Below are 72,089 nucleotides of genomic sequence, written 5' to 3' on the forward strand. Positions count from 1 at the left end.
AATGCCAACTACAGAATAGCCAGAACGTACAGGTGTCTGTACAGTCCTGATGAGCATGACAGGCTAAAATTGTGCTTTCAGATGCAAGCAATGGTGCTGGCAACTACCTGATTCTGGTGAAATCGGTGCTTAAATAAAAATGCATCGCCACTACCTCAGGAGGAAAACAGAAGTCTTACCAGTGGTTCCTTTAGAAAATAACACCTTAACAACCTTTCCAATTGTTTTGCCTTTGATATATAGCTGCCAAAGAGAAAAAGCACAAAAGTGAATTATTCTGGGGGGTGGTGGTTGTTGTAAAACAACTGTTTACATAATTTCAAAAATCTCCATCAATAAAAAACAAAAACAAACCTCACAAAAGCCATGAAAGATGAAATAAAATTCTTGAAAATGGATAACTGAGAAACAGCACAAAACAAATCAGTAATAAGCGCTAGAATAATGCATCCCAGAACTACTGGGGCGGGGGGGAAGCTTTCACACACGCGCACACATCCACACACACCCAGACACACAGAAAAGTAAAAATTTTTTCTGACTTCCATATACTATAATACTCAGCATTCCTGACTTAAAAGCTCTCAGAGCTGTAGATTATATACTGTGTGTATATATATATATGTACATATATTATACATATGTATTTTCCAAGAATATCTAAATTAAAAGAGCACCTCTGACAATATCTTAACTGCCTGATTGGTGCTGTTGTTTTGCAAAATAATGACGTTACAAAAATTATATTTCAAATCAATTCTTGTTTATTATGAACATAATGGATCTAGCCCTTTCTAACCCTCTCTTCAGGTAAAACAGGCTATCAATTCTTGAAAACTCACAACCGTGAGATATAAAACTAACCCTCCCTGCCCCCTGCCAGCATAATTTCTGTCCTACTTCCAAATGGCCTTAGTTTATAGAAGCTGATTACCCCAACCTCACTACTTGGTAAATTACATATGAATGGATTCCTGTGTCATATTCTTTCCCTTTTTGGGTCAATACGAATAGTAAAGCATGTATGGGTAACCCTAGCCAGCCCTGTACTTGGTCTAATACATTTTTTATTATTGTAATTTAAAATTTCCTTTAAATAAATTCCAGTCCCTAAATCCTCAGTGCAGCATAAATAAAAATAAAGATTCTTGCAGATCCCTACGTAGTTTAAAATAATGTTCTTTTTCTTAGTGAAACGTTAGTCGCTAATGAGGTCTAGACTAATAACACTACAGACTACTCGCAGACCACGCACAGACAAGCTGGTAACACAGTTCTCCTCTCACTGCCGCACAAATTTGCACCAACCCTGTATTAGAAGAACTCCATCCGGGTACTGGCTTAGGCTCCCTGGTCCATTCAACTCCCAGGCTTTGTGCCGAGTGACTATCAGCAAGCGCTAGACAGTGCTCATTACCCACTAGGAACAGCTCTCAGATCATGGCTAGCCTTATTCAGGTTCACTGCAAAAACTCAAGTTTTTGCAAACAGATGGTTCTACAAAAGAAACAGCCTTAATGTAGGCATGTACAGCCTTTTCCGTGTTTCTCAAAGCTGGAGGAACCATTCCATGTAACTGTGTAAATTAGGCCATCATGAGTTTCATGTTTTACAAGAATGGCTCCTGCGTTATCAACATTTCTACTTCAGTGCTAGTTCTGAAAAACTGGTAACTGTTATATGTATTTGTATTCTCTGACTTTAAGAATCAGACAATTTTTATAAAAGCATTACTGAGAATTTAGGGTCTTCTTTAAATTTGCATTGCTAAACTAATAAATTCATCTTCCATTAAATAAAAACATGAAAATCAATTCTCTATGGCAGATAAAAATAGACCATTTATAAACCCTCTCTAAACTTGTGAAAATGAATTCTTTCATAATTCTGATACTTATGTCCTCTTCTTGAAATACAAACGTAATTTGAAATTATTGATAACTCTAGATTCAACAATAATGCTGTAAGTTTAACCCTGCTCCTTTTAAAGTCTCTTGGAAACTGAATGCCCTCTCAAATGAGAAAACTAGAACTTTTAACACTGCTTAGCTGTTGAGACTCAACTGCCCAGAGTCTTCCAAATGTTCTTCTTACAATGTCACATTGATTGTATAACCTTTTAGAAGCTCGTGTTTGAAATTTATCTTAAAAACAGACAGAGTGAATGGGAAAAAAGTATTAGCTAATACTTTGCTAGGCAAGGCATTAGTACAGACCAGAGTCTTATTCATATGTCTCTATACATAAAAGTTTGACCAGAAGCCCAAAGTAAACTTACTCCATCAAATGACCCAAGTTAATCTATCACGAGACTGGCTTCAGAGGGCCAGTAAACAAACTGCACATGATTCTTTTTGACACATTCTTTTTGACGACTTCTTGACATTCTTTTTTGGTTCTTTTTGAGCATGATTCTTTTGAAGTCCTAATGCTTAGTACAGAGTTATTTTTAAACATGAACTACCTTTTTAACAATGTAAATCTGGGAAAGATCACATTTCCTCAGTGCACACAAAAAATCTGGTCTTGCAAACATCTGAGGCACATGAGTAATTTTACTCACAGGAATAAATTACTCAGTAAATCTGACCCTTTACATGAAAAAATCTTCTGAATACATTAAGAATTTAGCTAGCCTGGCCAGGTTCAAATAATTAATATTGTCCCTTGTGAAGCAGAAGTTGGAATATTTGTGTTTGAAGTCCTCTTCAATATTTGAGGTTGTCCTGGTATTTGTCATACTGCAATTTAATTTATGCATGGAAGGCAGCCTCAAAGTTTGAAAAAGAATCTAGCAAACCAGGCTGATGTTTCCATTGAGTACAATAATTTCCATTACATAAGACAGCGGTAGGGAAATAGAAATAAACTCATTGCTTGAGAGGACTTGGGACGCAGACTATACTGTCATCAGGGAGTATGTACGTGGAGTTGGCCATGCTTCAACTACTTAGCTGTTCTGCATACAAATAGGTAGTGCTTTCATGTGTTACCCTTGCTTACTATGTAACTGTTTTCAAAATGTCACTATTGTACCTTTTTTATTCTGAATTCCTTTCCCATCCAAATATCATTTCCCAACCAATATCCTATGAAGCTGGTGTTTGCTTTTTGTGCATTCAGAATGCTGAACACACTTGCACATATAAGCTTCAAGAAGCAACAACTGACCAGTGAAGCTCATTTCAATGCATTTGTTTCTGAGGTATGGAGAAGTTTCTACTAGTCCAGGAGGGCTTAATACAGATTACAAATCAAAACCTCTCCTGGGCTAGTTTGAAAAAGTATCTTATCTCCACACCAAGAACGTGACTGTGAAGCGCTTTTCATTTGGCATGCCGCTTAGCCGTGTATCTTTATAGTTCATAATGAATATGTGAAACCAATTTGGCAACCATTGCTTCTTCATTGCACCATGCATGCTCCACGTATGTGGCCCACAGTTCTCTGGACCAAGAGGCTGGGGTGGTTCCGTCTCTAAGGCAATGGAAAGAGCTCAGCACAAATTCTTGAAATCATTACAAAAGGACCCTCCCCACAGTAACTTCCCAAGTGACCACTGTTACTCCTTGAAGAGGATGGGGAGACGAGAAAGAAGCCTGTTCTTCTTCACACTGAGACTGATGATGAAAATAATCTTGTAGGGGGAGAAGTGGAGGCAAGTACTTGAACATTCACAGTTTGATGCAAAGCACAGATGAAGTATATTCTGTAGTTGCTTCAGGCAGTTTTGCGCATAGAAAAAAAGAAATGTTTAGAAAATAAAAAGTTTACTTTGTCTTTCTGGGTACAGCCAGAACCAGTCTCTATCCCACCTGGACAAGTGAAAATGGGAATCCAAAATTAATCTGATTTGTGGCAGTAAAGGTCCTTAAGTGCTTTCAACTCCTCAATCAGTGTCTTGTTTTGGTTTTCAAGCACAGCCACTCGATTTTCTAGACATTTCACATACTCCTTTTTCTTCCTGCGACATTCACGTGCTGCCTCTCTGCAAAGCAAAAAAGGCCATTCAAATCCAGAACGATCACTTGCAGACATGGGCTACTTAACTGTTCAGGTCAAACCTTTATCTAGTACTGCCATTTTTAGAATATGGAGGTATTGTTAAGATATGCAAGTTAGGAAAAAATGCTGAGTTCATAACAATTGCTCCTCAAAAATCACACACACTCAAGATCTACAGATCATTTCAACATGCAGATCCCAGTAAGTCAGCACCAATAAAATTCTGCTTCTGTGAGAAAAGGATCCTACTCAATGACAAAATTCTGCTTGCAGGATTTACATTACAGCCTTTAGGCTGAGTTGAATGCTGCTGCAATAATTTCACTGATTTTATTATAATAAATAGATGAGTAATAAAAACATGGATAAGACCAATGTTAATCTATTAATCTCTTTATAGTCTCAACTACTCCCTTTGCTGCAGTCCAACCAAATACTAATGGTCAGGATGTTCAACGGGTGCAAAAAAAGCTGTATTTAGAGCATTTATATATTTGCTTGAGCAATACTTTCATTTTATTAATAATGTCTGCATCACTGCAATGATAATATAAACGACCAAAATCATCAAAACAGTCACTAGCAACCATATCATTCTTTAGTCCTTGCCTGCTGTGCCAAGAACATGGCAGTGTTAATGTGCTGAAGCAGATCTTGAGACAGTCAAGCTTTTAAGGCTTGCTTGTAAAGACTGAGCTGCCTGTAGGTGACTTGGTAACATACTAAGAACACCAATGAAAAATACCTGAAAGGTGTTAATGTGCTGCTGAGCATCTGAAGGCAGTAACACCAAGGCAGAAGCTATCCTGCACAGCAACAGTAATGGTACCAATGTGCAAAGTAAGCACAGGCTTAATGCCACAGGTGGGTGGGAGTCCAGGCAGAGGGCTCTCCTCCTGCAATGCAGCTCGTCAAAGGAGCACACTGCAGATACATGTAAATGTACATGCTTGTTTGCCCTGAACCCTTAGGTGCAAAGCCGAGTAGCTCCAAAAGGAGAGTCTGAGTGTCCCTTCATTGCAAATACTACATGGATTGGTGATACAGTAAATGTTCTGGGAAATGAGAGGACAAAATTGAACCCAGTTCTTCCGCTTGTTAGACAAATAATAGTTGTAGTACTAGGTAAAAAAGAATGTCTGTTCCAGGACCTACCTGGTAAGAAGACTCTAAAAGTAATTTTTGAAATTCAGCTCCACAAAGAGACAGCATGAAGAAAACCTAGTTTGTAAGCCCTGAAAGGACTCAGGTATCCATTTGTCACTCCTACAAATACCATTTCACATGCTTGCAGCACTTCAGTGGGCCATGTGCAACATTTAGAATTTAAGCCATTTTGGGCTGTTACTTGTGTCACCAAAAGATTAAGTACTACTGGATCAGGAAGTCCCTCCCAGTGCAAACTACTAACATGTCTTCTTGGGTGACAACTTTTTCTTTCTTTTCGTGATTTTTGTGCCACCTTGGGTTGTATATTAAGCCACCTCAAGTCTGTGTGCATTAGTTATTCATTATGAACAGCTAGAGTTATACTGAATTACAAGAGAGCTTTTAAAATGTAAAAATTACACAGAAAATTTGCACAATAATATCTATGAATATTTACGCTATAATCCTCCAATAAGTACCACCTCACCATCTGCCTCTCTATATCCCTTTCCCCTGCTTTGCTATGGAGCCTAGATTTGCAAATATCTATTAAGCAGGCAGGCTAAAAGCGCCACATGCAACATGATACTGTTGCAAAAGCTGTCAGTTTAACTGAAGTGGGCGTAATTTCCCATTGTTTGTCTTGGCTTTCCCAAACTCAAAAGCTTTCTTTTACTGGAATAAGACTGCTGACTAAATGAGGGGATTCAGAATGCTAATTCAATTTTTCTCAAATGCAGAGCCTGAAAGGGTGACATCTACTATTCACTGATATCACAAAAATATATAAAAAGGGGAGATGGGTGATATTCTGTACAAAACCCTTTTAAAAAAGTGAACTCTGCTGTTCAGCATTATTTACTTTGTTAAAGCCCCTCAGATAAGCATTGGGTCTGCTCATGTAACTTTCTATTGTGTTCACAGCTCGACAACCTACAGCAGATAAATGCACCTGTACAACATCACAGTTTTTTCAGGCTGACAGATGAAGTAAACAGTGCTTTCACGGGGCTTCCCCTCCTCACAGGGGAGGGAAACACTGCTGTTTTCCCAGTGTCACAGTGTAACATACAGGCTCAAATCTGTGGCCTGTGGATGGAGTTCAAGCTTGGTGTGATGGGTCAGCTCAGGCCCACCCCTTCCCTCTCCCACAGCAGCAGGCTTAAGAGGCATCACGCCCAACTTCTCTCTGCTGCTCCCTTCCTTCGTTGCCTCCACCAAGCCCAACCTCAGTAGGCTTGGCTGTTCCTCGTCACACACTAAATCCTACAGGGTCAAGTCTCCTCTCTCTCCCCCCCCCTCCCTGCTGCCACTACTGACTCCACAAGACTTCAAAAGGAGCAGCTGCTTGTTTAGCCTTTCCTTGAGTCTTTCTGCCTGCAGAGGATAAAACCCAAAGGGGCAAGCAGCTAAAGAGAACCAGTGAGACAGTCAAGAAAGCACTCGTGAAGAGTGCAGGTGGGCCAGCAGCAAGGAGAATGCATGCAGAAGGCTAAGGCAAAGAATCCAGGAAAGGAAACTACATGAATGTATTAACTCAAAAAAATGAACTCGGTGTTTGTAAGAACATATCTGCAGTCATTCAAGTCTCTCACCAATGACTTTTCTCCTTATGGCAACAAACAAATTCGCACACCTCACAGAATGAGTCTGGCACCTTTACTTAAGGTTTCATAGTCACAATACATGGCATTAGCAGATGTGCTTCTTTGCTTTGCATCTCTAAATAAAGTCAAATTCTTCAGACAGCATTTCATAAAATGACTAAGACAGACCAGGATTCTTAGTGCTTAACTCTATAGTTCTATGCAGAGCTGAGTGGAAAAAAGTGATCTAAATGTACATGCCTGTTCTTCATTAGACGTACTTCCCTCTTCCGTGCGGCCTCTTCTGCTGGCTGGGTTGGAAGTGCTGGAGAGGATGCCATGACTACGCCTGGTGCAATGGTGCTGGTAGGGGCGGTGCGAATCTGGTAGGTCTGCACATCTCCTGAGGCAGCTGAAAGACACAAGGGAACATGACGTCAGTTTGGTGACAGTGCTGTTAAATGTGGTGCGAAGAGCATCTAGTCACCTATCTAACCATGCACTCTGGGCTACAGTACAGGAGGGATGACCATCATCTGGGTCATCATTGCTATCTCAGTCTTAGTTTCTTAACATATGCAAGGTTTTGGGCATTCCTCCTAAAGAAGTCTTCACTTGTGCTTGATAACTTGATTTGTCTTGCTGTATTGCTGCGCTTCTTTATCCCTTAGTATATTTCTTTTTACTTCTCTGCTATTTGGGCAGTTTTAGCAGTTTTAAGAAGATGAAGGATGGCAAACAGTATTTCTAGCTATGCTCCAAATGTCTATCTGCAAAAGGAGAAACTGCATGTGTAAGTATTTGGCACAGAAAAAAGGGTGTAGAAATGTACCATTTACTCCAACAAGAGAGAGACAGTGCAAACTAGGCATTCAACTTCACTACTTCTCTAGAATGAACAAGTTCTTGGATTTCTTTTGTTTGTTTACTGTAACCTAGGAGTGTGTTATATTTGCCTGAGCTCGTAAAAAAATACGATACCACCTAAAGAAATCACATGTCCTTAAAAACACAAACAACAGAAGATCAATGCAACAATAGTATTTTTCTCAGCTATGTATTTTCACTGATGCTTGGAGACCTCTTCACTGGATAACTTTCAAATCACTTGCTTTACAAACATAAAAGCAGGGGTACACTTTTCTGTTATTTTTAATAAACAATTTTTAATACCCTCCAATTTTTAATAAACAAAAAAATATATTTTAATACAATAAACCCCCCAACTTATTCTAAGTTGAAGTAGCCCTGCTTGCTCTAAGTGGAGGGCTAAACCAAATGATCTCTTAAGGCACTTTCCTAAATTATTCTATGATTCTAAGACTCAGTGATAAAGTACGTGGTGACTAGTTACAAAAGCCACAATAGGAAGAAATTACGACTTGTAATTGAAAAGGGGAAAAAATTACTAATAAATTAAAGTGTCCTTACAGAAAGAATCAAACAACCTTCTTTCCTAATTTTAATGCTTTGCTTTAAATTTACTGTTGTTGCAGATGACTATCTGGGAGAACTCAGAAGTCTAAAGTGGTATCAGTTTTTGCAGAACATAAAAAAAATCGTGTTGACAAAATACAGGAAATACAGCATGGAAAACCAAAAATAAATATATTGTTTTAAGAAGTAAACCCAAAATATCCATAATTTTATCAATCTGAAGGGAAAGGCTCCAAGAAAATATGACAAATAGCTTTGTCCAGAATTTCCTTTAATCATTTTGGAGACTTATCTGTGCCAAAGCTGTTAATTCTGTTTCCTGACACATTTGAAGGAGTTAGGTTGGCAACTTATATCTGCATGGAGAAAATGTTATACTGAATGACTGGCTGTGAAGTTTCTCACCTTGTACAACAACTTGGTTGCTGGGTACAAGTATCTGTTGTCCATCTGTGGTCTGTGCATATTGTAAAATGGTGGTGCCAGGTTGAGTTGCAGCTGCATTGGTCATAGTCAACGTCTGGAGACCTTGTACTCCATCTGTGCCATTGTTAGACAACTGTATTGCTCCTCCTTGGGTAATAGCAACTGAAGACAAAAAAAAAATAGACACAGCATTTAAGACACTAATTTACTCATTAACTTATAGTATTAAACCTAGATATGGAAGAATACTGATCTGAGTTAAATCACTTGAACCCTTATACACCCTCAAATCAGACACATGGCTTTAATTTACATTAAAGAAATCATGCTTTGAAAATAAGTTTTCAACTTTTCATGAGACCCATATTTTTAGGGGGGCCACAAAACATAGCCTAAAACTCAAATTAGTTTCTCTGATAAAACAGCACCGCACAGAGGAGCTACAATCCTCCCCCAGGGAATACTTTTTAATTTGTTAGTTAAGATTTTCTTCTTGGTTGGTTTAGGTCTTTTCCTCAGTCCTTTCTTTTTTCTTCTCATCTGAAATTCCTCTCCTCTTCCATGCTTCTGCTGCTATTGCTATCCATCTTGTGTTTCACTTTCTTCTTGCTTTGGCATTTTTTTTTCTTCTGATTGTATCCCCCCTTCTCTACAACTTCCTCAGCACCTTCCTAGCAGTGTTTTCATTCATAAAGGTCCAGTTACACACATTTCTTTTTTCCTTCAAGCAGTCTTACTTTGCTGTTTTTTTTTCCTTTCTTTCCCCCAATCCTGTCATGCAGGTGTACTGAGACATCACCCCTCAATCGTGATTCCACAGAATTTCACTGTGTTCCTATATACACACACACGAAAATCTCAAGTATCTGCACAAGCAGTTATTTTACAGTTAGGGTAGGAAAGCAGAGTTAACCACATCAGTTTCAATAAAATTAAGTAGGTTATTAGGCAACGTGGCTAAGGAGTAAACAGAGATACAAAATTTTAAAGAGATTTTAAGACAAAGATGTAAACAAGTAGTTCTTTCTCCCTTTTGTATATTTAATACTGTGTTTGTGTGAGACAGCGTGTGAATTCTAGCTTTACTGCTGTATCCTCAATCCTTTAAGTCAAAGCACTACATCTATAACATCTAATGAATAAAAACACAGAAACATATATTTATTACATATTTTAAATAAGGTTGCTGAAGTCCTTATTTTTTCAGGACTTTCTAAAAATGTAATTGCAGACTGTAATGTTTTTTCTATTAATGAGGTGACAATTTTGTGAACCAGTATTAATAATCTGCCAGGAAAAAAAGAAACTTCTGAATTACCTCATCTGGTTCCCAAAGTGAAAAAGTTTATAATAGCATTATGGTTAGTTCATATTTTGCCTCAGGATACATTAGCTGCACTAACTGGCAAGCAGTCCCAGAACGTTAATTGAACATTTCAAATACTTACAATAGGAATGTGTTTAAAAGGCATGGTTATCAAACAGTCAAATTAAAGTGATCTTATTTTCACCTCCTGCTTTGTCCTAGTCCAAACAGTTATAGATAGAAATAATAGTTCTTCATCTTCTCATCCCCACTTACTAGCACCACTGAGAAATTCAAACTACATACTGTACTGCCCACTGCTGGTTTGGTAAATGGGAGTTGGCACCGTAACAGTGGCGATGGCAGGTGCTGCTGTTTCCTCTTCAGACTTTTCTTCTTCGATCCTTGGCACTCCTGGGGCGTCTGAGGACAAGTCATTCAAAATTTTTCTGGCAAAGACAGTGTGTTGTAGAGATTTTAATAAAAATTGAAAAAAAAAAAAGTCTATTTGATACATAATGCTGGAGAAAACGGAAAAGTGCAGCAAGCCAGCAAGGAAAATACGGGTGCAGAATGAAAAACCCGCACTATCTTCAAACTCTTATTGGAGAGGATTGTTCAAAGTGCCATGCACAGATGGGGAAGGGAGCCAGCACAGAACAGCTGTGCTTGTCAACACAAGATACAGGTGCTTCTCAACAGGTTCTTCTCAACCCAAGATACAGCTATCACAACCTTCCCTTTTTCTTAAAAACATGCTTCTCTCTCATCCATATTTACTTGTTTCCTGCTTTTAGCCGCATAAAGATTTGAAGAAAGCAAAAGTATGTAAAAACCTGTCTCCTCACTTACATTAGGGGAACTGCTCCGTTTCAGAGACCATAAAGGCCTCAGCCAGAGAGCTGAGTATAAAGGAAGTTAGCAGAAATGCTTGTAAAGAGCAACCAGTTTATAATGTAACACCTGCCTGGGAGACAATACCGAGTGTTTGAGTGAAGTCACACAGTTACATTTACAGGTGCCCTGCCTGAGAAAGCTGTGAGATTAGCATGGGTAAAGGAAAGAACAGCTTGTTTAATTACTTCCATGGGTTAATCATCCAAAGCCAAAACTGCCAAAATATCACTGCTACAGGTCCCACTGAACATGACTGTAAGACTGACCATAGCAGTTACTGCAATTTGCATCATTTAGACCAAACACTGTCCCTCAGAGGACTGTCAAGCCCTTTTCACTGCTGGCATATTCTGTCACTGCAAAATGCTACTTAGGTAAAGGGCAACATTTTTTATAATTCTCCTCATATGTTTTCCTGTGGACTGTCACTAGAACTCAAAGCGTGATGAAGCAAACACAGCTGTAGACCCCAAGCTCCAAGACAACACTCATTTCTTAAATAAGGCTCCTAAGGCTTTGGGAGCCAGAACATCTGTATGGAGCTATCTGGGCAGAGCAATCACTCTGCTAAGCAACTTGACAAACAGAACTTTGCTGTTGCTGTTTTGACTCTGTGTGCATGCAAGATCCCCAGCATTGCACAAGCACTCCACTGTGCCAAGCACCACTTGGACAAATAAAAAATTCCCATCCAGAGAGTTTGCAACCTAAGTGTTAGACTAGAAAAGCTAGTGGACAAAACAGATGAAAAAATATGGAAAGAGCAGGGAGGATGAGGAACAAAACCCAAGAAGCTCAAAATAGAAAAGAAGAAAGTACAGCTTACCACTTTTTAAGCTCATGTCAGATATGATCTGGTGGTTAAAACCTACCTTTGCCATCATAAAGATCAATTTAAGATAGAAGGGAAGGTGGCAGCTTTACAAATATAGGAGCTATGAACTGATATGGGGAACACATGATATACTTCAGTAGCAGGATCAAAGCAGAGTTTCTGAGGAAGAGGTATAGCTTTCAATTCTGTGAACCTATCTGCACCTATCTTGTCTCTGGGGCCAGTTACAGCAGTTTGAATAATGCTAACTGGGAACTCACTAACACAGCAGTAGCCTGGCTCAGCCTTTCTGACATGACCCCTATGCCGGCCCAGAGTCTGAGCTGCATATACAAGTACTGCAATTACAGAGTTTTGCTGAGTCATCGGGATCTGGTTGCAGGACAGAGGCTGTGGTGTGGCATCAGTGCGTGCTAAGGAGTCCATCTCAATGAGAAGTTAGCACGCACAAGTACCCTCTTCTCAGTTTTGCTGCTTGTTTACTTAGCTCTGTTGTCTCATGATATACAGCCATTCTTCCATATATAGTAAAAGCAAGTGTCTCACTGCAGAAGCAGACTGTAAGGAAGTCTGTGACAGCCTTGAAGTTACCAACACTGCTCCTCACAAATAAAAATATTTTCCCAGATCTGTTATGGCTAGGGATCTTCAGCAATGATTTTCACTATCTTCAGCAGAACAGCCTTGAAGGCAGAAAATAATCGGCAAGTGCTAAAAAAATATAATGGTTGAGATATGCTCAGGCCTAGAGTCTAGCTTATATTTCTAAGGCTACGCTCAAAAAGAAAAAAGGAGCATCTGAATTTTCTGAAGCAGCAGGAATCCACAGGTCACTTAAAACCTGCGGAACTCCAGAGCTGTTCCTTAATGCTATTTAGCATGTTTTAAGAATGAAAAGTGAGATTTAGTATAGCCAGAAAAAGCTCTGCAAGGGCTCAATTAATAAAGTAACATATGACTAACACTGTGTGAAGGAGCACCTCAGCTGGTCTTAACTGCAGAAGTATTTGCCATGACAACTAAAGATATTAGATGCCTATCACTACATTCAACTCACACCCTGACTTCTTAAACTTTAAACACAACCAATTTTGCTCAAGCAGAAATTCTCTCTGAGCCACAGAACACCACATGTTCATTGGGAGTCTCATGGGAGAAAGGAATTAAGTTTGATTGCTGCTAGCATTTCAACAATAATGAAAAACAATAGAGTTGATTATTTTGCAAACTACAGATTATACAGAAGCCACTTTCTTGCAAAGCTTGAGTGTATTTCATGTATTAAGTATCCATTAAAGCTATCTCTAAGGCACCTAGCACAATGATACCTCAATGTTTCATAAATGTGGCAATTAGCTTATTCTCAGCTCATTTCTGTCTCAACCAAGTGTAACGGCTGAGGTTTCTTCCTCCTCCTCCTCCTATTTGCTTATCTCTTTACATCCTATTCCATGGAAAGACAATGCAGAAGAGAGATTTCAGTTAAATGGTAAATGTAAAAAACCCTATACAATCACACTGTTTGTCTCCCCACGTGAAGAATGCATCCATCAAGCAAAATGCTTCTGCATTTAACCTCCATACCTGTAGGAGGGTCGTCTGGAAAGAATTTCTCTTCGTTTCTGTGAGTCTGTGACACTGTCTACTGATTCCTGTGAATCTTCACTTTCTGCTATAGTGGAGATCTGTAAATAAGAACAGCAATCAAACTTAGCAAGACACTTCAATGTCTTTATTTTAAGGAAATGTGAAAAACACTACAATGCAAGTATTCTACAGTGCTTCTTGTTGCCGTGACAGGTATCATTCTACCTAGGCAATGAATAGAAAGGGCAGGCTGTTTAGTAACAGATCCAGTGAAGAATGACCATAGTCAGTTATCCACCCGTGAGAATGTCCTTTATAATTTAAATACTCCAATAAGAAAATATAAACAGTAATTCCATACACTTTTTGCTTTCCATGATTCCTTGTTTCCATCCATTTTAAGGAAACAAAGAAAGATTTTTTAGTAACATTTAGGGAGAGAATAACTGAAACCAAATTAAGATAGCAGAAATGTTTGGAAACAAAGAGCAAAATACTGAAGTTGAGAAACATCAATTTATAAATAATTGGGTAGATATGTTATAGAGAGACTGCCTTTTGGGTGGGTAATTGTCAGGAAAATGTCATACATGAAGATGCTAAAAAATAATGCAGTGCTGCAATTCTGAACATCTGTGCTAAAAAAAGACAAAGGTTTATGACGGAAAGCTAACATGTTTGTATCAGTCATATTTTGGTAATTTTAAATTCCAGGTGTGCCAAAATGTAAAAACAACTCCAATATATAAAACCAGAGACTGTTTTCCAAAAGACTATAGTCATGTGACAAATATACAAAAGCTAACCATAGTGAATAGAGAAATGCCTGTGTGAGAAACATAGCTCACAGCCCAACATTTTATGCACTGTAGGGAAGATTACTAAAGGCTCAAAAAGCTTGCTGGCATCCAAATCTCACAGTTATCAGATAGAGGGCCTGAACAGGTCCAAGGCTGACTGTGAACTACCAGGCTTTGAATATCCAAATACACTGGCTTCGCACTGAGCCAGGTGAATTCCAAGCATGGTTTCATTGTCAGTTTCTTATCTTCCACCTCTGGGCTAGTAACTTGTGCACTTATCTGAAAACTGCTCACCTCCGATAGATTAAAACTCTAAACTTTTGACTCCAATGGCTGAGGAGGGTAGAGTCAGCCAGAAACTCAGCACTAAAGCTGACAAGGTGTAAACAAAGATTATTAGAATGGCCTAGTTTTAAATTATGCATGCCTTATTATTTTTTAAAGTAACACCCAGCTAAATATCTGTATTAAATAGTCACAATGTCTACTTTTTAAAATTAAACACTTTTTGAGCTCAGTGTGCTAATAGCAAAGGACTGATGTACAGTCCTTGCCCTGTGTAGCTGCTGTACGCCAAGCAATTTCTCTTTCTGCATTCAGTAACACTGAGCTTAAAAGTGGTTAAAAAAAAAAAAGTTACAGGTTTTAAAGATTTCAGACTACTTGTCTCCTATATCTTCAAGCTACCTCATCATATTGCATTATTTGTCTTGCTTTACAGAAGAGAAAATGCTAAGGCTTTACAAAGCAAACAACATCCAACAGGCAAATTTTAAAACCATTTTTATGACAGGACTGATAGGTTTATTTTAAGGACCATTAACATACAGACATCTGTTTTGTAAAACAATGCAAATATTTTCTAAGTAGGAAAGACTCTCATCCCAGAATATCAGCCTCATTAATGATTAAAGATTACATTATAAAAAAAAAAACCAAACCTTTTGTTCACCTCAGAATAGTATGAACTCTTACTCAATAAAAATGTATGAAAATGCAGTAGAGAGAAAAAGTAGAGTAATACTGTAAGAAAAACCATGAAGCTGTTAAACTCACCAACCAAATTCTAGAGGGAAATGAAACTCAGCAATGTTTGAAAGTGAAAAGTGGTTAAACCAGAACAGAAAAAAAGTCACAGAGTAGCAAATATTGTACAGGTTTTGCCTTCAACGTGCTCTTGAAGTTTATATATGCAAAAACACAATCCAGGACACAAATACATTAGAAACCAGTGAACTGGCAGGACTATCCAAAAGGCCCAATTCACGTATTAGGAATTTCTTCTGTCAGTACCTGAACTGTCTGGACCTGTGGAGACTGAATAACTGACGGCTGGGCAGCCTGAATTACTCCGTGCACTTGAACTGTCTGCCCATTGGGCAGCTGAACTAAGGTCACCGTGGGCGCAGAAGACGTTGCGTGAGCTGCTGGCATAGATACCTGCAAAGAGACAGTGAGCATAAATTAGGTTATTGCAAAATCTTCTTGTTGCACTATGAAGAACACTTTTTGGTGAAAGAATTGTGTCTCTTCTAGATCCCAGTTAGATGACCCAAATGTTTCAGCGTAATATAAAACCTCCTGAACTGCCTAAGCCCAACATCTGACCTACTTTACAAATTAATCTAATGCAGAATTTCTACAGGCTCAAAACATCACTTGCAAAACCACTGACAAGAAAGAATGAGAAAAACACAACTGCCTCTATTTTGAGGTAACCTAATAAAAACACATTATTACCTTTCGCTTACTTCAGTTAGATATTGCTAAGACCTGGGTGTACTCCTACAGACACTGCTGAGTCAAAGGCAGATACATATGGGAGTGGAGCTATTTTTATTCTCACTCTAGAAAATGCAAAGTGTTTGCCAGATGTAAGAAGTTAACATTTTTAGGGAGTCATACCTTTCAGACTTTCTAGAGACTAAACCATACTGAGTAGCTGGCAAAGTCCATTTAAATGAAGAAAACTGACCGTGTGTTCAGACAGAAAACCCATGGGTTTGCAGTGGAAACGAATGGTTTGTAGGCAGTTATTGTGATTCAGTGTAACGGGTCAACACAAACTCTAGTCCTATTATTTTTATGAGGAAAAATTGCCCACACTTTAAACGCTCAGTTCCTAAACACAACTTTGTTTCTCCAGCACAGATCTGTAGGCATAGTGGCTATGCCAACAGGGATACGCTAACGACTTCAGCACGGTACGCTAGCACTGCGTGCACAGCCACGCATGTCCTGCGCAGGGGCTCAGGCTCCGAGGACAGCTATACCCACACGAAGCTGTTCACGTCACGCAGGGAAGTCTCACTCTGGCAGGTCACAAGAACAATTATGGGCGGCTGAAGGGCCATGCACCAAGGTTGCTACGTGGCTGGGCAGATGCCCTGGTGTGCATCCAGTACTCAGCAACTGTCTGGTGACATGATGCACGTGTTCATGGCTGGGGGCTCCTGAAAGGCAGGAGGTTGCCAGGGCTGCTGTACAAGCGCACACGGCGCTCGGTTTGCGCCCGACTCGCACCATCATAGCCCTCAGGGAAGGACTGCAGGCAAGCGTGAGCTGCTCTGGCAGATCTCAGCCAGGTCATGGGTCACTGACTAGCCAGCCTTCTTCTAGACACCCAGGTTTGGAAAATTTAACAATCCTCCAGTGTTCAACAGCATTTTCAACAAATTCGATTCATGTAGCTACAATGCGAGAAGGGGCTGTGCTGCTGTCCTACCTAATCTCAAAGAGCTGCTATGTACCGGATGCAGAAGTAAATCCTCTGCTGTCCCCATGAACATGTGGTTCTCAAAAAGCTGCAGTAGCTGATCTTTGAATTTCCATAAACATCCGCCACTTACAAGGAAATCTTGCCTAACAACAAAATTAAAGGGAATTACATGTAGACCTCTCTCCTCCACAGCTGTCTCTCCCTAATCCACAAATTTGTGTTTGCCTTTACCTTCCTTTTTCAGGAAAACAGCTGCAGCATTACATGGTGGTACTTAACTCACATCTGAGAGAAACCGGGGCTGAGATTAACATGAGCGCACTTTCCTCTGGCAAATTGTATTCCTTTACCAAGCGACCTTTTTTAATAATGCATGTCTGACTGAACAGTCCTTGGCAATGACAGCAAAGCTGATCAACTGGAGGCGACTCTGCGGTTGGATTAAGCCAACAGCAGAGTGTAACTTCCGCAGATGTTTCTGACTCATACCTTGTGGAACTGGAACGAGTTTCCTTTTGACTCTGAAAACTACCCTGAACTCACAAAAAATGCAGCAATTAAACTAAGCTTACAAGAGGGATGACCTTACAAGAGATAATGAAAGAATTAAATTGACATAATTAGTTATTTAGATTTGCCTAAGCCTCTGAGGGCACTCCCTAATGCCAAACACTGCCACTTCACATATTAAAAATATCATAACAACGTAACACTGATGTGAACAAGACAAGGAATTATCTTTAGACTGTTATATCACCTCCACAAGGAATATAAAGCCTGGGGAAAAGCTAAGGTGCAAATAATACAGTGAATGACAACAGAGGAAATGAGGAAAAATATAAAATATTTCTTTGTGGTTCACATGGATTTTAACCATAGCTGTATAGCTTTTTCTTACTTGGAAAAAATTCTCATTCAAGTACCAGGGTAATTTTGCCCGACTAAAGTGCATTCAACCCACTATACACTTCTAAGTTCAGCTACCTGGAGGTTAGTATGTTAGCACCTGAATTTAAAACATTCTTGCTTCTCTGGACTAAATCTTAACGCATACCAAGTGAGAAGCAGTTTACTGGTTTTGCAAGAGAAATAAACTACTTCCACTCAGTTCACACTGAAGTGTTATTCGCACCACCTACATCCTGTGCCTAAGTTAGACAGTGAGAAAACTGCCCAAAGAGGCAAGCTGGTGCAGGGCAGCTGGTGGCCTGTAAATTCACACTGCAGCTTCACTCAACAAAATCACCCTGTGCATTAACAGCTCCAATCCCTATACTATCACTTGAATGGAAGTGTACTATCTCTGGTTTACCAAAAGGTGCAATGACTTTAAAAAGACATTAATCATTTATAAAATGGTAAGTGATTTAACACTTGTGCCACTTAAAAGACACTCAATTCCCCAAACTATGAGATCTAAAAAACCTGTTTGTTCTTTGCAGACTGCAAATAGTTTCAAAATTAAATGGTTACAGAAGAGAGCCGAACAGATTCTGTACTCATTTACACAATGGAGTTGCTTCTGCCAACCATCAGTGTATCCAAGAATGAAACCAGGTTCCAAAATCAGAGATGTAGCTGGGATCGCATATCTCGTCTCTCCAAAATAATTTGGGGATAATAAATGATCTACTACTGTCTCTCTAAACAGTCAATAATTCTGTGAAATTCTGGAGACGAGGATAACACGAGCTGTCAAATGCCAGGTTGTTCCACTTGATTATAATGTTTATAATACTAATTCCATCAGATAAGATGATGTATTTGCTGCATTATTCATCTATATTTTCAGTTTGTTTTCTTCAGAATTAAACTGACTGCTATAGGCAAGTTTCTAACAGAAAACATAACAGCAAAACAATCCAGTCAATATAAAAAAAGACAGTAAATTACATGTTTTGAAAAAAATACCTTTCAGTGGTATGGTTGTGGTAAAGAATGCTAGAAATATTTTAATTCATTATTCTGTTAACATAACACAGTTTACACACATACAGTTCTTCAGAACTAACACAGCCTAGTGTGATGGGAAGTTAAAAATCTACTGCTTTAAAAATGTGAAGACAAATATTAAAGGAACTATACATCGCACCTGTTTCAGAATTGTATCAATGGAACCTTCTCTCAGGCCCATGAGCAGACATTATCCCTCTTAAAAAAATTATCCAATAGGTAAAACTATTACACCGTATGATTTTATACCTGGGCTAACGTTGCAATCTGTGGTTGTGCCTGTACTGTCATCTGTTGGGTTTCTGCCTCTGTAACGGCTGCATCTCCACTCTGCTGGTTCTCTGCTCCAGATTCCATGGTCATTTAGTTACCTACAATCACAATATTTGTCGTAAGTCTGGGTTGGTATGAAAGTCCATTATTCTTGGTGGATCTGGTAGCAATCACTGCAGCTGAATTCCCATTACTACATACTGTTTTCATTTGCTTATTAAAATGTTGCCAAACTATTAGCATTCAGGCAAAATTTTTTTATGCCAGGTGTCTGCCTCAGGTTGATCTTTCTGTGTGTAATGTTTCTGAAAAACAGGTCCAGTCTCCTTCAATAATGAGATCAGAAAAAACGTGTTTTGCTCATCTTAAAAAAATTGTTTGAGCAATTGCACTATGATGATCTAGTACCTCAGCAATTTGGAATAATGACTGGCAGTTTGTCAGGAAGGGCACTCCCTCAGTGCCAAGGTGACAATATGCCCTGCTACAGCCCTCCTTCTTCCCTGCAACTGCAGTTTGCAGATAACCAACAGCAATTGCTTCTGTGTTGGGCACTTAGTTTTCATCCTTCTTCTGTCCGAACTAAATATGCAACATCTCCATGCAAATTCTTTCCACAACCAGACTGTGTATGGCCCTATGTGACAGCAACTTAAGTCTTTTCTACTTGGTAGTTTTAAAGTCAGCATACATAACAAGGGAAGCCATTTCTACTTGAACCTTACTGCAAATAAATATTTTTATATTTAGAGGTACATAGCAGTTTATCATGACCTAAGCTTTTTATCATATTTAGCTCCTAAGACACTTATATTTCTAGGCAATAACTGAGCAAGCCTAGATCACCGGAACACACAACTCTATAAAAAGAGGTTGCATAACTTCCAAAACTATGCATGTAGGCAGAGTGCAATGAATCTTAAATTCTGCACTGATCTGTGAAAATTACTTTTCAGTTCTTCTTTAAATGCTGATATGAAGATATTTAATATATAAAAAAGAACTTCAAAATACAAGGAAATGCTCTCAATGGTGATATAGCAATACCACTGTATTATACAGAACTCCAAACACCAAATATTTAGAATGGATATTACCTCCAGAGCCACAATACTAATCCTATGTACTGCCCTGTGCTGCCCAATCTACCCTAAGGCAGCACACCTCTCTTCAGAGCTGGAGGAAAATAACCGGTAGAGCATTTCTGCTTTGGGAAAGGGCCTGGAGGCAGAGGATGCTCAGATCAGAAGAAAGGTGGAAAGAAGGAGAAATGCCCCTCTCCTTGCTCAACTTTACTGGCCCCCCAAGGAAAAGATTCAGAAGTGTCAATACAGGTGGTGGTACCATGACCACCTTCAAGATATTTCATTTTAAACACAAAGTCAGGGAAACTTCCATTTCAATGCAAACTACACTTCAGTATTACAGGAAAGAGAATACTCTTTGGAGATGTGTTGCTTAAAGCAGTAGAGTCACACTTCAACCCTGAGTGTAATATGAAATGTCTGTCTTACAGTAAATGATTGCTAATCAACAAAGATAAAACAGCATTTCAAAGTAGTAGCTGCATCTCACATCAAAAGAAAGCAAGTCAATGTATATAAATAAAAATCTGTATATTTAGTATTGAAAGTGACTGTTCAAATGAGTTTTTGTGTTTGTGTGTGTGTCTGAACACTGAAATGTTTAAATACCAAATATTTAGTTCCAACATCAGTTTAGAAACTCTTAGGAAATGAAAAGAAGGAAAAGAATTAAACCTGATTTTCTTTAAAAACAAACAATGAAAGACAACTTACAAATTTTTGGAAAAAGCAAATTAAATTCTTCTAAGCACCTGGAATTTTGTTATGCCACTCCCTGTTGCCATGATTTTTGTCCCACATAAACCAGGTATTAGTCCGACAAATGCTCACAGATAAACAATACTCTACCTATATGTATATACTGGTAAACTGGCCATGAAAGAAATTAATTGTAAACTCACTGCATTTTAAGCAGTCTAGACGTTACAATTTTTGTAAGAATTTCAAGAATAGCCTGTGTCCATGCAAATATAACAACCCCATTCTTTCCTACAGTACCAAGTCTTCTCCATGTTGCATTTCATCTTCCAGAAAGCACAAAAGAAAACCCATGCACTATTACTATTTGTAATATACATTACCAAACAGTTCTTAAAGACTTCATTCATGACAACAGTTTAAGTGGTTTTCTATCCCAACTTTAACACACGAGTTACATTTTAACAGTCTTAGTCCTCCATGTTATACACCCAATTTTTGAGTATTCTGCATTTTCAAAAGTGCAAACTACAAATCAGACTATCGTAGGTTTCCCTTTGATTTTTATAATTTTTAAGGAGGTATCTAGTTTAAACACTTTTTTGTGAGTATCAGCCAGTTTGTTCAAGGTAACCAAATCAACTTTTTCCCAATTCCTATGCATGTATCATGGTGACTCCAGCCAAAAGACTACCTCATCAGAACCATTTCAGGAGCAGATCTTTTGCATCAGCAACATCTCCCAGCCAAGTATCTGAAAAAAACTTTAAAAAACAATTTCCCAGCTACAAATTCAAGTATGTTGCAAAACTAATAATGCTTTTGTTTGCTGATAGAAATCGTGACTCCAGTATGGAGTCATTTACTATACAAATGGGATTAGAAATAGATGAAATGTGAAAGTGAGGAGTCTCTTGAATCAGGTATTTAGCAATGTTCGCAAAGGTAGATGTTGCCAAATTCCTGCTGATAAATGCAATGTTTTCCTAGGAAGAATTTCCAATCCTCTCACACACGATTCAGCAAAGGACCTCTGGTTTTACAACCTTGGTTTCCATACTTGCATCGTCTTTTGCATATGTAAACAGCAAAAGCATTAACTGTTTGAGGTGCTCCCTCCTCTACAACACCAACATTTTGGAAATCGAATTCTTAATGTGACTTGTAAACACCTAACAGGAACCTCCTCATAACATACAGTAAGCACCAAGCAATGCAGGAAGCTGCCTGCAAGATTTACATCTTGACACATGCAGTTTAAGCGAGTTTCTGTGACTCGTAGTTTTTGGACAAGCTCTTAGTCTCTTGTTATTTGCAGGTTCTAAGTAGTCTTGAATTTGGTTCAATTTACCTTGCACTTATACATCACAGTATTTGTATTCTAACATCTTCACTACCACCTTTTACAGTAACTTGTGAGAAAAAGAAGGAATCAGATTTTTGAGCATCACGACATCATATTCCAGATACACTGATTACTACATTGTTTCATGTTTGCTTTAACAGTACGGTAGGATTAAGATTGCCAAGATATACAAGACCAGGCACCTAGAACATAAATACTTATTAAGTTGTGTGTATGGATAAGACCATGATGGCTGAAATTAAGGTTGTCAATTCCTACTAGTTCTTGCAATTTACAATGTAACAGATGAAATGATGTTTGGTTTGAAACCTTAACCTCCCCACACATACAAATGAATGCCAATCCTTACATCTCCTTTCTAAGCTCTTCATATACCCCTAGTCTAGACAAGCTTTGCTGACCAGTACCCCAGTGTCTTTCTGTTCTTGTGTGAGCTCAGGCCCACCCCACCACCCCATCCTTTTGCTCCTCCTGCCCCGTTCGCAGTGGCCCACCCTGCTCCCTGGCACTGATTTCCCTGGCAGCCACCACACCCGGACTTCTCGAATGGAGGCAGGGATCTGAAAGTGTCCTGGTGGGGAACAAGTATCCTGGGCAGGGAAGGCGTATGGGAGCAGAGGGAGCACACCTTCTTCTCATTCCTCCCTGCTTCCAGGCTACTTTCCATCTTGTCAGGAGAGGACACACACCCCCACTTTGAGACAAAATTAGTAATTGCTGTAGTTCGTCTTGAACCAAGTATTCTAAATGAAACTAACTGAAAAAACAGTTAGCTATTAACAACCAGGGTTGGAAAACCAGAGTCTGCTTGCCTAAAACACCCCGGCTATGAACTCTTAACACAGGTTAAGAAAGCTGATGACATTACCTGGTTGGAGATGGTTTAACTCTTGACTTTTATGTAACACACAATCTTCTTCATTAGTTCAAAAGAGCTAGTATTATACTTACTAATACTTTCTTAATAACTTACTTACTAATGATCTGAAACTCAGGAGGTGAAGAGTCAAACAGTGAAGCATTGAGCTGACACCCAGTGATTTGTTTTAGTCAAATCAGGACTGGGAGAAAGAAGTTCAGCAGAAGATAACTAACTGTACTAGCTGAATTTATACCAGGACAGCAGAAGATGGATGCTAATAAACACAAACAGTTGCTGAATGCAGGGGAAACTGAACTACACACACTGTAGAAAAATCCAAATAAACCTGTCTCATTAGCTGCATAAACCTGGGAAGGAGGCCCAGCACTACTGCAGATAGTTCACTTCAGATTTCTGCTTACCATGCCTCTATGACACAAAAAGCTAAAGTGTTAGACCGCAACAGTAATAAGATACAGGGTAATCTTTAAAATTATATTTGTATAGATGGACCCTATACATCAGCTTGATTACAGTGCAGAGGTTGGGAGCCCATCTTAAAAATGGGTTCTGTGCAATCTGCGCGTTCAGAGAAAGCAAGCATTTAGACAATGAAAATGTGGTGTATGAACAGACTGGATAGAATTGTATTATTTACCCCAGAAAGGACAGAAATGCTTCAAACACTAAAAATATACTTAAATTAGTAACAGGGTAAGTAAACAAGAAACATTCACTGCCTGATTATAAGAACAGCGAAGCTGAAAGGTGGAAAATTTAAAAGTATAAAAATGAAAATTTTAAAATATCTGTTAAAAATATAAACAATGATACTTCAGGTACTGCACAAATAGAACACTGATGCTGCTGATGATAAGCAATTTATAAGGATTCAAACAGGGGTCAGGCATGCACATGGATAACAAGAATATCCAAGAGTATCCAGAACTGGTGTGGTTATTTCATACCAAAAGTAGTGCAGAACTGAAAGGAAGATAAAACCTCATGAGCCAGGATTTAAATCGATCTCTAATCCTTAAAAAGTCAAATAAAGATTTTCATGGGGGGGGGAGATTATGTCACATGTAATTCTTGCACGTTCCAGTAGTCTTTTGAGGTACCTACTGATCTTCAGTATCTTAAAGACAGGATACTGAACTAGGTGTGCTACAGATCATGGTAACTTCTGTAATCTCTGTTATTTAAAGTGAGCATCAGTGCTGTGTATTCAGAGCATGAGCAGAGTTACGTCCCCTCCCATCTGCTTACAGAGCCAGGAAGATACAATTCTGTCTTCCTACAGCTTTCATATCATCTTCTTCACTCTTTAGTACCCACCTACTGATACGTCTGTGGTCTCCCTGCTGTATCTTGCTTTCTTACTTCTTTTTCTATCTCCTGTCCCAAATATCCCCATAAACTCCAGCATCTTTCCTGAACGTTAAGCTCTGCTCCTTGGTTTCTCCTTGCTCACATGAGCCATAGAGCTTTCCTGCTCTGCAGACAAGGCTGCTTTTTGTCTCCCAGGACAGACTGGAGAAAAAAGGTGGAGGTCCTTTCCCAAACACCACTAAATCCAGGAACCAAAATACCTCACTGTCTGTTACAGAAGATACAACTTTCCACCCACTTTCGTATGTGAAGGTTCTGAATGCCCCAAAGCTTTCTGTGCTTTTCAGTTGCACCAGTTGGCACAGTAAAACACATTACCTCTCCCCGCAAGCCTTTCTTTTCTTCGTCTTTAGTAACATCGTGGTGACAATTCATGGTTATCAGTTAATGCTTATGCTGACAGTTATTGGCCATACAATATAACTACACCTTGAGGCCACGCGGTTCGCTTTACACCTCAGATGTACTATCACAGCCTGCTCACAAGCAAGCACAGCTTTACCAAGTGACACGCTTTGAAGTCTCCTTCTCCTCCACAGCTAGATGATTACTTCTTGTTTTATTTTATTAAAGTACACACTCAGATTTTGAAGAACAACATGACAGCCTCCAAAAACAGTGCAGAGCGGAGACCAAACAAACCTATGCCCATTTTGAGCCAGACTTCTGCCACATCCAGTCAGACATTCACCTAGCCATCACCTGCAGAGGCCATCTCTACTGCCACATTAGGTTCCTGATCCAGTTCAATATCCAGCCACCCATCTGCTCACAGCAGCGAAGGGCCGGGGCAGCGAGGGGGCTGAGGGAAGGGAAATGGAGGCAAGGCCTGTTTCTCAAGCCCTGTATTCAGATTTATTCATAGCAGCCATGCCAGTACAATTGTTTAGGAAGCAAATACAGCTCCACCATCCAAAGTTCCAGGAATTCGACTCACTGTATTTACTATATGTGGCTTTATAAAGCCACAGATCCACCACAAAAGCACTGAAAAGGTCACCAAACACTGCTCTTGTATGCTATTATTTGTTTTCACCTTTTCAGTGTAATTATGGAGGACATTCACATGAAATCTGTAAACATTTCCACTGTTACCTTGCAGTGCAGCAGCCCTTTCAGCTGCAGCTCAACAGCTGCTTTATGAACTCCATTCAATGGCTGCCAGACTGAAAATGTTCAGAGAAAAATAATTTTATTTACAGCTAACACATGGAACTTCAAACAACCAGTAATAAATGCTCAACAGGACAAGACAGGCCCATAATTATCTCTCTCTGTCGCTAATGACTACAGTGGGTTGGCACAGGAATTGCAATTTACACCAGAGCTTCTCTGTCATCCCAAGCTGGCACTGCCCCTGCCGCTGCCCCCTGGGTATTTGCTCCTCCTGCCTTCTCCTCGGGGTGACAAGACTGCGCGCCATACTGTGAACACAACCTACGTTTGCTGCTTTGTCTTAAATCTACCTTTTACAACTTCTCTCAACGGGTTCACTACATAGCCACTCGATGATCATGCCAGCTTCTGGGTCAGGGCAGTGCAAGGGCCGGGCAAACTGAGGGGAAGTAAAAGAATGGCTTCAACAACCAACTCCACTGAAAATGCCAAAAATGGAGAAGAGTCTTCAGATTATTTGCATTCACACACAGCAATCTGCCAGTCAAACTGAAGAATAAAAAGCTGGAAAAATTCTTCATGTCACTGAAGTTAAAATATTTGACCTTGAACTTACAAGAAAAATTGAATCTCACTGTAAAGAGATCTTGCACAAAGCAGAATCAGACCATTAGCTGAATGTAATACCTGTAGTCCCCCTTCTGTCTCCATCAATATGACACTCAGAGAAGTGTCTGAAAACTCTCTGCTGACTGAATACATGCTGTAACAGCCAATGCAAGAGAGGCAAACAATGTAGTATTTTCATACAGATCACAGAAGAAATGCAACCAGGAGCCTTCGTTATGTGTAACAAACTTTTCTGGTTCATGACTTTTCCAACAAAACTTCTAGTGCAGTTGTAGCTGCACTTCCAAAGTCAGTGAAAATTTCTCATACTTAACAGATTTCGATATGTAAATGATGAAAGCACTGGAACAAATTACTTGCGTTGCATGCTCAATCTCCCTTTCACTAAAGAAAAAGTAGTGGCAGATTTTAAAACAAGGGCAGAAGACCAAAAATCTAATCTCACAGTTACAGTGGTGAGCACCCAAATCAGCGATCGCCTCTAGATTTTGTTTTCTGTTAGCATAACACAAGAAAGCTGACATTTACCAGGCAGATGGTGAATCAGTATGCACAGGTAAGGTGTGTGAGCGAAAGTTGCTGAAACACTCTTCACTGCCGGATTTTCCTGATTTGACTCCACACTCTTGGCATTGTACTAGCACCTAGTGTTTCTGCCTTCAAGATTTTTAAAAGGAAAAGAGACTCTGACAGCAATCAACCGCAATTTATTTCTTGTATCACTGATTCTATGAACAAATACAAGAGCATCCAGCAAGCACTTGGTACACACACATAATTTAATTCAGGTTTAATCTCTACCGCCTTTTCTTGCTCAATACAGAATCAAGGGACCTAACTGAATTACAACCTTTCCCTTCGAGACTGTGAACTGGGCACTAAAAGTAAGGGTGAGCCCTCCTGCACAGCTTAAAAAACCCAAACCTACATATTTTAATTCTACTGATAATATACATATTTAAAAAAACCCTTTTTCCTAACCTTATCTAATAGTTGGGATAGGTCTTACATGAATACACCAGTTCTGCAAAGAGCCCGACAGAAGAGCCCGAGGGGAGAGACTAGAGCAAGCATTTCCTAAGGCATTAACAATGAAAAGCAAACAAATGCCTCTCCACTGTCTTATCCCCTTCGCATTCAGAAATTCCCCCAAAATACTGTCAGACTTCACTTAGACAAAACAAAATGTCAAAACAAATCCCAGAAAGGTTATAAAGTCATCGGGTAACATTATTATTGAAAACGTAATCCATAAATATGTTCTATTTATAAATGCTCTGTCCTCATATTGAATGCACTTAGGGTATTAAAAGACTAATTCACATGCTTTACGTCTGTGATCCTTAACATGCGACAGAATTGTGATAACTACTTATAAACACCTTTAGTGAATGTGTAGTAAAAAAACAAAACAAACCAAACCCTGAAAGATGCCTGCAAACTGAATTTTAGAAAAAACAGAGATTTTTAAGGATGTCCTGGGCAGTATATACAATCTATTCACAAAGACTTCATGAGAACTTGCTTGTTTCTGAGAATTCAATACATTTTGCAGTTCTTACACATTTGTTGCCAATATCATATTTATGCAGTGTATTTACATATAAACTGACCGCTCTTTACTACAGCTTACCATCTTTTCTCTGACATTATTTTTAGAATATAAAAAGCACCTAATTTTCAACCTATGCTGATTTCTTGCAATTCCTACTAACTGTAGAAAGAAGCTTCCCTTTGACAAAAATGAAACCACATGAAATTGTCAAAATACAGGTCTCTTGTCCATGTGTCTGCTGAAAGTACTGTGGCTCACTTTGTGATGTGTAGCTGCTGGTTACTTAATAAAAACTATCACAACAATGTATCTGAACAGTATCATTCCTACGCAGACATCTTTAGCACAACATAAAATACGGTCATTGAATGAGTTTTTATGACAGCATCTGGGAGCTAATGCTTCCACTGAATACATCACGAACTCCAGGAACAAGCTCTTTGCAATTGGTACAGGCCTAGCAAATTAATAATCCGCATAGGCACTCATGACGAGGTTTAATTTCTGGCCCTAGTCAAATTCTTTTACCTTTGACTGAAACAGCAGTGGGTGGAGAACTGAGGAATAAACGACTCCATGAGATCGGAAGCTGACCTCTCAGCACAACTGACTGCAGTGACACGAAGCCAGCCACTTCGCGTATTTGCACTTCTAACTTCAGTGCTAAACTGTGACCATACACTAGTCTGATGGCAGTTCTTAATAAAAAAAAGGAAGATATGATTATATCTGTACTAAGACCCGGGGAGGGGTGTGTGTGTGGTGTGAAGGGGTGGGGGTGTCTCCAAAAGGCAGCCCCTGTGATGCTACTAGATGCTGCAGTTCACTGAAGTGCTCACTTCTGCAAACAGCAAGTACCCCACACGGTGAGGTGGGGACGGCACCTGCTCAGCCCGTGGTGAAAGCTTGCTGGATGCAAACTAGCACCCACCTAAAAGCCATGGGGTGTATTAATGCAGCCTGAACCCAAGTAAGGTACGCACAGCAATGGGTACAATAAACTAACATCTCTGTTCTGCTAACGAGGCCCTGTGCCCAAGCTGGTACACCCTACCTCTTAGTATGGGTTGTTAGCTTGGGCTCAGCACTACGCTAAAGTGGCTACATAACCCGTGCGTAAGGAGGTAGGTTGTACCTGGCTGGCACAGCCAGCAATTTAGAAACAGTGCTCTGGTACCACCCAGCTATCTAGACATGCCAAATAATTTATCCTGCTGTGCTGGTCAACAAGCAGAACATTTTGAGCCACCTCCTTTCATAGCAAACGTTGGCATGTGAAGGTGTTCCAGCAGAAGAGCTAAGGCCATCCAGAGTGACAGAAAGGAGAGCTAACTCTGCAAGCGGACAGAGACCTTCTCCTTCCCCAGTGACAGGGAGAAATGGGAGATGATGTTAGAAAAGAGGACTGTGTCCCTACCAACAATGAAAGGAGTATGCAGAGCAGAAAATGATGCCAAGTTAGCAAGGTTAAGATCCATCTAAGAAGGTGCCTGTGTACCTTTTTTCCGCTGCGTAGACCTGTCAGGACTTGAGATTTCCACTTCACCTGCCAGAGTCATTCAGATGCATCATAGTTGTTCTCCTCCATATGCATTTCTGTGTCTTATGGCCTTTTACTGCCCCATCATTCATTCTGGCAGAATAAGAACCACCTAAATGCGGCATGAAATATTTGACAACGCTTTGACATGTTGTAAGGATCTCTGTCCACGTGCCAAGCAACCTTTAAACATCCCAGGTCAGAGGCATCAGCTGGAGGAACTGCTGCAATCCCAAACCTGTGGCAGCACGCAACTCTGTACGGAGAAACTCTACACACATTTGTATTAAATAAATGGTTATCTCCAAGGTGGGGAAACTACTGAAACTTGTTCTCAGCAAACAACTACAGGAGAAATGACTGACTGCTCAACAGAGCTACTCTCCTAGAGAGAGTGAAGTAGGGCTATGATGCTGTTAAGACGAGGGTATTTAATAACTGTGCCTCCTGCACAGGCTTTGCTCCATATATGTGGTACAGAGATTCACATAGTCTCGACCACTGGTTCCAAGACAAATGCGTAAGTGAACAAAGCTAAAACTACTTTTAAATTATACAGAAGATCACCCAGCTCTCTTTTGGTGCTCAGAGCAGATCAGGAACAACTTATTAAAAAATAAAACTGAAAACCAGAGCATTACACAGACTTCACATCAGTCTGGTTAACCTGAGTGCTCCAAGCCCAAGGGCCAAGAATACAATTACAGTAATTTTACACCTGTAACAGAGAAAGGAATCACCTCCATACAGGTGTTTCCTTAATTGTAATAATTTAAATTACATAGCAGGTATGATTTAATGGAAGCATATGCAGAATGTGATAAAGACAGATAACCATATAAACATGTTTACTATTACCTGAATCTTTCTATCCCAAAGTAATTTGTTTCCAGAGTCTCTGTTAATTTTAGTGTGAAAATATTGACACGTCACATTTATCAGAATAGCGTAAGACTGTAAGACTGGACTGAAGCTTCTTAGAGATTACACTGATTAAAGATGACATTCTAATTTAACATGAATGTGAATTTATATTCTGAAACTTAATCTTCTGGAAAGTCCCAGAAATGCAGGGGACTTTCCCATGAATAAAGTAAATGTTTCCTTTCCCATCCTATAATGAGGGAGGGCAACTGTCAGTATTTAAAGTTCTTTGTTTGGTCTAAAACATTAAATTAGATATCTGAATTTCATCATCCATTTGTTTATGTAAAAATTAAAAAAAAGCCTGAGGTTTGAATACTGTAGGTCACCTCAGCAAAATACTGCAGATTGAAAAGGGTCAGATGTTGGAATCCCAAAGTGATACAGACCACACTTGTTTTCACATCATTCTTCTGTTTCAGAGAACTATCAAATCAGTTAAGAAATTCAGGGCAAGCATGGAGTTTTAGGTATTATCAGCAGCATAGCTGAACTTGACAAAGAGAATTTTAGGTAGAATTTGTGTCTGTGCTGAGATTTTGTCTGTTGGCAAGAAGGGACAGCTCCATTGCTAATGCTTCTAACCCACTTCTGAATGTCAGTGGCTAAAGGATTAATTCATAAAAAATGCCACTTTATATATTTACGCTGCAAGCTTTATAGGCATAAACTATTAAAATAAACACTGCTCATTCCATTTGATGCTTGGAACGTACGTGGTATTTCTAGAGTTCAACCCATAGTATAAGAGCATGAAGCTATATAACTTAGTAACTATTGGAAATTCTTGTTTAAAAAAAACCACAACGCTTCTAATAAGTTCAGAAAGAAAACACAACAGAATGGATGTTTCAGACCAATGCTTTCACTGTTTTATTAATAGATTATCTTTAGAACGGGTCATCTGAAAGTAAGATAGACTGAATTATTTACACAAAGCTGACAATTACCAGATATAAAGCCAAATGTCTGAAACAAATTCAAAATAACCTGTATCTGTACAAGCAACATACTTTTTGTTATGATTTAATAGCTTTGTTTCTTTCTTAACAGGCAGTATAGACTATTTTTTGCTTCAACTATCTTAAGTGAAAACCTTTGAATTCTTTCTGCAGTTGGAGTGCTACAGTAGAGTATGCCCAGGTATGCACAAGAAAAACAGCACTTCCTTACAAACCTTGCCCTTGTCCAACTTCTGAATGCATCCTATTCACAAAATTTATTGCAACATTAAAACTGAAAGATTTGGGGCTTAAACCACAGCTCAGACTTGGAAATATTTTAAATCCTAAAATTGCTCTGGCTTTACTAGTTATATTGAAATCATCGTTGCTTGGTCAATTAGCACTAGTCTTGAAGCAATAGCAGACACATTATCTTGCTTAATGCACCAACACTGAATCTATGACCCACCTTCTCCCTAAAAACCAACTGAAATGAAACAGTGACCAAATTTTGTAGTAAAATAATTTTGACTAATGTTATCAACCGAGTGGATTCTGGTTTATTTTTCATGTAATTTTATATTTGCCTGGATGGTGACGGAGAGCTTCTTAAATGAGAAAGATCTCTCATATGCCTGCCAGGCAGATCTACTCTGCAAAAGTATCATCTCCAGAACAGAGAATAATTTATCTTGGTTCTCAAATACTTAACTGGAGTTTAAGACCTGCATTACCTGTGGGCAACACAGATGTCTCCATGGAACAGAGATGTGACTTGCTGATAATGCTGAAGGTCAGAACGATGACCCTGAGTAAGCAACGTGAGCCACTGATGAACCAGAAAGAGCCAGAGAAAGAAACAGAATCCGTGCTTTGCATCAGTGTGTTGCACACAAAAGAAAATCTCCATTTTGCTTTCTGCAACTACAGTCTTACAAGCATGTCTGTTCGCAGCACAGCCAGCTCAGGCTCTGCTTTCCTCCAGATTCTTTCCTATTTACACCTTTACAGCTGTCTGTGAGGCTGTGTAGTAAATGGGACTGTGCAACCAATTTGCACTACAGACAGACCAGAAAACGCAACTTATTTTTTCCCTGGACCAGTTCTCCGATCCAGTTCATGTCACTGCCTCACTGACAGCCGTACCGGTGCTACTGGCACAGAGGCAGGAACAGGGAAGGTGGAGCGGAGTCTACCCTGCTGCAGCCAAGCCTGCCAATGAAAGCAAAGTAGATCAAATCACGGGTATAGGTGTCATAAGACTGCGGGAAGTCAACAAAGATGCTGAAGAAAATAAAACATCTACATTCTGTAATTTGATTATTATTGTTTTACTGATGACTCTGCTTAAGAGCGGGAGGCTGGAAACAGGATGATTATTTTTTATATAGTCAACATTAGCTTTCTGAGGATTGGGCAGAGAAGCATTTTTCAAACAGCCACATCGCTGACAAAGCAGTTGTTTGCAGGAGGTAACATACTTCCTCCTCTACCCAGCCCAGGATAACGTGCACTGGTTATACACTCCACATTAACCTTACACTACAACTTTCATGCTAGTAGTTTCAGCCACAATTATTATTTTAGAATCAGGAAGACAGGCCAAGGCATCTATCAGTTTGTAGTAACAGTGAAAGTAAAGCGAGCTCACCGCCCAGGTGCCTTGGGCCAACTGACAGGATTTACACCAAGGTGTTCGACCTGGACCCCTTCTGGAGCTTCACCTTTCAACTTGGGCTTGGTTAAAGAAACGTTATATATAATTCTCCCCATCTGACTGGGCTCCTCATAAAGAAAGGGACCTAAGAGTTACACTGATCCAACCTCTTGAGAAGACTGAAACCTGCCTCTGATAAGGAGTAGCTAGTTCAACCACACAGGTGTTACCAGGCTTTCAAAAGAGGGAAACTTTCTTCTCGTTCTTTTTTTTCTTCATCTGAGGCACTTGGTGTGTTCTAGCTTTCCCAGCTGCAAAGACAAACTGATGTGGCTCTGATCACCATGGACAGAGCCCGACTCTTCCTTCTTTCACTCCAAGTCATGGATGTGCTGCAGTTCCCCAAGACGGTTCTGCTGACCCAGCTCTCTGTTGCTGAAGGGAAAGTTGTGTCCCCCTCCTTCCTTTCCCTACAGTCTTCCTGCGAATTTGCACCAGTGCTGGTGCTAACAGCATCTCAATCACCAACCAATTCAGCTCACTGACACAGAAGAAAACTAACCTAACAAAAAAAGCACGGTTTTCTCCTGGGTTAGTGATTTGAACTGGCTCATTAGATTTTACATACAATCAACACTACAGCCAACATAAGGGATGACCAAACACCACACAACCAGGAGCAGGAGAGAAGGAAGGAGTAAAGTGTCTGCCTCTTGAGAGCCCCATACAGTTGTGTCAGCTCAGATGAAACCACAGCAACAGACTTCTGTTGGTATTATGCTGTGGCATTAGTACACAGTGCCCTTTTTCACATCTTCCCTCCCTTGGTATCTCCCAGAATTTTCCTATCAGCACAAAAGAGAAAAATTTGGATGAGTTTCACAAAGAGGGGCAGGAGTCCTACTTCTATAGTAATGCCCTAGGCTTTTTTTCAAGAGAAAGCTCTCTACAATCTACAAAGGCATAAATTTACAAACCCTGCTCATATTCCATGTCACTTGGAGAAATGGACAGGCACCAGCAGAGTTTGAGGTTGGGCCAGCTACACAGAGCCAGAGGAAGAGTCATCAGAAAAAGGCAAGAAAATAATGCTTCCCATCCATTATTTCATGGGGTATAAAAGATAAGCTAGATGAGAAGAGATTTTACATTCAAGCCCTAAGAAAGGTGCAAGGGAAAGCAAAAGCCAATTGATATTGGAATAGCAGTAGAGAACGAAAGAAGATTTAGGGTAGCATCTATTAGAAAAATGCCTGTAATATTGGAGCCAAAATGTCACAGGAGGTTGCAGAGCTGCTAGAGAGATGATTAAGAAGATTGCAGCAAAGAGCTGCAGAGAATGGCAATGGGAGGTTAGAAGTTAGAACAAAACATGTGAGAACAGGACTGAGGAAGTGAACGTAATAGTTGTTAAAAAAAAAACACACAAAAGGTGTTTAAGCCAAGTAAATAAGTAGCACAAAAAACAGTATGTATACATGATATTAAAATTTGGGAACAGCTGCTGCTCATGTTCATTTGCTCATGTTTAGCACAAGTAAAAACTTAAACTTAGCTAAATGATCCAGCGCTGCAGCAAGAAGAACCACAACAGGATCTATGCCATCCAGCTTAGTTATAAACACAGCAATAATTTAAAAACCTTTTATGTAGGCTGCGTTTTCTCATTTAGCAGCACTGCTGTTTGAACTGCCTTTATCTTCCTGCTCATTCCAGCCCCATCCCTTCCCCTGATTACGCTGGTACGGCTACTATGCAGCCATGCAGCAACCAGGGGAGGGAACGATCCAGGTGAAAAATAATCAGGCTCCCCACTCCTCACCCTGCTAGATCATTTCCCCAGTCAGGTCTACCACGCAGTAGCCCAAACATTTGCGCCAGTGCAATGGAGAAGACATGAACAAATCACCAGATGTGGAGGATGCTTCAGCCAGTATTACCGTCAAAAAAACGTATGTGGAACTATGGTGTCAGTCCATCATGCAGTAGATAAACTTCAGAAATTCCTGGATTTCTCAGGCTACTTTTTTTTTGTTGTTGTTGAGTCTGCCCAAGAAAAGAACCTGCTCTTTTCTAAGTTTAGAAAACTATCTGAAAAAGTTTCTCTCAACAGAGGAAAATACAACCCAACTTTACAGTTCTTCCAAATGCAGGGAAAAAAGTTTTGCTGATAACCTCATTGACCAAACAAGCTATCGCTGGAACAACACTTAGAGGATCAGAGATTTCTACACATCACTTGAACTCTCCCCTCCAAAAAGTGTGAAAACATCAAGGGTAGACATTTTTATTTCAGTTTCCTGCATGAAGGTAGCTTCAAAATAGTTCATTATACGGCGTCCTGCAGCTTTGTCTAAAGTAGCTAGTGTAGTCTTGTGTCAGAGACCAATTGAAAAGTAATGAAATCCAGAACAGCAATTGGCAGGACTCTCCTATCTTTGGAATTATTTTTCCGTCTTTCACCTAATGGGCTTGATTTATGACAAACATCAAATCTCACAATACTCTCAGGAGAAAAACAGGTATGCTTATTATCTTAAGCGGTAAAAGAAACCCTTTACCTATGTACTTTGCTCAAAATCATTGAGAGTACCTAACAAGCATCAGTGCTGCTTTAAACTTGTATATATGTTTTACATACACATAAAACATATACATGCATCCAAACAGGAACACAATTCCTCCAAATTCTTTGTCCTCTCCCCTTTAAGTGGCCCTTCCACCACCTAGTTTTCTATTCTCTCCACTTCGCACAGGATACTCTAAATCCAGCACTGCCAGAAAAAAACAGCAGCGGCATGAAATGAGAAAATCCTTGTCTGTTTTCAAATGCTTTTTTACCTAAAAGACCAAGTAGACCCTGGCACATCTTCACCTCCTGCACAGCTGATAAGGCTGTTTTAGAAACATGGAAAAATGGAAGATGCCATATTTGTTCTCACTCACCTTTTTAATTGCAGTACAACCAAGTGATCTAAAAGTTTTGAAGAATAAAATAGGTATCAATGCCTTCATGCTGGGTGATGTACAAAGATCATTAACCGCAGATTGCTCAGGTTTTCATAATCAGCATGAAATATGACTGCACAGACTGCAGATGAGGCAACACAATTTTTGATTCAGAGAAAAACCACTGCCTTGTCATGAAACTTCAATTGCATGCAGGTAGGGCACCAGAGAGCTCAAACTGAATTCAGTAGGGTTGCTTCTGTAGATGAGGATTGCTGTCATGTCCCCTGAATCTAACTTTAGATTAGTGGCAGAAAGCTAGCATGGCCTTCTCACTGCACAAAAGCCTTGAGAAGTACGGCATGAGTAACTGATCTCCACTTGCTTCCAGAGATCCCAAAATAGAGGTGAAGTGTGAATATCCCACTTGTTTCAAAAGGGTGTCAACAGAAATTCCTAGTCAGGGCCTTGCCTGCTATCAAAATCTGCACCTACAGAGCTGTAGCTGCACTTAGGCAAGAAGAGGCTGTTTGCTTCTTACTGCAGCTACTTTCCAGAATAAGATCAGCTACTACAGAATATTTTATATTTGGCATCAGCACCAGCAATAGCTACGCTGGTGTAGGCTTCCAGGAAACAGACAGATTGATGACTTGACAGTCTAAATGAGATGTTACTAAATTTTCTGTATCAGCAGACCCCTCTCTCCCCTTTCAGACCTCTGGGGTTTTTTTTTCCACTCAGAGTAGCAGACACACCTATCACCAAAAGTATGGGAGGAAAAAAAAAATAGATCAGATGCAGACCATTTATTGCAGATCCAGACACAAAGCTGAGAGTACTAATCTAAACATTGATATTCTATCAATGAAGTTAAAGCATTAAAAATTATTACACTCTTCTTTCCTACATGCAAATATTTCATTTTAGGTCACCTGTAACTGATGCTTAGCAAATACACAACTACCTCTCTGTTCTGTGAGGATACAAAGCTGGTGACGAAATGCAGAGATCTGTGTTAGAAAATATGGATCTGAGAGTCTTCCACTCTATTATGAAATAGAATAAAATAAAATGTTGTGTTTCTAAAGCTACAAAAAACAAGCAAGGATTTACTGTCGCATTTTTGTATTTAAAATGAAGTGCATATTCCATCAAACCAAGAATGAATGAAATACACCAATGACTACACTCTCTTTAATCACTAATCAACAGCTACATTGCCTACTGAAGTCCTCAGATGTCTATTAATCAACTACAACTTTAGAAACTCTCTTCTCATGTTGGTATTATTCAGAGTGAAGTGATGTAGAGCACCTTTGGCCTTCATTTCAAAACAAGTGGTGGAAGTGACAGAAAACAGAAATTCACATACAAGGAAGGTCAGGCGTATCTACACATGTGTATCACAAATACCCATCTTGAATAAAAACTTATTTCAGTGACTTCACATTTTACTGTAAAAATCCACATTTGTTAATACAGGGAAAGGAAGCAAGCAGAGTCTCAAAGTTCCTGTATTCTGAAATAGTGTTTGGTGGTCACAATGGGACTAAACAGAGATATCTGACATTCCTAAATAAGTCTCTAGTCCTTTATTTAAGAAATAGGAAACTTGTTTCTAACCCCAGGGGAAAAAAAAAAAAAATCATGACAGGTGTTATTCCAGAAGCAGATTATGTGCAGGCATTTCAATATTTAAGAGGGAGAAGAAAACAAAAAAAAAAGATTTTTTTTTTTTAAAATGTTTTTGGGAAGAAAAGTCACATGACCTATAACATTTTTTTTATCCTTATATACATTTGAGAGGTGTAATAATCTTTGTTAAAAGAAGTTTTTTAAGACTGCCACATCATTTTTACTTATTACTGTACACAAAAATGCAGATATCCAGGTTTTGAAAGTAGAAATAAAGTCAAAATAATGTCTTTACTCTAGGCAACAAAATGGGAAAAAATCCCCACAGCTGCAGCAAGGCAAGGCTGCTGTAAGGTGGAAAAGGCAGCTGAGTTGACATTTGCTATTAAAGCAGGGATAGCGGTTAAATCCTGCTTGCTGTGCAGCACCTAAGTCTGTGGAAAACTGGCAAAAGCAAATCCCAAACCGAGATTTACCAGCCACGGCCAGGTTCAAGTTCACTTTGGGTTAAAAATACTAACAGGAAAAAAATAACGCTGCAAAAGGGAACCGTATCTCTTGTTATGTGATCTGCGCATCGGGCTTAAAGCTCTTCCCTCCGATATTTCCCCGGAGCGCGGTGTTGGGTGACCGAGCACCATTACCCCTTTTACAGCCTCCTGGAGACCGCCGTGCCCCACGCTGCAAATAAAAGCAAACCACCAGACCAAGCGCTGGCCCAAGCTTCTGTGCACAGATTTTATTAAAAACTTCTCGTTACAGAGCCTAGGAGCGTGTTACAGAGCCTAGGAACACCCCACGTACTCGTTTCCATCACGGCAAGAGTTTATTTATTTATACAGCGCACTCGGGTCACCGGGGAAGTGAAACTCTCCGGGCGCGGAGCGGCGGGCGCAGGGGGCCGCGGCGGCCCCGCGGGAGGGAGGGCTGCCCGCCCGCCCCGCCGCCTCGGCCGGCCCCGCGTCCCCGGAGCCCGGCGGGGCCGCGCCGGCCGGGAGGCCGCGCCCGGGGCCGCCGCCGACCGAGGCGGGCAGAGCCGGGGGGAGGAAGACGGGCGCGCGGCGGCGGGGAAGCCAGCTGAAGCGCACACGGAGGGGCCGCGCGGGGAGGGGGCACCCCGCCGCGGAGGGGGCGCGGGTGGGTGCGCGGACGCCCCCCGCCGCCGCCGCTCCCCCCTCGTCGTCTTCCTCCGCCGCCTCCTCCTGGGGCCGGGGGGCGCGATCCCCCTTCCCCGCCGCGGTGAGCGCCGCCGCTGGCTGCCGCCAGAGTCGCCGCCGCCGCCGCCCGGCCGTGGCGGCCGCCGCCGCCGCCGGGGCCGGCTCCCATCCGCCATTATCCTTTGTTCGCGGCGCGGCGGCGGCGGGGATGTTGCAGGGCTCGGCTCCATCTTTAAAGCGGGCGCCCCTCCCGCGGGCGGTGCAAGGCCGGGCCCCCGCGTCCTGCCGCCCGGCGGCTCCCCTGGTCCCCGCCGGGCTCCATTTCCTTCCCTCCCCCCCGCCCCTGTTTGCTGGGCGCCTTCCTCCTCTTACCGGTTACCAGGCTGCTCCGTCACTGCTTTCGTTCGCGCCTAGGATCTCGCCGCAGTTTTATTCTCTCCCCCACGTAACACACCGCGTCAAACTACACCTCCGCCGCGTCACTCACACACACACAGGCGCTCCCAGCCCGGCGACAGGCAGGCAGCGGCCGACTGAGGAGCGCCAGCCAGGGAGCAAGCGCCGAGCGCGCCGCGGCCCGCACGGAAAACGCCGAGCGCTCACGGAAAACGCCGAGCGCCCGGCAGGCGGCGGGAACGGCCGAGCGCGCCGCCGGCCCCCGCGGAAAGAGCCGAGCGACCGCGGAAACGAACGAAGCGCCCCGGAGGGGAGGCGGAAAGAGCCGAGCGGCCGCGGGAAGGCGCGAACGGCGCTTCCGCCCGGGGCAGCCCGCGCGGAAAGCACCGAGCGGCGCTGAGGGGGGGCACGCGCCCTCCTTACCCCCCCACCCCTGCCCCCGCTGGGCGCGCGAGCGGGTCCGAGGAGGCCGGAAAGCGACGAGCGCTCACGGAAACGGCCGAGCCGCCCCGGAGGCGGGTGGCCGAGCGCGGACCCGTCTCCCCCAGAAATCCCCCTCGAGGGCGCTGGGCCCCCCCGAGTTCACCAAGCACGTCCCCACGCACACAGTGGCGCCCCGGGGGACCTGCCGCCCCCGGCCCCGCAGGGCTGTTCCCCCCCACCCCACCCCGGGGATCCTCTCCCTGGGTGCCCCACTGCCAGGGCAGCTGCCCAGACCCCCTTCCTCAGGACCCCGATTCTCACCCCATGACCCAAACACCCCTTGTCTTCACAGGCGCAACGTGGCAGGTGAGGTGCCGTGGTGAGGCCATACCGCGCCTCCTCGATGCCTCCTGCCTGCCTGGCGTCCCCACCGTCCCCTCCCCACGTGGTGAAGCACTCACATCCTTCATGTTGCTCCTCTAAACCTTCCTCTACTGCCTGGTTTTCGCTCCAGGCTGCGACTCCTGTCCCACTGCCTACCCTCTCTGGCCCTGTGGCCAGCCATCTGTGGTGGCCCAAAACCAGGCGCAGGGTGACTGCTGCTCCATTGTGACATAAATATCCCTGTGAAATCCCCCAGCCCTGAGCAACCTGCCTCCACCAGTGCTGGAGGGACAAACCTGTTTCGGCAGAGGTGCAGACACCAGGCACCGAAGCTGTAAAACCACAATTTTCAGAGCAGCTGAGGCTGAGGCGGCAGTTTGCACCCATGGCGCCAGCCCCGTGCTTCGCTGCCTCTCAGGAGGGACAGACGTCACGATGGGGCAGGGGATAAGATGTGGGTTTTTGTCTCGTCAGAGAAGAGGAGCAGCTGCATGCTGTGGCCCTCAACCTCATCTGCAGTGCCAGCGTGATGTCTGTCACTGGGGGTTTTAAACGCTGGATAGGTGAACATTTTCTGGTAAAGGTTTTTCAAAGAGTTGATGCCACCATGGAGCAGGGAATGGGCCAGTGGTGCTCCAGCTGGGTGCGTCCAGCCCTGTCTTCTCTGGTTCACAAACACAGTTGAATGCACCCGATCATACACCCTGAAGAATGAACTGCTCGAACTACAACCAGATAGTAACTATACATAGCCTTGAAGAAACTACTTTTCCTTTCACAAAACCTCAAGATGGCACTACATAACAAGATTTGAAGCTCCAAATCCGGTTGATTTTTGCAGCCAGCCTGGCACGGCCACCCCATGATACATTGCTGTGAGGCCATAACTGCCGCAGGCGCTGCATCGGACGACACCGGTGCATGGTTTAAATTAGTTTTGCTCTTGTCAAGTCTTGTTTTCTCAAGAAAGTTGAACTGATTTTACCTATGCTGAGTTTTATCTAACTCCATCAAAAATTACAAGAGACAGTGCAGAGAGCAATTACAGGTTTACTTTGCGTTTGATTTTGTTGATTACAGTTATTCTAAAAAAAACTGGAAAAAAACACCTTTGACATTAAAAAAAAAAAGGCAGCTCAAGTTAAACTGATAAAACATTGCTTTATTGACAAGACATACTATGGCTTGGGCCACAGCTCCCTTTCTGCTTCTGTTGCACTTTTCCCTCTGCCCTGCCTGCAGACAGGAGCTCCAAGGTTGCAGCACAGCGTAGCCTCCGCTGCCACCCTCCTCGTGCCCGCTTCTCCCCCTGGGTGTTGTGGACCTGTGCTGTGCCTTTGGCTTGTACCTGATCCTGGCTGCAGTGTACAGCTGACATACTTTTTGGAAATTATTTTCTCTTTTTAGAGTCTGCTAGAATATGAAAGCTCCATCCACTAAATAAGTCTTTTACAACTCCTATTGGGAGCAGAATTTTTCTGCCATTTAAAGCTTTTGAGACAGGCGAGAAATCTAAAATCGGTGTTTCTAATTTGGTCTATTCATTGACAGTGAATGGAAATGCTTCTCACTCCAAATTGCTGGTAGAGGTGCGAAAGGCTTGTCTCACAATCGTGTCCTTCTCATTTCACTCCACTAGATACTGAGGTAGAGGGTTGTTTTTGATAATGTTTTGACATTTGAACTCTAGCCCCGTTGCATAGAGTTTTAATATTTTAATGTGTGTTTAATAAAGTATCTTCTATGCATTTGGTTACCATATACAGATGTAAATCAAACTAGGTAATTAAAAATATGTTTTAATTCAGCTAAAACACGGACATTTTGCTGTGTGGATTTTAAAGTTTGCTAAAACTCCTGTGTTTCAAGGAGTGATTCTGAGATCAAAGTGTAAGGGATCAGCCTTTGTGCTCCTCTTAGGAGGAGTAAAGTACTTTCTGTGAGGAAATACTTATAATGAGCAGAACAAACATAGCCATCTGAGTGTCTGTTGACTCATGCATTTCTTTATCTGTTTTCCCATCCTTCTCTTTTCTCTTTGTGTTAATGTTCGTGTTGCATCAGCTTCTTTTGCTCCCCCAAATGACCAAAATCATACACATTCTCCACCCATGCATGTTTCCCAGAATTGGATTGCTTGCCCTCGTGCAGCAAGCCTGAAGAATTGCAGCAGTAAGCCTTTAAGGGAATAGACTCTGGTCCTCGAAAGGCAACTAAAATGCACTAACCAGATCTCAGTGAATGGCTCCCATCAGAAACCTGGGCAACGCTCTCAACCTGAGTGATTAGAGTGCCGCTGGTGGTACTGAATTATACCTGGTCCCCCAGACCAGCCAGGACTGCCCTTACGTAGCTAGGCAGCTCCTTGCGTGGCTCTGATCCTGCTGCCTGTTTAGGGCTGATACTCTGGCGCCCTGCTGATCCTTGCCAGCCCTGCTCTCACAGCTCTCCAGCCGGCTCCTCAGCACTTCTCTGAAAGTCTGTCAGCTCACTGATGAGTTTGCAAAGGGCATCTTGTGGTGGTGGCCACTTCTCTGCCAGCCAGCGTAGGCTCCTCGTATAACAGACAACTCAAGAGAGCAATTTATCTCAAACTAAAACAGATGCCTCAGATAGGCCAGATGCCTGAAGTAATTTGAGATTATACCCAATGTTGTGTGTCTTTGGTATCTTCATCTCTTGCCCCATCGCTGAGGCTTAGACCATATGTGGACGGGAGCTGGATTCATCCCTGACTCATACTGGCTCAGTGGCAGGGCTGGGTGAACATCTCATACACAACGGCTGTCAAACCTTCTGACAGCTGTTTTGCACATTCCTCCTTCCCTTACAGGTTTTCTGGGGTTTTTTTTGCCTCTTGCCACATCTGAGCAAAATTGGGACACTAAGCAAAACTGGAACTTCTTTGGGAGTGGGAGTGAAAGTCTGAGCTGCAAAGCCCCCTTCCCTCACTGACATCTACGTGTTCCTTTCACCGTTGCCTCTTGGGGAATCTGTAGAAAAAGGGATAGTAATGATGTGCCAATTACCCACACAGTCCAACAGGGAGAGGCTCACTTGGGGAGTGAACTGGAATGCTCAGCAGTTTTCTTCTTCATCAGCAAAAGTTTGCTTGATGATGAGTGAAACCCAGCAAGATTAGTTACTTTTCTTACAATTCAGCCTCAGAGGCAAATTCATTAGCTTTGCAGCTTCCAGCTTGGTTACCCTGGGCAGTGGACTCCTTGCATACAGCATCGCGGGTTGATTGCCCATGGCCCAGGGTTTGTAGAGGCTAACGGGTGACATATAGATCGAAAAAGGCTTGCGCTTGGCTGTAAGGTGTGGCAGAGCCACAATGCATATGATGCAATCTGGAGCAGTTGACACTGCTGACACTGGTAGCATGCAAGATAATATTTATTGTGGAAACACAGATACACATGCATTTTCAGGCTATACACACCTGTAAAGAGAGCAACACAAAAGTATTTTTTACAGGCCACAGCCACCTCTGGGAATGATTTATAACAAAATAATCTTTCAGCATCAAACACTCACTGACAATTTCTAGAGGATTCACTAATGGATATTCTCCCAAGGAAAGGGAGAAAAGGAGAGTATTTGCAGATAATGAACGTGGAGGGGGACAGATGTTACATTAGACAGTTAGTAAAGTGTCCAGTACTCTTCAGCGTAAGGAGCACTTCAGCATTGCACTTTCCATCCTATACAAACAGAGCAACGGATTTTAAAGCAGATGTAGGGGAAGGTAGGGGGTGCCACCATACCCCCGTGATGGACGTGGCCATTCAGTAGCACAGACAAAGCACTGAACTGATTATGACTTTCTGAGGAGAAGATGAAGATAATAAAGAGGTGTTATTCTGAAACCCAACGACAAAGGCATGTCAGTCCTCCATTTTGGTCTCTGCTTCTGAGGCAGATGGAGGCTTAACTTCAAACTCCCATACAGAGCAGTCTTCTATCATTTCGTGGCCTCTCAGGACCAGCTAAAACTGCTTACTCATCAGGATAAGGACAAAACCCTACAGGTTTAGTATCTGCCATAGAGAACAAGATTCACTGGACTCCCTGAGCACTTTATTACAGAAGTAGGTCTAAATTCACAGTTAACTCAGAACAAAGTAACCAAAAATAGAAATGGTTTTTCAACATCATCCCACTTAAAGTTAATGAACTGCAGCTCAGGTCTGCCCTCACTGCTCTGGGACATTCATCATTGCTAAAAGTAATAAATCTTCCTGGCCAAATACAGGCTTTACAGGCAGGCAGATTGCATGCTCAATTAGTCCAAGGAAATTGGTCACTTTGCTTAACCCCTGCCGTTTGAAATATGGACCCCCACTGCTGCACCATCCTGCCAGAGCAGGATCACGTTTCTTCCACTGACGGAGCAGCCGGGGAAGGGAAATCCTCCGTCCCGAGCCAGGGACACAGCCGTTCCCTGCCATGCCTCACCTTGTGTGGAACAGAGGAGCTTCCCTGGCTCGCAGGCTGCCGCAAGCAGGATTTGCCCGCTCCAGCCGGCATAGCAATTAATTTCTGAGCCCCGAATGCTTTTGGTTACATTCTCTGCTAAATAACAGCCCATTTCTGAATTATCAAATATCACACCCCCCCTCCCCCAAAGCAGAGGGGATATTTCAAGGGCAGGAGTGCAGGAACAGATGAGCACAAGCAGCTTTTCAAAGCTTTGACAATATGCTGTGTTTTCTAAGCACAGCCAGTAAAATAAATCTTCTGGCTCCCCAAGCACACTGCAGCAAGCCCAGCCTAGCCCACTGTCTGAACAACTCCATGCAGACGAGGGAAAAGTCTAGGCTTTCCCTTCAGTTCATGAAAAATGCCCCTTGAAAGTCATTGTTTTCTTGCCACTATAGCTTCACTTTTCTTTGTCTTCCTCATTAAGCTGAATTTCTTCTCACTTTGCTTGACTCCTGCTTAATCCCTGCTTAACCATTTCTGGTTTTGATTACTTTGTTCTGAGTTAACTGTGAAGTTAGACCAAATTCTTCACACAGTGTCTTCTCATTGCAGAGACATCCTGGCTCACGTAGTCCCAGCGGCTTCTGGGGGGCCCCACTCTTTATCCAAAGATAAATGATGAATTGTGTTCCCACTAAACCCCCTTCCTGCTAGGCTGCCTCCTTTGCCCCTATCTCTGTCCCCTCCATGACTTAGCAAGATATGACTTAGCCTCAGCGCTGCAGTGCAAGCTCAGGTGCAGCCTTTCAGCCTCCCTCCTTCCCCGTGCTACTTTCCCTGCCTTGGGATCGACAGATGACAGCCCTGCAGAAGCTTGGTTATTGTTGTTATTCCATCTTATGGCAAGTCCCTCGTGTGCCAGATGTCAGCAAAACTGCTTTGGGCTGAACCTCTAAAGGTCACATAAGCTTTGAAGAGCATCTTGTGTTTTCACATGACAGACTGTCACACAGAAGGGAGAACTAAAATGAATTGCTGACCAAGGAGGGGCTTAGACATGCTATAAATACCTGGTTACGCTCCAAACAATGGTGACTTTTTTTATTGTCTATTAAGCCCTTTTATGACATACTTCATGGCTTGTGGGCCTGGGTATACTCAAAAACTTTCTGTTGCTTTAAGAGCTATAAAAAATGATGACTGATATTATCAGCACTCATTAAAGTACCAGACATGGCAAATATAATACGAATGGGATACTGACCTGGTGTAGATACGTGCTGTGGGTACACTCAGGACCCTGCATGCCATGAAGCAATTGCTGTCGTGAGGCCACATCGGCCCTGTGCATGATGGAGAAGGAGTTTGGGCTTCCCAGTAACCCACCGGTCGGAGAGTTTTTCCTTTCAAACGAGAATGGGATTTCATCTGCCGCACATGGAGGAAAAAGCTGTTGGATGAGGCACAGTGCAAGTCAAAGCTGAAATGAAAAACCAAACCAAACCCAGTAACTGCTGTCAGAGTGAAATGGGGAGGAGGAGGGGAAATTGTTAGGGAATAGTTCTTGGAAATACCCTCAGCTTTGGCCCTGAGTGCCCACATTTTAGCTTAAAGGTGGCTGCTGGGCGTGGTACGTTCTACATCATTCTGCTGGTAAATATCCCATTTCTATCGGCACCGCCTGGTGGTTTTGAGTCAGTTCCTATCATATAGAAAATATTATTTAGACTGACTTTCACACCTTGAAAAAATAAATCTTACGCCTCTCTAGCTGCCTTTCCTCCATACGAGAAGCTAGCAAACACTAATTTGGTGAATAATTTCGGTGGTGGCAGAAAGAGGATAGCCTGCGTGTGGTGCTTGGTTTCAGGATCGCTATCTCACTGTCTTGGTTTAACAAATGTCTACATATGTTCAACAGCTCCAATTTTTAGCATGTCCATTTACTATAAAGTCAGGTTGCAGGAGTTGTGGGAAGGAGGGGGAGGTTGTTCAGAAGAGAAAAAACAGTGGAAACACTTAAAAAGTAGTGCAGGTCAATCTGAAGCAAAATGCGGGCAAAAACGAGGGTGGGTGGAAGAGAGGAATGATTACCATTAGCCTTCTTTGGTTTCCATCGCAGGCATGTGCTATCTATTACTAATTTAGCTGCATGAGGGAGCCACAATTTCTTTAAAACATGCCAGGACTCCGCTCTGTCTCTCAGCCTGCAATATCTAAACAACAAATTGGGTCCCAGCTGGGCTGTGTTTATCAGCTTAAAAAGAACTGATTTTCTCTTCCACAGTCAAGAGGAAAGCGTTGTCTGACAACATGAACTGAGATCAATGCTCTCTCAAACTCCCTGCAAATGGGCAATTTCAACCATTTGGTTGTCCAGGTACCGATTTTGGCTCTGCGGGCTTTAACTGTGCCCTGTAACTGCTGGCACATCCCCATTGTCCATTGTCCATCCTCATCCCCATCATCCATCCCACTGGCAGGGTCCCTTATCACCTTTTATCCACCACCGCCATCTTCTGCACAACTCATTACGCTTTGGCCTCCCTGCCCAGATGCACTGGCTTAGGTGAAAATGACTCTAAGCTGCTTTGAATCGCACTTAAACTGGCAAGCAGGACGTCTTGGTTCAAATAACTAGGTTTAGCCTTTTTTTGTGCTTGTTCTTGCCTATTGTCTTTCAGGTCGATTTTCATGGACTGCTAACTATTAAAGCACAGTGATTCGTACAATACTTCCAATAGCCTTGCTATTATGTGTAGGTAAGAATGAGATACTGTATCTAATCACAAGTATTTATTTATCCAATTATATAACATATTTACTTGTGTGGCTATATAACATATAATTTAATTTGTTCTATGAATATAGCGAGCCTTCCTTACTAGATTTGTGTCAAACCATCTGAACATAAATTGGAATTCAAATAAAAAATCACATTACTTTAAAGTATTCTTATTTAACTATTGATAAAATAGCTCAGATGGGCACAGTGTAAATGACAGTAAAATTGGCGTTTACAACAGACCTATTAGACAGAAGGGAATTGGACTGAGAAAAGCAAATCAATTTTTTTCCACACCATGCTTGAAGTAAAAACTGCGTAGAGAAGGGATCTACTCATTTAAAAAATCGTGGTCAGTTGATTGATTAGGGGGACAAATGTTTGCTTTCTCCCTCCGTCTCTCCCCCTGGGGGTGATCTCCTGGGGGTAGGTGAGGGCTGCGGTGGGAAGTGGCCTCCAGTCCTCTCCGAGGCCCCTGTCTGACCTGGTGTCCCCCTCTTTGGGATGATGGCCCTCAGTCCCACTGAAGTGACCCCCACATGCCACTGCTGGGAACACGCTCAGCAGCATTTTCACCGTTGCCTGCGGGCTCCTGATGCTGCAACATGCACCCGCCTTGTCAGCTGCTCCCAGTGAGCCGCTGCTGAGGGCTGGGGAAACGGCCCCAGGACTGTCTGCATGAAAATCTGCACAAGAAATTAGTGTCTGAAGAGCAGCTCCTCACCTGTGGCTTAAATACAAAGCATCCTTTTTTTTGGAAAGCCCCTGTTCTTACAGCTGTGGAAGTGCACACTCCCCTCCCGTTCTGCTGTTCTCCCTAACCCCGAGGGCCACAAACGTTTCGTGTTTCCAACCCACAGCCGTGGCCAACAGCCCCAAGATGCTCGTGGTTCCCAGAGAGCTGCAAGGCAGCAGCTGACTGCAAAGCGCTCTGCAGGCGGCTGGCTGGCCCACGCCGTTCGCTCAGTGGGTTTGTATCTCCTGGCCGACTTTTGGGTTGCAGAGCAGCGAGCTTCACGGCGCGCTCACCCTGGCCAGGCAGCAGGCAGCCTGCGCCCGCACGAGCTGTGACGCTGGCCCTGCTTGCAGGAAAACAGGAGGCTATTGACTTCAGATCTCTTTGGCAAGATAACTATTGATTGCCCCCCTTTCCCCCCTCCCTTAACTGGTAAGATTTGATACAAATGAGTTGCCACGCAGAGCTATATACAAAAGGATATTATACGATAGGGAAAAGGCAAAGCCAAGCATTTGGCTGAGTTTAGGCTGTTCTGTGCCTTTCCAAGCACAATAAAATTAACAGTATTATCTCTATGTGTGTGCTAGCACTTGCAGAAGGCTAATGGTGTCAAAACAGCAAAAGAAAACGAGAACAGGTTTGGGAAGACAGCAGAGTGTTATCCCTAGAAGAGAAGATTTGTGGTTTAATTTGAATAGCATCATGTTGGAAAGTCTCTGCCCTGGATGGAGAGTAAGTTATTCCATGAGAGGAACTCTCCTGCCCATTTCTATCTGTAGGAAGAGATTAAGGAGGACAGTGGCAAGGATGCTGCTGGAGAGCAGCACGTGGGGACCTGAGGTTGCTTAGCAGAGAATATTTCCTCACTTTTATTTAGCTCTGGGGCATGGGTGATCTCTAGCCCTCTGCTCACCACACCTGTCTCAATCTGCCAAATACATTTAGCTCTTCTGGGAGCATAAGCAAACAAATAAAACCAATGTAGACATCCATGGCAACAGTTTGGTTTCATTCATGGATGCTTTTAGCAGAGAAGGAACAAATTAGACACTGTCTATCCAGGTTTCTCGCTGAAATTTGGAGTTTCGGGTGAACTGCATCTGGATGAATCTTGATTTCTGCAAAATGGAAATGCAGTAGGAACTTTGTAGTTTGCAAAACCATAGCCAGGTCTGATCTCCCTCCTGATGTCTCCCACCACAGATTCTCATGGTTGACATGAGACCTGCCCCGAGTTACAGCAGTTTCTGTGCTCCTGAGCACTGAATTTCATCCTCCTCTCATTCTCTGGGCTTGCCTTCACTGCCACTTCCATCGTGGCTACAACATCAACTACAACATGTCAAACAAGAAGGTGGGATAAATATCCCAAAGCTGCTTTTGGCTTCGAGGCTTGGCAGCCCTTACGATTCCTGTGATTTGTGAGGAACGGGAGGGATCATGAGCTACACAGTGAGAAAACAATGCAACACGGTACCATTTCAGTGCCAAATTTTCATGGGTTGGCTGACCCAAACATCTCAGCAAGGCAGAAGCATGAGAGCCACAGAAACCCAAAAATGCAAGAGAAAGTACCATGCTACAGCACTAACTCCTGGTTAACAGAAACATGCTGTTTCTATAAGCACAGCACTGGAGCTATTAGAACACGCAGACCCCAGTCCAAGAGGAATAACCTCGGGTTAAACGGCTCTGAAGTCCAGATAACCTAGGGTTAGCTTCATCTGCAGAGGGTGCTGGGCTGGATGCCGATTACTTAACCAAGTTAAAATTTGGATGATGGTGTCTGCTCTGTTAGGCTAACTCACATGAACTACCCCAGCTCAGACACCTTGGGGGGGAAGTCTTTTTTTTTCCCAGCGCTGATTTCTTTGTGCTGGATCCCTGCTTGCTAAGGACACCTCACCCCACGTGGGCCGCTACACAGCTATGAGCCTGTCATGGCAGTGTCTGCCGTGCCTACATTTGGAATGATAGCTCAGCTGCCAAAAATCCCGATAATAGTGTTCTTTGATCATTTCTTTCCCCATCATTCCTCTCTTGTCATCTCTGTGGGGAGGTATCTCAAGTGATGAAAGGTTTGTAGGGAGAGGTGATATTTCTGATCTGAACAAAGGATGCAGCTGGAAAAACCAGGCGGACTTTGGGCCAAGCCCTTCTCCATGCTGCTATGCAGCGTGGGGCAGGGGTGGCTGCCAAGTGGCCTGCAGGACAGCAGCAGTCCCAAAACTCCTCCGTCTGCTTTTACTGCAGCAGTGAGTCCAACGGAGGGTATCATCACCTTTCCCTGCAGATCTGGTCTTGCTTTTGGGAGGGCAGGAGTGTGTTTGCATGGCAAGGTTTTGGTAGCGGGGGAGGCTACAGGGGTGGCTTCTGTGAGAAACTGCTAGAAGCTTCTCCTTCCTCTATGTCCGATGGAGCCAGTGCCGGCCGACTCCAAGACGGACTCGCTGCTGGCCAAAGCTGAGCCCATCAGCAATGGTGGTAGCGCCTCTGTGGTAACACATTTAAGAAGGGGAAAAAAACTGCTGTGCAACAGAGCTGGGAGAGAGGAGTGAGAATATGTGAGAGAAACAACTCTGCAGACACCAAGGTCAGTGAAGAAGGAGGGGGAGGAGGTGCTCCAGGCACCAGAGCAGAGATTCCCCTGCAGCCTGTGGAGAAGCCCACGCCAGAGCAGGTGGATGCCCAAAGGAGGCTGTGACCCTGTGGGAGGCCCACGCTAGAGCAGGCTCCTGGCAGGACCTGTGGACCCATGGAGAGAGGAGCCCACGCTGGAGCAGGTTTGCTGGCAGGACTTGTGACCCCGCGGGGGACCCACGCTGGAGCAGGCTGTTCCTGAAGGACTGCACCCCATGGAAAGGACAAGTGGAAGGGACCCACGCTGGAGCAGTTTGTGAAGAACTGCAGCCCGTGGGAAGGACCCATGTTGGAGAAGTTTGTGGAGGACTGTCTCCGGTAGGAGGGACCCCACGCTGGAGCAGGGAAGAGTGTGAGGAGGAAGGAGCGGCAAAGACAATGTGCAATGAACTGACCGCAACCTCCACTCCCCGTCGCCCTGTGCCGCTGTGGGGGAGGAGGTAGAAAAAATGGGGAGTGAAGTTGAGCCCGGGAAGATGGGAGGAGTTGGGGGAAGGTGTTTTAAGATTTGGGTTTATTTCTCATTACCCTACTCTGATCTGATTGATTGGCAATAAATTAAATTAATTTCCCCGAGTCGAGTCTGCTTTGCCCGTGACAGTAATTGCTGAGTGATCTCCCTGTCCTTATCTCGATCCACGAGCCTTTTGTTATATTTTCTCTTCCCTGTCCAGCTGAGGAGGGGAGTGATAAAGCGGCTTGGTGGGCACCTGGCATCCAGCCAGGGTTAATCCACCACAGAAAGACAGAGCCCAGGCAGAGGCAGGACCCTGCTTCCCCCACCCTTCCTGCAGCCACCCCCATTCCCGGGGCCAGAGCAGCCTGGTTGGGGGCGCGGGGCGGCTGGAGGCACACCTTCCTGCTGGGGGCTCTGTGCCAGGGCACGCTGCCCTACTCCCCCTTGAAACGCTCGTGTGAACGCGTCCAGTGTTGAGCAGGATGGGGCTGCCGCCCTGCTGGGGCACTGGCACGATCTTCCTCCCCGGCACCGCGAGACAGCTTCTGGGAGACCAAGACTGTTAATTTTTTTCTCCTTTTAAATCTTCCAAACAAGAACTTATGTGCAGCCTAAGCAAAAAGTCCTGAGGCTGCAACTAGCAGAGAAAAGAGCTGTAATGACTGTATATGTTTAATGGCAGATCATAAATGACTGGTGATGTGTCAGCTGGAGGTCTTCAGCAGAGCAAGACTTGATGTCAAAATGGTAGCTGCCACCCGTTATCTGCAATGAAACAAATGGAAATACTTTTGTGTCTTTGCTTGATGCCTTTTTTATATTCCAGGTTTGGAGATTTTCCTTGTTCCTGTGAAGCAGACTGTGCTGACAAAAAGGAAAATGGCTTGCAGCTGCTTCTGTGAGGTGACTCGTGCCGCTAGCGCAGCCTGAACACTCCCGGGCTGCTTTCTGGGGCTTGGCCTCAGCTGGGTGCCTGCTGCCCTGCTTCCACTGCAGTCAGGAAAGGTGAGGCCCTGAAGACAGAGGCAAGATCCCCCACCTCTTGATCCTTCACCTCTTGCTCCTTCCTAACTCCTTGTGTGGACAGTACTGTCCCGAGGGGATAGTGCTGGCCAACAGTCTGCTTCAACCAAACATGGGTACTGGCAATGGCATCTGCTGTAACCTTGGTCAGACCGGGTTATCTCTGTTCCCTTTATTTGCCTTCCTACCTTTGACCTTATCCACCTGGATTTGTGTTTATAAAGAAAAGACTAATTTCTTACTGTGTGTTTTCTCTTATGCAGTCTGTGGAGTCATACAAACAGTGCATTTTCTGACCGAGTCAGGGAAAAAGATGTAGTTCAGATCAGTCCAGATTGTTTGGCTGGTACAGACCCTCGTGGATTGGAGTTATTTCACCCTTTCTAAAAAATTCAATCTATATCCAATGCAACAACAAAAAAATCTGTTTTGAAGAAAAATCAAAATATTTTGATGCTCTCCCATTTGCTCTGTCACTGTGAATGCTCTATAAGAGTCATACAAATGTCTTGGGACTTTAGACACTTATTTCTTGGGCCCTGATTTTGGGGTGGTGTCTGTCCGGTGCAGGTCCCTGGCTTGGCAGCCAGCGCCTGCTCCCGGCACAGCGCCAGGCGCTCTTCCCAGGTGCAGCCAGGATGAGGTCTGCCTGCGGGAGGTTTTGGGGGGCTCTGGGTTACCCCAGCACGGCTGCCCCTGTGCAGGCCCGCCACACATGCATTATCAGGGCAGAGCTGAAGATGGCAGCAGGAATTTGGTTTCCCTTAACGCATTTTGTCTCCTTGGGAAGCGCAGCTGCGAGAGGGGCTGCTGCAGAGTGCAAATGGGGCTGTGATATAGGTTTAATTACATAGCTCCTGGGGTCACTGCAGAGAAAGACAAACTTTTCCCCCCTTGCATTTAACCCTATTTCATGCACAACGAACACTGAAGAAACCCAGAAATCTCCATGTGCGTCTTGAACTGAGGTGATCATCTTTTCTAGGGATTCCCCATTTGGTGTGGGGACTGCGGGCTGTACCCCCAGGCCCATGAGCTGCCTGCTCGCCCGTTCTCCTGGACAGAGTAACATCTCCATGCTACCTCCGATAGCTTTCAGGAATGGGCACCATGTGGGTTTGCAGTGCACAGCTAGAGAAAGAAAAAAATTTCAAGATAAATATGCATTTTGCATGCCGGACGCCTTGCTTGCAGGGGCTGATTGCTGAGGGGCTGGCTGCGGGTGGCTGGAGAGGAAGCACTGCCAAGAGCCCTGGGCGCTGGGGTTTTGCCTGCTCTACCGAAGGGGATCGCGGCATGAGATCTGCCTGTTTTATAGCAGTAGGCAAGGGAGGGATGCCTGGTGCTCTGCCAAGTACGCAGTTGTGAGCACTTGACTCTCAAGCCAACGAGAGAGAGGCCAAGGAAGACAGCAGGAACTTTATTCCGCATCTTAATTTATAGATGTTTCCTTAATCCTTTCACAGACCTCATCTGTTCGAGAAATCAGGTTCATATGTCATCTGTAATGTCTCCTTCCAGACAAATAGCACCACAGCATCTGCAATTTCCATAAGTGCGTTGCACTTTGAAGACGGAGATACATGGGACACTTCAGTGTAGCTTGCTTTTAAGTGCCGCAGGATTTGCCTCATCAATGTGAAGGTCTATTCGCTGTTCAGTGCATGCCGGTATTTGTTTCAAGTTGCTCAGATGCATCAAGAGTAGAAGAGCCCGTTGCTCTGGGAAGGCACTGTCAGCTGATGCATTGCCCAGATCCTCATTTAGAAGGCAGAAATTGAGAGGAGGCCTCAAGAAAGGAAAAATAAAAAGCAAAAAAAAAAAAAAGCACCCCCATAAACTTTACATAATTTCCTGGGTTTCATTCATTTTGCTGTAATTTTACACATGTCTTCACATTAAGTACTTATATTGTCAGAGGAGCACTCAGGGTAAGTAATGTCACTCAGCGAGTCACAAATGGAAGCCATGTCGGCTGGTGTTGCAAAATGGATCTATAACTGGCTTTTTGTCCCTCAATTTGAGATGATCTAATTCAATTCCTGTGATTTACAGCTAGGAGGAGGATGCTCGCCGTCCTCCCACTCCCTCCGTGCGCCTGGGTTCAATGTCTTCCCCTCTTCTGAATATCCCGGGTTTTGGAGGTAATTAGTCTCTGAAAGGGCAGTGCACGTGTTTCCTGCCTAAACCGATTTGTATACCAGTAACTGGAAGAGGGAATTTTTTTACCTGTCCTTGCTGACATCCCAGGATAACAAGTATCGCTCATGCCAGCCCTGAATTTGGAGATCATGGTGAAACTGCAGTTGTAAGAAAAACGAGTGAGGCATTTGGGGTGAGTTATGGAGACCTGCAAGAATTTACCACCGCAACATGGATCTGCCAGTGACAGCAGCGGCACCCGATGCCAGCCCTGGCTGCTGCTGCTTGAAAGCCTCCTCTCCACGTATTTATTTGCTCACTGTATCTCTGACACAAAACCTCCCCCATCGGTGGGTTTCCGTGGGTTTCAGTGGGCTGCAGATCAAACTGTGACATATGAAAATAAACCGTCTCTAAAATCTCACAAGCTACTACTTGGGCAAAGAAAGAATTGGCGCTTAATGTACTATGTCTGGTTTAGCAAAAGAGGTGTTGCATCTCAGTATCAAACACGATTAACATTGAGATAGCCATGCACATATGGCAGAGGGCCAACACATTCATCTTTGTGGACGTAGTGTGTTAAGGTCCCTGCAGCCCGGCAAGGCGCTTCCGCTCTTGCTGGCAGTAGAGAGGCAGCAGTCGCCGATAAACCCTGTGGACCTGAAAGCTGGGGCTCTTCCCAGCTCACCCTGACTAGAAGCCAGAGCGTCAACGTACGAAACCCATTTGCTTTAACAGCACATCCTCCCCCGTGCCAGCGCCAGTCACTGCACCTTCCCATCCCCTGGAGCACGGCAGCGAGCCCCCGGCTCCTGGGCTGCGAGGCCAGCAGTGGCCATGCCGTGGCTGCTTGCAGGCTGTGTGTCAGTCTGGTGTGCAGGGCAGCGGGGTCAGCCACAGGCACGCAGGGGCTCTGCGCTCACCTGGGTGCTGCTGTAAGTCACGCACATCTACACATGTGCACACACGTGCACACACGCACCACTCCACCAGACTGACCCTGGCTGACGGCACTGTGGGGGTAAATCCACTCTGCCAACCTAAAGCCTCTCTTAATATTCACAACACGCAATGCTCTCCCTCTCTGGTGCTGATCTGCTATAGGGTGTGGGTATGAGCCACTGACCAGCTGCGGGGTTCCAGTGACGGTGGTTTTGGCATGCAAGGAGCTCCCAGAGTCGCCGGGGTGGAAGGCATCCTATGAAAGGAGAGATGATCACCCCTTGTCTTGCTCATTCCACAAACGCTCACATCACTAGCTCTGTGAACAGCCCCAGGTAAGCTCCGTCCTGACCTCGTGAGCCAGGATTTTGGGAAGAAAACATGCAGGGCTGCCTTTGTGCACCCTGTGCCCCGGCCACCCACCAGGTCCCCACGCTACATTCCCCTAAAATTTGGGCAAAATTTACTGCTGGCTGTCAGCAGTGGCAGGACAGACAGACTCCTGCCACGACCCTGGCGGGTTGCTTGTGGCTTCCCAACACCCTCTTCCCTTGCTGCATCACACTCAAGTCATGAATATATGTATTAACTACAGAATAGTCTTAAGCAAACATTTATCTTGCAGAGCAATGGCTGTTGTTAAAGACTCCGGGGATGGATGTTTAGGAAAAGAAGCCTATTTGAGCGCAGTGCTGGAAATGAGGATGTTCTCACAGTAATTTTTTCCTCAGGTTAACAGTTTCCAAATAAGCAGGTGAAATGGTCTGAGGTGATTAAAGCAATAGAGAAGATTAGTTTTGTTATATATAATCACCTTTGCTTCTCTTTTATGTGTGGAGTGATTTTCTCAGCAGGATGCGTTATCTATTTTAGGGAACGCTAGACTTTTTTTTCTTCTTTTTTTTTTTAAATGTAAATCAGCTTTTTAATCTTTTTGTGTCAATTTGATAGACTGCAATAGCAATTCTGTTTGGTAGTAGTTTCCCCCCTTCCCCAAGCACTTCTTTAATTGCCTTAATTGTTCCAATTTGAATAAATCTGGGATCACACCTTGGCTTGCGGGAATTTGCTGAGGATCTGCGGCGTTCTGCGTGGAGCCACTCCTTCAGACCTCTCTGTCAGCTCTCACGGGTGGGGATGGGGTGTGAGGGGTAGGTGCGAAACCCAGGTGGTGCCTGATCTCAGCAACAAGAGGGTACAAATGCTGGACCTCCTCTAGGATGGGTTACGGCTTTATCTCAACTCTATTTCACTCCTGCTCCTACAGGGAGGAGACACCTCCTCCTTCCCCCTGGCTGCCCCCATCTTCTCAAAGAGATGAAGTTTTGGGTTAAACAAGGCAACTCTCGAAATACACATGTGCTTTTGTTGACCATTGCAACTTTTTCTGGTGGTAGATGCAGTGCTGGGGCACTCGCTTCTGCAGGATTTCCTCTCCCTGTGCCTCAGAAGAAGACACCGATTTTAAATGCTGATCTTAAGTGGCGCAAAGCAGCAGCAGCCTTTTTCAATGGTGCTCGGCTCTGCCGCCCTCAGCCCTCTCCCTACTTTGGGGGGAGGACGTGGCTGCCCGTAAGGGAACATTCCTGTCTGAACTCCTGCGCTGCTCGCTGCCTTGGGGAGCTGCAGACCCTGAGCTACTGCTCCACTTCAGATTACAGCCAGAAAGAAGGCAAAGGTATAATTTGGCATCCTCATGCATTTTATTGGTGAGCCGAGATAATTTCACCCTGGTAAAATACGCCTCTCTATCAATCCCCGGGCCTCAGTGGGGCATCCTCTCCGAAAGACGCAACGTGGAGAAATGCCTCCATCAATACGGGATGTGTTCATGACGGCACGTGAGCCGATACAGCCTGTCAGGTACACAACGGGGCGGAGAAGAGCCTGAGAAATGACTTCATATAGACCACTTGGAAAACAGTCTCCGGAGCAGCCCAGATGAGAAGGGCTCCCTCGGGAGCGCTGGAAAATGAGCGTTCATCTGTCAGGGACGTCTTTAGGAGAAGGTGGAAGATGGCTGTGGGCTGCCTCCTGCGCTCCCCGGCCCTGACGGGGGGACCTGTGGACAGGGATGGGTCCCCGCATTTGGGATGCTGCCCGCACCAGGAAGCTCCGAATTCAGGGAGGAGGGAGAGAGGGGATTTATTTCCAAGGAAATTGTGCCCAGAAGGCACAGGGCAGCCCAGAGAGTCAATCCTCCTTTCTCAGCCTCTCTCCCCATGCCCCCCAGCCCAAAAGCTGCCAGGATGGGGGGGGTGCTCTTTTGATTAAGCCGCCACGGGGGCACTCGCCAGCTCTGGGGTCATCACCTGCTTTTATGGAAAAGTTAAGCGTTATTGGGAAATAAAGAAGGAAAGTGCTAGATGATTATCGGGGAGGAAAAAAGGTTACAGTAAAAAAAAGGAATTAAGAGAAAAATAACAAGTTGACCATTATTAGGGAGGGATGCAAAGAGATAAGGGGGGTGGGGAACAAACGTCTAGTACAGTATATTAGACTTCGGTGTGGATGTAAGTATAAAATGCTCCACAAGTCCTGTAATTGAGAAAATCCATCAAATGTCCTGACAGCTGTTCCAGCATTTCCAGAAGCGATAAAACTTGAATTTATTTCACTTCTGGAAAGGGGGCAGTATCACCTTCTGGCGGCTTTAATGAAATGCCATAAAATTCGAGGAAAAACTGTGCTGTAAAGTAATAAAAAAGGGCAGTCAGCAGTGGGTTGTTTGCTGAAACACTGTCAGAGGGGACACGGTGGGGTGGACCTGCTCCCGATGGTCACGGCACCCAACCCATGAACCCTGGGGGAATGCTTTGTGCCCCGGCCCTGCTCCCCGCAGCCGGCGTGCCTGCAAGCGGCCAGAGGGGAGCTGAGCATGGCTGGGGCTTGGCCCTGGCCGGGAGGCACAGAGGTCGTGGAATAACCAGCACATGCCAAGGCTCAGGCAGGGCTGCAGAGGACCTGGGAGAGGCTTGTGCAGCTTCCACCCACTGCCGGCCCGTCCTGGCACCTGGGCCAGCTCAGAGCAGAGGAGGGCTGCGAGGGTGGGCACCAAGGAAATTGTTTTAATTTTTTTTTTTGTTGTTTTAACTGTGTCATTTGGTGACAGGAGAAAAGGTCGTCGCTGCAAAACGCCTCCCCTCATGCGATAGCTGCTAGGCAGTGAGCTTGTTTTCCTATTTAATTTGTTAATTGAAACTAAATTTGTAATACAGCGTTTAACTTATTTGAACACTCCCGGACTCTGTAATTTAGCCCTAATTTGTTGGCAGGAGAGCACACCTTTTGCATACCTTTTTCTTTTTAGCTCACCATCATCTCTCACATAATTGCTGAGACAGTTTCCTTCCATTGCCTAATTTTGTGTAAATGCCGCAGGCACCTTGGGAGCCAGCATTACTACCCCCAGCTGGCAAATGTTATGGATCTAGGTAATATGTTTAAACAAGAGTAGGAGGAGACATCTAAAAATAGAAGAGAGGGAAGGAGCAGTGCTGGCCATGCGGAGGGAGCCCTCTCCTCCTCCTCCTCCCCGCGGCTGGCAGGGGTCAGGAGCAGGGGTTACTGGTCACACCTTGCCTTCCCCGGGTGACACAAGGGGAAAGTGGCCAGGAAAGCAGAGCAAGAGCCACCAATTTGCTCCCAATTAGGGCTTAGTAGTGTACAATCCTCCATGCCAAACAAAAAGCTCGGGGTGAGGCTGTAAAAACGATCTGGCTATCACGCGCCTCAGTCATTACAAGCAGTAAAACATTCTGTGTAACGCTGGTTTCTGCTCCATGACCCCCCGTGCTGCTGGCAGCATGGCCATGGCCACTGCTGTGTTTCTGCCAGCATCTCGCACTCTCAGGCACCTCCTGTGGTTGATGAACCTTTTGGGGAGTAACTGGGACAGCTGTACACGATGAGAAGTTTGTACTTTGGTCAGACTGTGGTTTTCAGTAGCTTGGCTGGAGGATGAATTACGGGAGTCGTGTGGGAGCGGGAGTCTGCTGGAGGGGGCTCAAATCAAGGGAAGCATCTCATTGCCAGTGTGCACGAGGCAGGGCTGCTTGTGCTCCACAGCACACACCGAACATTTTCCACCACAAACCAGAAAATAAAGAAAGACAAAAAAGGTGGTCTCTGAAAGGACTACGAAATTCCTAAGTGGGCTTGTCTTTTCACACGCACTGGTGTATATTGGCCAAATCGGAGAGGCTGAGCCCTGCTGATAACCTGCGTGCTTTATTCTGTGTTCCCAGCCCAAGCCCTTGCTGCTTGCAGAGGTGTTGAAATGAGCAAGGAATGATCGCCTTCAACCTGTGATGAGAATTCGGAGCCCTTTTCCTCTGACGGGAGAAAGGCAGCTCATGGCCTCAGCTCTCTCGCTGCGCGCTAAAAGCCCGGCGGTGTGTGCAGGGGGAGCCAGGGCCCGCCCGTGGCGTCCGACCGGGCGTCACAGCCATTCTCATGGAAAAGAGCTTTTTCCACAATAAGTACTCTGAGGCAGCCCATGACTTCCACTAGGAATTATTTGGGTGTTAGGGAGGGAATTTCCCAAGACTTCGGTGACAGCATATTAGGGGCTGATACTAAAATACCCTTGGGCATGAGCAGGGCAGAGCTAACCGCTTCGGCGAGGGACGGCGCTGTGCTGGCACTGCACTGGGGGAAAATCCAGCTCCTGCCCAGCAGTGGGAAGGAACCTTCTGATTAACCCAAAGTCCAGATTTCTGCGTGAAGGTTCCCATGGCAACAGGGCTGCAAAGATTAAATATTTAAAAATATGGAAGCGATGCTGGCATGCGAGGCGAATGCAAGAACTTTGGGGCAAGCGGCATCTCCCTGCTCCATCCATGTGGCCAGGTCATGGCCCACACTGGTCTCCTGCAGCCCTGCTGCTGCCACCTCACCTGGCAAGGCTTCCCCAGGCAGGGAGCAGCCACCCATCACCCTGCCCATTGCCCTGCCCATCGACATCGCTGCCCACAGCCTCCGTGGGACACGTCCCCCCTCTCCACACGATTTTCCGCAACAGAAACTGCAGGGCACGAGGCCAGCCCTTTTCTGCAATTGCTCCCGTTGCTACCAGCGCTCCTTAGCAAAGGAGGGGGGAAAATGCAATTTAAGTGAAGACCAAACCTTCCCCAGGCCTCTGCCCAGTGAAACGTCATTTGTGGAGAACTTCAAAGTCGTTCCTGATAATTTGGGGTGGGGGGAGCAGACCAAAGAGCACTGCTGATTTGCCTTCATTTTACAGCGCTGCTATTGAGAAGCACTGTTTAGTGAAAAGCAAATGCTCTGTGGGAAGTGATCAGTTTAATGATATTTTGATGGAAAGTTTCTAATCCACTAGAAATGAGTAATCTGTTTTGACCTCCTTGTTTTGTTTCTGACATACTGCTTTACCCACACTGCATCGCTTGAGTGGCACTGGCACTGCTCACTGTGGTAAGATCATTCTTCCAACTTGAACAGTACCCATCCTACAGTAAACCAAAAAATACCACTTACAGCAATGCAGGATCTTCACTGGGAGTTGCACATTTCAGGCTTAAGGTAGTCACCTCTTTTCCTGCCAGTCAACATTAATTTATTGATCCAGCGATTGAGTAATAGTGGTAATACTAAAGGAAGGCGGTGCCAGCATCCAGGCATCCGCAGAGAGGTACAGATGGCCTCTCCAGACACGGTGGAGCTTTAACGGCACCACAATTCAGCTCCTGTCTCTGGAAAAGAGATATCTCATTTCTGAAATCACTGGAAAGTTAGGGAAGTTGAGTGTTTAATGGCACCCACCATACCTATATCCACGTTTAACATTTCAGCCTTGTCTCTAAGGTAAAGAAAAGTGAGGCTCATTAGAGCCCTTTTTCTAATTAGCTGCTGCAAACAGATTTTCTTTTATAAATGCCTGAATGTAAAGTTATTTGTGTACCTAATTTCTTTCTTATGTTACATTTATTTTTAAGTGTAATTCACTAAGGCTTAACATTTGTAATTCTTGCAGGGGCATTACAACCAAAGATGCACATTTATTACAACCCCTTAAATTGCTACATTTTATTTCCATATGCTTTTGAATTGCTATTGAGCTTGTTTTGTGCTCTTCCCATCGTTAAAGTGTATTTTTTTATTGTACATAAATGGTAAATAATTGATACCTGCCATCTGGTGCTAATCATCCTGCCAGCCCTATGTCTCCACCTTGTCCTTTCATTCCTTGCTAGCTCTCCCCAATCAGCTCTTCCCCTTTCTTTCCCAGTTTTCTCTGCATCTTCACCCCTTTGCTCCCTGAAGGTGCTTGCAGTGATGTGGTGCCAAGAAATGCGCTGCCTTTCACCTCTGCTCAGCCCAAACCCTCCTCTTTCTCCCTGATGCCTTTCAGGGGAGGCGATTCCCCCAGGGACAGTCATCCTGCACTCCCTGCCCAAGCTCCCCTCATCGCTGTGGTCCGGCTGGTCCCATCACCAAGGGACCACTGGGGACCCTCCGGCTGGAGCCGCTCTGCACTGACTCCGCTGGGCTTTGCTGCACAACTCCTATGGCGCCCGTGTGCCTTGTTACTCTTACAGAGGCGGCATCCTTGCCAGCATTTTCTCCTGCGTTAGCAGTGTGTACAGACCCGTGTGAGATACCAACACTGAACTGCAGGGCTGGGTTTCTCTCAGTATAGACTGTGCTGGAAAAAAGCAGCTAGGCATTACGGTAGTTAATGGCAGCAAACCTCAAGTGCTGGTGGCTCCAGAGAGAAGCAACAAGCCAGAAGCCATGGTGACATGATGCTGTGACCACCTCCTGCCCTGTCAGGGAACAAAACAAGGTCCCTCCAACCTCTGAGCAGTGAGTTACATGGGCTACATACACTAAAAAACACGTTTGCAAAGTATCCAGTTGCCAAAGCTGAAGCAGGGAAAGCCCAGAGCTGCTTACAACCAGAGTGCGCTTTCCATGAGCAAAGCAATTTCTTTCTCTTAGCCTGAATTAAAGCTTTCTAGACATAAAAATCCCCTTGGAGGCAGATTCTTGGGATGGAGAATTTCTGTCTAAATGGTTAAAAGTTTGGCAACCCTGTGAGTGACCAAAAGCAAGGTTTTATAATGGGAAATGCCAGGGAAATTTAGTAGCCGGCATTATTACCAGCCCAGCCAATAATAACAGCTTGCACTGTGCAGATATGTGACCATCCGTGCTGAGCTAATTGTTGATAAAATCCTAGGAGTTATAATTAGCCCCGATGGGACTCTTTGTGCTGCTAAACCGAAGCGCGTGCCTCCCTGTTTGCAAGGGGGAGCTGCAGGGCAGGGTGGTGGCCCAGCACCCTCAGGGTGCAGGATGCGACCCGGTGGTGCAGACCCCACTGGGCAGCGCCGGCCCCAGAGGAGGGGAGAATGGGGGCGCTTGGGGAGGTTGGGAATAAACGAGCCAGTGCTTCACTCTCTCTTCTCTCCCGCCTTTCCACGTGATGGCCAAAATGGGCTGTTATATGACAATTTTGCCATTCTGCCCTTGCCAGAGCATGAGCCCTCCCTCTGCCTTTACTGCCTGCGGGACAAGGAGGTTTTGGGATGCTGTACCTGTCCATCTGTCCATCTGTCCGTCCTGAGCACTGTATGCTGGGCACAGATGCACAACTGCTCCTCTCTGCTCTGGGCAGCATCACGGGTGCAGGTGTGTAGCTGCGCATGGTGCCCGACCCCTCCAGCAGCCCCCGGCACAGCCCTGACAGTGTCCCCAGGGACAGGGTAGAGATGGCCTCGGTCCCCAGGCAGGGGCAGGTACCAGTTGCACCTCTGTGGGCAATGGGCTTTTTGCCTCTCCCTCAGAGCATACGTGTGGGCAAGCCGGGCTGATCCCCCTGTGAAACCAAAGTCTCTGCATGGCCGCGGCAGGTGCCAGCCTGCGGGGACCGCTGGGGGACGGGGCTCCGTGGCGGCAAAGAGGAGCAGCAAAGGGGCCGTGGGCGGGAGGGAGGAGGTGTGAGGAGAGCGGCGGGAGGTGGCAGAAGAAGGGGAGAGAGGTGGGGAAGGTCTGTGCGCCAGCGCTGGGGCTCAGGTAGCCCGAGCTCTGTGAAGGGGAGGTCGCTGCTGGCCGTGGGTCAGAGGCAGCAATCTTTGCTTCTGAATATTGATGACTGACGGTCCTAGGAGATGGGAAATATGCTGAAGGCTAAAGGCATCCCTCCTGATGGACTGATGCCTGCAGTGTGTTTAGTAATGAACCGAGCTCCTTTCCATACTGCCTGTATTTTAGTGCACAGGGAACAGCCCTACCGAATGTGCCTCAAGCAACTAACTCCCGGAGAGATGCAGATGGGCTTTACTCTGTCCTGAAACCCCCTTTTTGGCAATCTTGCTTCAGAGGGGGACTGATCCATCAATAATTAAAACACAGGATAATTAAAATCTCATGAAAACCTTCTCTGAGTCCTCAAAGTGAAATACATCAGCTTCTCCACTAGCTACACCACTTGTCCTTATTTTGCGATGTCCCCCAAGCACGGTGATCTGACCACGGCGTCTTGCTGCTGCAGAGAGCTGGAGACGACAGCCTCCGGGAGCACCAGTCGCCGGCAGCTCCCTCTGGGGCCCTGATGCATTTCCAGCACCGGTTGCATCATTTGCAGCGCAGCTGCGTGCAGGGACATGCTCATGTGTGTGCATGCCAGCTTTTGTTTGGAAAACAGGGCGGTTTTAGCTACTTACATCCACCAGAAACTGGAAGCCCCGGGTCCCCTCACAGCTGAGCAATGCACCCACCAGATATGAGCAAGAGTCACCGTGACAGTCCAAAGTCCAGTGAAATCCCACCATGACGGAGGAAGACTAAAGGCATTTTACCTGTTTGCTGCCAGGTAAAAGGTGACCATTGTAAGAGCTGAACCTGTAAGCTGGGCCCTTTTTTGTGTGTTCATAAATCTAGTGACGACAATAAAATGGCAGTTTTCCTACAGAAAACACAGACTTTTTCCAGGCATCTAAATGTTAAAACACATCAGGCAGACTTTGAACCCGGAGTGCCCCCTGCTCTCTCTGGCAGAGCAGAGCCCCTCTGCCCTGGGATGCTTTTCTGGGTGCATTCAGGCCTCTGAAACACTCTAGCTAAATGGCATTCATTAGTTCGGGGGAATTTCTTCAGAGAAAAAAAACCTGTACTGGAGCCAGGCGCCACCAACATGTGATTAATAGCAAGTGGTGGGGTCTGCACTCACCAGCAGGGGGGCAGAAATGCTCTTTCACTCCCAAATGTCTTTGGCACAAGCCTTGGCAGCTCTTTCTAAGCTTTTCCTGAAAACTAGCTGTCTTGCAGGATTAAAAAATGCTGCTGCGTCAACAGCTGTGCTTATGGGAGCAGGTGAGACGCAGCCCTGATGTTTCCAGGTTGTCCAAGCAAGAGAGTTCCTGACCGTAGCTTTGCCTGGATGCTAATGTTGGCTGCCAGACCACATCCCCCACATCCCCTGGGGCACACAGGGGAGCAAGCTGCAGAGCGGGGGGCTGCCGCCCTCCTCCAGCCACCTGGTCACAAGCCCACCCCTGCGGGTCCTGCCCCCGTGGGAGCCCGGGTCCCTGGGGGCAGGTCTGCACTGCCCTGCAGCCTCCGCATCCCTGCGGGCCATGAGCATCTGAAGAAACGGCTGCCGCTGCCAAGGCTGCCGGTGCCCAGAGCTGGCACCGAGGCCGCAGACGCGTCCAAATCCTCCCACGCCCCCAGCGAGGCTTTGAGGCTGGCAGCGGTACCTGCCGGCTTCGCAGCGCGCCGTGGCAGCGTTCGCAGGGGGGGCGGAACGTGGTGGCTCCCGGGTCTGAATTTTCTCGCTCGTGTCTGATGGGCTAATTATTATTGATTGACGTTTTTGGAGTTTTTGGGGCACTTTGGGGGAAGAGCAGAGTGTGGGAAGAGGAATATGTTGACAACTTTTTCACATAATCCTTTCCAGCCCCCTCATTTTTCAGTCAGCCATGGAATGTGTCCAAATATCTGGGATTTTAATGAAATTAAAAGCAAGCGGACCCAAAACCCCTTGAAAAATACAAGAAAAACCACAAATGGCCATTTCCCTCCTCTCCAGCTCCTGTGCTGCATGGCTGGGATGGGCGTCCAAGGGGGTCTGGTGGCGATGTGGGGAGGCTGTCCTGGCCGTTGCTCCCGGTCCCACACCAGGGCAGCTCTCCTGGCCCTGTGGTGCCACGTGGCCACCCTGCTTGGGTGCTCGGGTGGTGTTCGGTGTGAGCATCTTCCCCTCCCTCCACGGCCTGCCACCAGGTCCTGCAATAAGGAGTATTTATACGACTGTCCTCTACCCACACCAAGAGCATCATGGCATCCTCAGTCCTTTTACAAGGTAGGGAACCAGTGATTTTGGTCCAGCACCCCTGCACGCTGAGCTGTGTTAAGCAACGTTTTGAGAGCCATAGCTGCTGGTGTGTATTTATCCTAAGCCCCGAGTGAAACCCTGCTGGGAGCTGCACCTCAGTATATGCTGTTCAGGATCCCCAAAGGGCTTCAAGCAGGTTTGTCGCAGGAAAAAAAAAGCTCTTTGTATTAATAAGTAACAATCTACTTTAGCTTAACTGAACCGAAGCAAGCAATTTGTATTGCACGTGCTATAAAGATGCAGTTAAAGGTGGTTACAAGGGACAAATGATTGCATACTGGATACATGAGCATCGACACGTGCAACATCTACCTCAGCTGCTTTAAATGCATTTGCACAAGTTCAACCACTGCTGCTGGAGGTAACTTTCATATTATATTATGTATGGTGCAAACCGGTGTACAGTAAATACCTAACTAGCAAGCTGGATTTTAAACTGGCATCAAGTTTTCCTTGGAAACGGCAACCCGAACTGCCTGTGTGGCTGGGAGGCATCACTGCATCCTCACTGCCACGGCTGCTGGCGCTGGGCAGAGCCAGCACGGTGATGTCTCCGAAAGATGCTCCCGTTGCGTGCTAATACTGCGAAGGTACAATCCAGACACAGCTGGAGCTCTGGCTCCTACAAGATATTCAAACGTCAGCCTGCAAACACATACTCTTCGTATTTTCCCCAGGCAGCTTGCTTAGCCTTTAGGCTTCCTGGGTTTTGAATTGACTCTGCCTTTTGAGTGGTAGTTTTAAGAAAAAAAACCCAGCAGGTTGAATGGAAAGGAGCTGGCTGTGCTGACTAACCATTTTGATTTAAGGCGAATGTGGGAAATACCGAGGCAAGAAGCAAAGCCTTTGCTTTGTGAGCAGCGCATCGGCAGTCAGCAGCAGCACGTGCTTAAAATGGATCCTGATACCTGTCGTCCTAAGCTTAAGATTATTAATGTTACTTAACCTAAACAAGACCGGACGGGAGGATTTTCCCCCAGCATGGATTAGTGAGTCAGGAGAAAAACAAAATTCAGCAGAAATCCTCTTAGTAATTTTTATCGGGGGTAGATTTTCACATCTGAATCTCAGCTGCCAATTTGCATGGATAATCTCAGATTATCTTTAGTCCATGATTTATTTTTTTGTTTCCCCCCTCCTAAATAAGCGCACTTTTGCAGTGACAAAGGACACGAACAATTCTTTAGGAGAATGGCTGCTACATCTAAATAACAATGATAAAAAAGTCCATCTAAAACCAGCAGCTCGGCGCTTTTGGCTCCCCCCTCCTCACTATGCATTATTCATAGTAGACAACAGGACCAAATGTGTACGCTCCCTGTGCAATTACCAGGAGAACATATTCAAAGACATATGCTAGTGCCTCTTAGTGAAAGGAGATGTGCAAGTACCCATTATTTACTAGGCACTGTTATAAAATCTGCAAGTTTGACTCCAAGGTTGAAGCTTAATTGACTCCCCCTGGTAGCTCTTGTCATCCATCTAATTCAAGCCCTGCGAAAGCCTGGTTGTTTTTTTGTGTGCGTACAATACGCTGGCTGCTTTGGCACACGCTGGTGGAAAAAAATGTGGTTTGCATCAATTAGCCTTTTTTATAGCAAGGAGAGTGGCTGAATGACAGGGCATCTGAGAAGTATGCAAAACTTCAGCACATCATTCAAAGCAAATCATCACTGAGGTCGTCCGTGTTACCATCATGGCTGCCTTTGGCCCTGCTCCTCCTGAGCACAGAAGCCTTCATAAGGATCATCTGCCCAGTTTATTGCCTCCTTGATCCAATAAATATATTTCCTGTGAGAAAACCCTTCTGTGGGATTTATTTAGATCAGCCTCCCCAAATTAATCTCTGCAAACTTCCTTCCTCTTCCTACCACACCGGTTCTCTCTGCGTGCCATAAGCTGCAAGGATCTCTGCACTGATTCCTTTCCGTATCCCCTTCCCAGGCAGGCAGTAACCTCTGTGCATGTGGAAATAATTTTCCTCCAGTCACTCAGACCAGTCAAGCTCTTTTTCTGCCCAAAGCGCGTCCCTTGGAGATGCATGGCCCTTTAGAAATTATGTACTGACAGGTGGTGGCATTGAGGCACCACCAAAAGCACCAGAGGAGGGTGCTTTCCTCCATCCCCTTTCACAGTCGAGATGAAGAAATCGGGGGTTATTTATTTTTAATAGAGGCGCTTGACATCCGTGGTACAACCACTGCCAGAATAGAGAGCAGTGCGAAGGTTGCGGAGGCCAGTGGATAACTGGCCGTCCATCCCCATAAAGGATGGCAAAACTTCCCTGGGTAGGGGGTTGATGCTGACAGGTGTCACTGAGGCAGTGACTGAAATGAAAGACAGCAGCAAAGTCCTTGTTGTGCCGCCTGCGCTGGGCGCTGGCCTGTTTTAGGTGGCTGCTCTGGCCAGGAAAGGGCTCTGCAACAGCACCGGGATCAGACCTGACCGGGATGTGCTGGGGCAGCCTTGATGCTGGGAGCCGCAGCAGGGCCAGCAGCAAGGCATGGCCTGTGTCTCTGCTGCACCTCGTCATAATTTATCTGCGGCTCCTCTCCCCTTTGCCCTCCCCCTCAGTCTTGCACCAAATGGTGTTTACCCCGGGGTGCTGTCTGTCATCCTCCGGCAATGCTGGCACAGCAGAGGCCAGGTAGCCCATGGCACCTGGCTCTCCCCAGGCGGGACCCTGGAAAAACACAGCAGCAGATGTGCTGAGGATGTGCAGGTGTGGAAACGTGGCACCTCTTTCCTTTTAAAGTGGGAATGCCCCCAAAAAGGAAGGTCAACAGTTAAACCAAGTTTTGGGATGACAGTATTGTACTGTTCCTTAGCCGGTCAAATGAATGTAAGAATCTGTATGGAAACGCTCATCCTAATTTTGAATAAGAACAAATTCAATTAAATAGGCATATTTTGGAGAATTCATGTGACATACGCACACTTTTTTTTAAGCAGCTCTGCTCTCTGCAGTGCTTTGGGAGGTAAAGCATCACTTCCAGCTTGCCTAGGCTGGGAGGAGCGACAGAAGTGGTGATCTGGTGTGCTTTCCATGCAAATCCTTAATGTAGACATGCTGCAGCACCGCAAAAGAGAATTGACTTCACTGCAAATGAAGCAAGGCCTTAAGTGCTTTGTTGAACAGCAGCCGAGCTCTTTGGTAATGAACAACAGTGACAAAAGAAATAAAGAAGCAAGCCGTGATAGCCTGATGTGGTTGCAGTGGAGTAGCTGTTCTGATGGTTGCTGGCGTGTGAGATGACATGTGAATACAATATATCTCCACGCATTGCTGCAGTCTTTCACCAGAGGCTAGTTTAAAAACCTTGAAGACTTGGCAATTAAGAGGACCTCTAATTGAAACAGAACAACGGTAGCATTTTAGTTGCCATGCAGCTCCCCTCCAGAGCACTGTGGTCTAGCGGAAATCCAAGGTTTCTACAAGCAGGTTTAAAAGCAGGTTTTTAAAATCCTACAGAAACTGTCATGCGTGTGCTTTGCCTTGAGTGGTTTGCATTCGTGGGGAAGCGATTAGTTACTCCACAACACCAGGACCACACATAGGGTTAGAAAAGACATGCTGCTTCAGTGGGTGACACTTGCCCTGGAAACCACTGTCTTGGAGGACAGGGAAACCAACTGCAAGCATCGGGCAATTTAAAATGCATTAAAACATGCTCTGGAGCCCAAAGTTGAGCCTCCTTAAAACAAACCATTGGCTGCTAACGATTAGCAGCTGGACAGGGACAGGGAAAACCCACTGGTGTTGCACAAACTGGGATGGTGTTGTTCTGATGTGCCCTATGGAGGTGCTGCAGAAGTTCAACAGAACCGGAGGTCAGGATATTCCTTCCCATTACCCGTGTTATTCTTCAGTTTGGTGGCATTGACACAGAGCTCTTCAAGGAAGGGACGCTCTTTCCTTCTATAGCTGGGAAGAGAAACACTCCAGGTAGCGCTTAGAGTGATAATAAATGGGATTACAGCAGCAGTCTCACCCCTGCACAGAGTAACTGTAACGCTGTGGGGACGTGGACCCTTCAGGGAAGGAGGGAGATGCTGGAGGCGCTGGGAGCGGTGCCAGCATCCCTTGTGGTGGGTGCCAGGGCCCACGCTGGGCAGGAGCCACTGGCAAATATATGTTGTAATATATTAATACACTTTTATAATTCCTTTCATTTCCAAGAGCCCCAAGACATGCTGCAGCAGATAATCCTGCTGGTGAGCTGAATCAAAGCTTTGTGAGCAAAAACTGCACACTATTTAGGGAGCTGCGCAATATGAAATCAATGTATTGAAAGAGCACTCTCCACAGCCCCCATCCACTTCCCATCTCAAGGTGACTGACATCGAAAGAATGGTCGTGGTGTTGTTTTCCATTGCTAATTATCTGCTGGTCCTGGGCTGGATGGCACTCGAGACATAAAAGGCACCATCCCTTCCCCAGGGAGATGAGGACCAACACACAGAGGCAAAACTAAGGCCAGGAGAGGAGGTTTCTGCTGCACAGTCTGTGCAAGACACCAAACCTGGGCTGAAGCCGCAAATGCATTTTAGGAACAAGTCTGCAAAAAATGGTGAGCAGGTGCCTGGCACGAGGGGGAGAGGAAACACAGAACAATGGATAAAGAATAAAGATCTTTTCCTCTACCCAAAAGCTGTATCAGGAATCTTAATCTAAAACCAGCCAAAGCCAAACCCCTCACTGGGAGCTTGGGATTCGCCCCTTATTTTTGCAGAAAATCCCAATGTTAGGTGCTGCTGTCTGCAGTTGGTTTCAGCTGTGTGTTTCAAAACTAGGTCCTGGTCCTCCTCGAGAGGAAGCAGGCAGCAACAGCAGTGCTGGGGGGAGCAGCACCCTGCAGGACCCCCCCACAGCCCCCCCTTTGCAGCACCCACGAAGAGGCACTACCAGCACCCTTGTTTTCATCCTCGCCGGCCCCAGCGGCACCACAGCAGCCTGACACTCCACCGCGGGAAGGACCTATTAGATAATTGACTGTATCCCCTGCCAAGGCAGGAGGTAGTCTCCTGACAGAGGCTGTAACAGATATTAAACATACTGCTCTTGATCTCAGCAAAAAAAGGCCACTGGAGTAATTTTTTTTTAACTCGCTAAGTAAAAGCTTTCTAGCTAATATTAATAGGTTTTATCTGATGAAAACGGTACATTCATCAGGGAAGGGCTTTTCTTTTTTTTATCCCCCATTAAACTTTCGAAGAAATGTTTTAATTTTTTTAAGCTGTCATTGATTTTTTTGTAAGCAAAAATGGACATGTTCAAGCAGAAAAAAAATCCATTTCATTGTAAACCAATTTTCATTTAGGAAAACATTTCAACATACAATTTCCAATTTGGTCTTGTCGCATCCTCCTTGTCCCGCTGTTACATGGGTCAAAACGTTACTGGAGATTGATAAAAGTGCAAAAAAGTGAGATTGTTTTAGCAGTAATTGGAACTTTTATATTTGTTTCCAGACAGTTTTGTCTTGCTGCTTTTCTCTTTTTCTGTCATCCCAAGAGATTAATGCACTTGGGTAGCCACATGTTGCTGCCAAGCCCATCACGGGACGATTTGTCCCTCTCCCTCTTCCCATTTCTAAACAACCTCCTCAACCAGACACGGAGTAAGACCCGTATTTGGGTGAGCAGGCACCAGCACCACCACCGTGGGTGATGACCAGCAAGTAATTCCCCTGTTAAAACCAATCCCCTTGCTGAAACGCTGCATGTCCTATGCTCCCAAAAGCCTTGGTGCCCTCAGCCTTGCCCTGCTCCCGCCTGCCCAGCTGGTGGTGTGCAGGATGTGGAGCGGGCTGGGGGGCAGTGGGGGCAGACCCCCGGCAGGTTCCTGCTCCCTCCGGCTGGGAAACATGGGGTCACCAGCATGGTAAGCCGCTCCGTTCGCCTGGATAACGTCACCTGCCGGGCTATCGGATATTGCAACGGCCCCTTGGTGCCGGTAAATACCAGCATTGCTGGCGGTGCCAGTGCTGTACCTTTTAGCCCCGTGTGCCTTGTGGCCTCATTAGCCCTAAATTTTGTACAGCCAGGGCCACGTATGAGCCAGTCTCCAGCAGCCAGGGCTTCCCGCTGCCAGCTCGGCACCTCTGCCTGCAGCCTCAGATGTATTTTGCAGTTGTCTCCATTTGGTACCAACTGAAGGAAAAGAGGGAAAAGGTGAAAAGCAAGGAAGCGGGCTCCCACATTGTTTGTCTCCGAAGGAGGGAGGGAAGCTGCTGCTACAGCCCGCAGGGGCACCGTCTGCCGTGAGTCAGCAACCAGCCAGATTTACTGCCGATTGATTAAATTAACATTTGTTATAAGCCAGGGAAGGGAGGAAGGGGGGGAGAAATCCTCTTCACGGCTCTTGAATTATTTATGCCCTGGAAGCCTCCACGCCGTGCTCGGGGCAGGCGGCAGCGACGCAAGCTGCAAGTCCTCGTGCATGGGGACAGGCTGGGCTCCTGCAGGACCTCCTATCCCCTGACAAATTATAGCAACACAGGGTGGTACGGGGCGTGCAAGATGCGCCGCTCCAGAGGGCATTTTCCTCCCGTTATTTTGGCTACAAGCTCTGTTTTCCCAATAACGGTGTGATGGATGGTAGTAAAGCGCCGCTGTATTTCTAATGCCCTCCACTAAGTCTTCACTGACTGGCACAAGAGCAAGGGCAGGTTTGTGTGGGCAGGGTCAGGCAGGGCTGGCTTCGCTCTGCTCCCCTGACAGGGAGCCAGGAACGGGAAAAAAACTAAGCTGAATTCCCACCAATTCAATGTGATATTTTTTTCCCAGGTGCCGATAATGAATCTGGATGCAGTCAGCTGCATGCTCTTAGATCTCAATGAAACCTGCCTCCATGTGCAGCACGTGCGATGTG

At 44.8% G+C, this 72,089-nt stretch overlaps 1 protein-coding gene across 1 annotated transcript; it reads right to left on the reverse strand.

Annotated features, from left to right (window-relative positions):
- Positions 1-3,313: 3,313 nt before the first annotated feature.
- CREB1 (cAMP responsive element binding protein 1) lies at positions 3,314-38,963 on the reverse strand. The gene is made up of 8 exons (XM_050899673.1): positions 38,863-38,963; positions 18,953-19,074; positions 15,325-15,471; positions 13,226-13,326; positions 10,216-10,358; positions 8,583-8,765; positions 7,002-7,152; positions 3,314-3,988 (listed from the first exon to the last, which is right to left on the reverse strand). The coding sequence occupies exons 2-8, from the start codon at positions 19,064-19,066 to the stop codon at positions 3,844-3,846; spliced, it is 984 nt and encodes a 327-aa protein (XP_050755630.1). The 5' UTR covers positions 19,067-19,074; positions 38,863-38,963; the 3' UTR covers positions 3,314-3,843.
- Between the last annotated feature and the right edge of the window lie 33,126 nt (positions 38,964-72,089).

Source organism: Gymnogyps californianus, chromosome 7 (assembly GCF_018139145.2).
Source record: "Gymnogyps californianus isolate 813 chromosome 7, ASM1813914v2, whole genome shotgun sequence".
Lineage (NCBI taxonomy): Eukaryota > Metazoa > Chordata > Aves > Accipitriformes > Cathartidae > Gymnogyps > Gymnogyps californianus.

Excerpts from the sequence above, each read along its gene's own strand:
- CREB1 (XM_050899673.1), bottom strand. The coding sequence starts at position 19,066 with ATGACCATGGAATCTGGAGCAGAGAACCAGCAGAGTGGAGATGCAGCC. Across the intron at positions 13,327-15,324 it reads CACAGGTCCAGACAGTTCAG|ATCTCCACTATAGCAGAAAG; the intron begins GTACTGACAGAA and ends TCTTATTTACAG. Across the intron at positions 3,989-7,001 it reads GTACGTCTAATGAAGAACAG|AGAGGCAGCACGTGAATGTC; the intron begins GCATGTACATTT and ends TTTGCTTTGCAG.